General features: G+C 40.4%; 3 protein-coding genes across 5 annotated transcripts; 1 reads left to right on the plus strand and 2 right to left on the minus strand.

The window, feature by feature from the left end:
• Positions 1-24,953: 24,953 nt before the first annotated feature.
• Positions 24,954-42,063, minus strand: dhx38 (DEAH (Asp-Glu-Ala-His) box polypeptide 38). Of its 2 annotated transcripts, none has more exons than XM_046387113.1 (27): positions 41,790-42,063; positions 40,602-40,921; positions 39,676-39,857; positions 39,212-39,373; positions 38,944-39,106; positions 38,300-38,418; positions 38,132-38,208; positions 37,888-38,043; positions 37,568-37,729; positions 37,355-37,462; positions 36,407-36,531; positions 36,111-36,248; positions 35,775-35,961; positions 35,180-35,365; positions 34,850-34,990; positions 34,244-34,354; positions 33,988-34,104; positions 33,778-33,885; positions 33,538-33,650; positions 32,181-32,389; positions 30,544-30,698; positions 29,725-29,880; positions 29,203-29,337; positions 28,660-28,785; positions 28,469-28,564; positions 27,934-28,055; positions 24,954-25,778 (listed from the first exon to the last, which is right to left on the minus strand). In XM_046387113.1, exons 2-27 carry the CDS (start codon positions 40,916-40,918, stop codon positions 25,697-25,699), a joined length of 3,753 nt encoding a protein of 1,250 aa, XP_046243069.1. In that variant the 5' UTR covers positions 40,919-40,921; positions 41,790-42,063; the 3' UTR covers positions 24,954-25,696. The 2 variants fall into 2 exon arrangements, with proteins under 2 accessions (XP_046243069.1, XP_046243059.1); XM_046387103.1 differs by having other exon boundaries at positions 39,676-39,860.
• Positions 42,064-43,715: 1,652 nt separating this feature from the next.
• LOC124058186 (cytochrome b5) lies at positions 43,716-48,474 on the plus strand. Of its 2 annotated transcripts, none has more exons than XM_046387176.1 (5): positions 43,716-44,183; positions 44,802-44,930; positions 45,795-45,821; positions 45,953-45,987; positions 46,876-48,474. In XM_046387176.1, the coding sequence occupies exons 1-5, from the start codon at positions 43,989-43,991 to the stop codon at positions 46,964-46,966; spliced, it is 477 nt and encodes a 158-aa protein (XP_046243132.1). In that variant the 5' UTR covers positions 43,716-43,988; the 3' UTR covers positions 46,967-48,474. The 2 variants fall into 2 exon arrangements, with proteins under 2 accessions (XP_046243132.1, XP_046243139.1); XM_046387183.1 differs by having other exon boundaries at positions 45,956-45,987.
• A 4,666-nt stretch (positions 48,475-53,140) lies between these two features.
• Positions 53,141-56,901, minus strand: zgc:162592 (uncharacterized protein LOC561993 homolog). The gene is made up of 2 exons (XM_046387161.1): positions 55,912-56,901; positions 53,141-54,705 (listed from the first exon to the last, which is right to left on the minus strand). The coding sequence occupies exons 1-2, from the start codon at positions 56,711-56,713 to the stop codon at positions 54,410-54,412; spliced, it is 1,098 nt and encodes a 365-aa protein (XP_046243117.1). The 5' UTR covers positions 56,714-56,901; the 3' UTR covers positions 53,141-54,409.
• Positions 56,902-72,089: the final 15,188 nt, after the last annotated feature.

Below are 72,089 nucleotides of genomic sequence, written 5' to 3' on the forward strand. Positions count from 1 at the left end.
TGTGATAGATGTAGATATATGAACGTGCTACTGACTAAAAGCACGAGAACATGAGAAATTAAGCTGAGTTTGTGTGTTTTGTTCTGTCCCGGTGCTCAGTTTAAGCCCATGGATGCAACCCCACCCATCCACCCAGCACTGACCTTGTCTGTCAGGCCCACTGCATGCGGACATGAGTGTAGGTATGCACGCATGCGTGCTTACATGTGTCTGCTTGTACAGAATCTCATTCCAAACCTGGTGCTCTTTTTTAATTTTGATTGATGACTGCGTTTATCTTTGGAATAACAATCCTCTGATACCCCCCCCCACCACCTCGTCGGCGGTTTCACTCTCTGCACATCGTAGCGTCTGATTCCTCTCCCCATCACTCCCCTAGTATGAAAATGATATTAGAAACAAAATGAGATTTGAAATTTTGTGTTTGACAAGCAGCTTGATGAAAGGGTTTCATAGCTGGGCTTGATCCATGGAAATTTTATGCTAATAATATTGCTGGCCAAGCAATCTGGTTGGAAATTAATCAGGGAGCTAGATGGAGGAGAGCAGAGCAGAGCAGAGGAGAGGAAGGTAGGGTCCTCCATAAACACCCCCATTCACTCTCCCCACCTCTGAATCTCATCAGAAATAGCCATGGGGTGTTGTCTGTGTGATGGGGTAGGAAGAGAAATAGGGAGTTAGAAAATTACACTGCAGCTTAGCACTGATTGATGCAGTAATGTATGCAGCCATGCAGCGAGCTGCCGTATTACGGATTAGACCTCTCCCCCTCTCAAGCAGTCCCCTTCTGCATTAGAGAGGACATGCGCACACACATTTAGCAACAGATACACAAACAGAGAAACCTTTTTAGCCATGTCTATTCTTGTGTTATTATTCTATTTATCCTACTCAGCCTTTGGTGGTGTCTTCTTCTACATGTATCATTTTCCTCTTTTTTTGTGCCTGGTGAGGTGTGTATCTAAGTAGTGGCTCAACAGACGGCCTCAGTGCATTTGTGCTCTCCTCGGTCTTGTCACACTTTCTTTCTCACACACACACACACACACACACACGCACGCATATGCACTCTTTGTCTCTCTGTGTTTATTCTCTTTCTCTCTAAACCCTGGGAGTCATCATTACACTGAGTCACTAATGAAGTCATTATCAGATTTCACTCATTTAAAACAACACAATTAGTACCATGGCCTTAATGATGTTTGCAAGTTAAATGCAAACTAATCGCTTTTTTCCCCATTTCTCTGTCTCATTTCCTCTCTCCTGGCTTGCAGCTCAGTTGGAATAAAGAGAGTAAATGAATCACCAAAGTGTTTTGTGGATGTGGGAGTGTTTGTGTGCACATATTTCTCAACCATGTTACAAGCTTGGGTGATTTATTATTTTTACCCCGAGAGACATCTGTAACATCATTCCTTATTTTTGTAATGCATCATCAGCCAGAGGAAAAACAATATTATCCAGTCTAGGATATTGTACTCTGGAGTCTAATAATCTAATGTACACTAGAGCTGGTGTCATTAAAGTGCCAGTGGATCTGTGGGGAGATGATAGGTGCACATCTGTCTGTCTGAATCCCCACTGGTGCTCACACTGTATGCCACCACCTGCCCCAACTTAAACACACACATACCAGAGCACTACACAAACTCACACACTTAGTCCCAGAGCTCTCATTCTGGTGCTGCTGGAAGAAGAAGGAGGAAGAACTCTCTCCCTGTCCTCAGAGCTCTACAGCCCAACAAGCACTAAGCTTGTCTCAGTCAGATGAGCCAGCAGGAAAGCACTCTGCAGGCTCAACACAATGACATGAATGTTCACAGGTCACCTCGTTTCTAAAAGTTTCCAGAAGGTGCCTGTATGCCAGTGTGCTTTTGTTGTCAGTAGAAGTATTGGAGTGCAAGGAGCCAGCGATGCGCCTGAATGCCCAAGTGGTGCTTTAGACATCCATCTCCCGTCCATCTCATGGAGCTTCTGTTTCTACCAAAGTTATTCCAAAGCAACACGTGACCCCCATTTTTGATACACAGTCTGTGTTGTTTTTGATACAGTCTGTTTTCTGTTTATTGTTAAAATCACACAAAATTAGTGCCAGTATCCAGTATCTATAATCCGGTCCATAATTGTCATTGCACCCAGTTTTGGTGTTATCTTTCCTATCTCAAGGAAATTCAATCGAATGCAACTGGACTTAGTTATTTGTCTTTGAAGACGTTTCACCTCTCATCCAAGAGGCTTCATCAGTTCATGCTCGCTTGAGTCACCAGCCTAGATAACCATGACCTGGATGAATGAGAATATTCACAGGCTTGTTATCTTTCCTGTTTCACTATGAGTATATTAAGTGACCCAGAGAAATTAAATGGAAACAGTGTCATGTTCTTCCTGTGTATATGGAGGCTACTTTAGAATAATTTTGTCTACTGCTCTGCAAATTAAGAACATGCTCAACAGTATGAAAACCAGCAGAGGCCATTGTGCCTGGCAGTAGAGGATCCACCACCTGCCTGCCTGCATGCATGTGCACCTGCAGGACTTCCCTTAGAATACATATGCATCTTTGGATTTGTCTTCTTGCGAGAGTGTGTGTACATACACAAGCCTGGAGTGAGATAAAGAGGACAGATCATCTTAGAGCCCTGATGGTCTAAAGTGGAAAGTCATGCTGAGAGAGAGAGATGTGTGTGTGATAAATAATGGGTGTTGGTGCCCAATAGAGACCCATAGCAGAGTTAGCGGATGTGGTTAAAGGTCTGATGGGGAGCTCACCTCCTTCTGTGATTGAAGTGTGGAGGTGCTGCTCCCTGCACTCTTACTTTCACACTCATTTTCTACTCGACCATGAGCACAATAAATAGACACGACACATCCCGAAGTGCTAAGTCCTGCTCTTCAAACGCTAGCTCTCCCTTTAATAATCTCTGGATGTCACCTAAAAACCTCTTAATAACACACATCTGTATGTCTCACATGCACAGTTTGTGTTCTTAGCTGTTTTTATTTCCCTGGATTAATGCAGTGGCTATTAGCATCACAAGGAGAGCAGAAGGTGTTTGTCCTTTTCATATCTTTGAACTTAGGTCTACTCTGTATAAAAGTATGTGTGTGTTGAGAGCGTCTGTGTACTTATTTGTAATGAGAAACTTGCTGAAAAATTTTCTTGTCTCTCAATAAGACAACCTGTAATTTAATAATAGAGGTGAATAAAAATATCACTGAGAACTTTTTTATGAGATGAAACTTTGAAGATTGGTGTTCAGTTCCTGAACAAGAGCCAAAGGTCGTATTCTGTTTAAAATAAAACCAGCCTCTACTTTAAATTCCTTTTCTAAATTAAGCAAGAAGAAAAAGTTGTTAGAAGATTAGAGAGACTTCACAAAACAGGATCACATGTGTTAATGAAGTTGCAAACAACAAATCAGACAAAAACACACTTCTGAGCAAAGGTTGAACACCACCTCATGTGTTAATAATGAGAATCAATGATACTTTACTGAAGATTCGTTTATATCCGGTAGAAGAACAGGGCATAGTGAATGTCCGGGGTATAGATGTCAGCAGTTAACCATTAATTGGTAAACTGCAGCGAATGGTTAATTGGTTAATTTGCAAACATACACACACAAGTGCAGTTTTAGATAAATCTTGAAGCCTGCTAAGGGAAGCTCGGTGTGGTCAAAGTCAGACAAAGTCAAATGTAGTTTGTGTGATGCTACTGTTTTAGTGGTAGTGCTAGGACTATGCTGCACCATTTTAATAATAAGTACCCAGCTGCCAAGTCCGAAGATGGCTTGCAGCCAAAGATCACGTAGCTGCTAGCTGGGGTGAAAAGTTGTGATGTGGTAGAGTGGAGGATTCAAAGCGCTAACACTAGTTTGGTACATTATGCCATTAAAAGCTGCTGTGACCAAATGCTTTAAAAAAGACTTTGAGTAAGAGATGGATCAGCTAAAACTCAGGACAGACAAGCTAACTGCTAGCTCTGACAACAAAAAGTCCAGTGTGCACCTTTCTGCAGCGCTGGCGTTGTGATTAAACAAAGTGTTACTGGTTAATGGGTGTCAGACTATCAAAGTCAAAATTAACCGAAACTGATATTCCTGCTTCATGGTGATCTTCATCCATGCCAGCACTGACTGTGAATCCAGTCACTGAAAACTGTTATAATACATGGCCTGTTATTAAGTTAACTTATTTCACTCAGTACCCCATAGAGAACTTTTTAAGAAGGATGACACCAAATAAAGGCCCAGCCAGGTTGATAGCAAGCTCTCATCCTGCTGAAGAGTCCTGGGTCAAGACACTCTGCCAGTTCTGTGGTCCAGAGTCCTTGACATCACAGAAGGGGGAGGAAAACAAAAAGAAATCCTCTCTCGAGATCAGCTACTGGAACTAAGCATCTTGGCCACTGTACTCAATGTGTTAGTAGTATCCTCTGTAAGACTGGATTGTTTTATGGAAGCTTTGGCTGCTGTCCACTTTGCTGCATCTAACAGGTTGATGTTAGATGATAGTGATGTAATTAGATGTAGAATTACTCAGAGTGCTGATCCAAGTCCCCATGTTTATATTGAGACAAAGTCCTAATGACTGTTCTGCTTGGTGCTTTATGGTGATCATAAATGTCACAACAGTTATATATCCTTTTAATATCACAAAAGAATCAGTGGCGTGAAGTTCCTCGGTGCCCTAGAAAGGAGTTGAGTGCCCATCACCAGGCAGGCCCTCGGCACATAAAGTCCATACCCACAGCAGTGACTAATTGTTTGTTATGTCAGTGCTTGTCGTGCCCGTTTGCCTTTAATGGAGTGTAGTGTGGTGATCCATCAGGCTGTCGAGCAAGCCCCGTGTCAGTTGAAGTGGCTGTGTCAGTGGGGCGAGTGTGCCGTGCAGATGTGATTTACTGCCCTGCTTGTTGCGCCACGTTGCGGCTCGCCTCTTACCAGCGCAATGCAGCCCACTCCTCTCATCTACTCTTCTCCCCTTTCCACTCCTCTTTCCCCAGATTGATTGCCTGCGCAACTGGCTCATGACACTCCCCATCTTCTGGCAACCTTTTAGTGCTGTTTTATAGATGGTTAGCACACCTCATTTGGCTATTTATACATCTGTAAGTGGCAGTGAAATATAGATTTGTCTTGATCGGTGTCAACATCAGAGCTATGGAAGCAGAGCTCAGTGACACGTCGTTATTTTAATGGTGTGAGATAAAGAGGCCGCATGGCAGGAGTAATTTTCAAACATGGCTAAATTATACTGTTTTTATTTTCCTTTAATGTTTGCTCTCATATTTTACTTAAATCAAAAAAGCCTTTTTTTCCTGCAGTGTTTGGTTGGTGCTGAGAAATTGAAATAAGGAGAAAAGTGACTGAGGTAGGAAGGATACACGTGCCCCCCCCACCCTCACCTCTTGCTGACACACATATGCACATACTGTAAACCACATTTTCTATGTGAATGTCGAGGTGGTTCGGAGTGAGAAGAACCCTTAACAGTAACATGATGTGCGACCTGTCATCCACACATGAGCACGCACATATTTCTCTCCATTCACAGGCAAGGTCTCAGAGGTAATTAGGTGCTGGCACCCACTCAGTACGATGTGCTGGTTAATTGAATAGTTAACACATCAGAAGCAGGCCTGTGCAGATTGGAGGTGACACCTGTCAGGAAGCCGTTCTCTCCCGACCCAGGACATTTCCTGCTCTGCCTGATACATATGTCATCTTTGTGGAAATACCAAATTAGGGGCAGGCAGCCGAGTGAGTGCAGAGCAGCAGGTGTAGAGATAGCTTGGGGGTGAAGGAAGGCAGGTGCTCCTCTGCTCTGTCCTTCAAGAGGATTTGTAAAGCTCCGGGCACCTATCCTTACTCCACCTCGGGCAATTTCCATGGGTATGTGACAGGAAAGTGACAGTGCTGTGTGTGAGTGTGTGCATGTGTGTGCGTACACTTGGGCAGGCTCTCCCCCCAGGCCCGTGCGCTATGTGCCCAAGGCATCCAGGAGTTGAGTATGTATCGTGCAGAGGTGTGTCAGCTGGGTAGAGGTGTCCAGACTCAAACGGCTCAAAGACAGCCATCTGCCACATAGACTGGCATTTGCAAAAAAAATTACCCATTTATGAAATGATACTTTTATCTCCTCATACTGTAAAATTGTGTGAGGCCTTGACTGAGTGCTTGCATTGTTGTTTAGAGGTGTTGCATCTTCAGGAGTCAGAGGACCGGCTGCAGGCAGGGGGCCTGTCAGGAGCCAGTGCCATCAGCGGCACTTGAGAACAGAGAGTTGAGACCTGGAGGCTGCTTACAGTCACACCAAGCAGATGCAGGCTGAGACATCTACTCATGTTACGGTGAGCAATTAAATTCACATATTCACATATGTGCATTCTCACTCAGTGTACTCATTAAGTCCTCTTACACTCTCTGCAGTGGTGCAGTAAAAGGGTGCAGCTCTGTGGAGAGGATCTGTAAAGGCACAGCAGCAAGCAGCTGGAGGCCCACAGCCTGTTAGTGGTATTCCACTGATGTGACACAGAGGCACAGCATGGCCTCCCTCCCTCCCAGCTCCCACACTGACTAGGTATGGGAAAACAGAGCAGCTCGTTTCTCTGTCTGATTGAGAAAGTATTGTCTTATGGTGTCAAAATTGCAGTAGTTCAAGATAGTGTTACTGTGGGCTCAGCTTTTCACTTGTGTGATGCATCACACATCATCTCTTTGTTCGACCTCTGTTGTCATTCTTCACTGTCAAGTGGAGCAGGAGTATCCTGAATCTCCTGAAAGTTTGTAGAGGGAAAGTTGTCAGGCGTATTTTGTTTTTCTCTCTCTCTTCTGTCAGCTGTTTGGTCTCTCAGTTTTTCTCATGAAGAGGCCGTTGAAATTACAAAATCAAAAATGCAAAAAGGCACCGAAAGGCAGAGAGCATGATTGAAAAGGTTTTAGTCAGGGAGAGAGAGAGAGAAAACTGAGGGGATGTGACAGTGACAGGCTTTCGTGTCAGGTCAGCTAGCCTCCAGTGGTGGCTTCAATATATTGCATGAGACAGTCACCTGAGTGTGTGATGTGGCAGTTGCCTCAGCCGCTCACCTACGAGGAAATTGCCCATCAATTCACAGCCCTAGGCCTTTTTTGTGATACACTCCACTAATCTACAAAACCTACCCTCTTAGACCAACTACGAAAACAAACCATTGTGCATATCATTGGAGCACAGAATGTGAAACATTTGGACACACATAGAAAACAGCTCTGTAAGAAACAGAAAGAGAAACAGAGAAGGAAAGTGAAGTCTCAGCTAGAAAGAGGGTCAAACAAAACACCACACTAAGAATCATTTCAGAAAGTAAGTGCATTTGATAGGGAACTCTTTAAAACACTTTGTTAATACTTTCAGGCAACTGCTCTTTAAAGTGTCATCCAGGAAAGAAACAACAAGAGCAAATGTGTGTGTCTATCTGTATGAGTGAGTGAGTGCATATGTATTTGGTTTTTGTATATGCTTCATTTTAGATATCTCCTTTTTGTGCATATATCAACCCAGGAACAGGCTTGACAGAAGGAGAGAACTTTGTTGTCAGCAGGGCATCAGCAGAGGAGTAGCTAGCAGAGGTGGTGAGAACTGAGCCTCTCCAGAGCGTTAACCATAAATCTACAGGAATAATTTATTCCCCCGAGTGTGCAGAACTCAAACCTGGAATATTTGTATCTCTCAGACCTGTTACGATACAAATTATCATGAGACTGCTTTTAATTTATCTTTCATGTTGTCCCTAGTCAGTATGAAAAACACCAGGAAATAATGTGAATGTTTTACGCACCGCTGTGTGTGCCTGTCACAGACACAACCAGTGGCTGGCAGGTGTTTTGGTGCTGTGACTGTTTTTGTCCTGTATCCTTTATCCCCTCACCCTCCCATCCCATCCCATCCCGTTCCTCCTGTTTCACACCATCCGTCTGGACTGCGTGCGGGCCTGGCGCTCAATAGGCGGATCATTTCAGGTCGGGGCCCTCGTGTGAAATCAGATGTTTAACTGGCCAGCTGAAGTGGGATGGGAGCATCTTAACCAGCACCTTGCCAAAGGTCTCATGTTCATTCAGCCACTGGGGCTGCTGTGAGTACGCCCGCCACCTGCCAATAGGCATTAGGGAGGATTTAGTAATTAAGTGATAGGCTGAGGACTAAATTGGGTGTTTGTGGGCTGGTGAGTCACCCCAAGGTCCCTACAGCCATGCAGATAGGGGATTCTAATTGCCAGGAATATTGATCAGCATGGCAAGGGGGTGCGCAGGGAATTCACAAGCCATCGATTAGCTGTTACTGCACCTCACTCGTCAATGGAAGAGGGAGGTGAACATTGGAAAGGCTGTGGGCTTTTCCCACAGTATCCCTCACCAGCACCATCTCCTGCCACACATATACACAGTCAGAGTCAGTGACACAGCATGGTGTGATGAAAGCACTCTCTAAACTTCTCCATACATCCTCCTACATATACATTAACCAACTTTACTCTCTCACAGGCAAGAAAGTGATGAAAATGAAAGCAGAAAAAGGAGCTTTCCAGAGGGCCCACTGGCAGTATTTTTATGTCCTAATGAAAGTGCTTTTTCCTTTTCCATGCAGCCTACCTCCCTGAGTTTGTTAGGGCTCTGACCTCATGGCCATGGTTGTAGTTAATGTAGAGGGGGCTGGACTTCCCTGCTGAGTGATGTTTAACTAGTTGCCTCATCTGGCAGTAAAAGGGCCTGGTCAGGACTCTCTCTCTCTCTCTCTCTCTCTCTCTCTCTCTCTCTCTCTCTCATATATACACGCACACACACTTCTTTTATTTTAGTTCTCTCACTTATGCTTCAGTGACATGTCATATTGCAAAACAACACTGTGCACACGGTTACTAAACATCCTCTCATTAAATGTTAAAGCTTTACTTGTCTGAATCTGTCACACATGCACACAATGCCATCTGTTTATTTAGGTCCATGCATGACGTGGTTACAGAACATACATTTCGTACAACTTTGCTGAATGAGCAGCACACATTTAGGACATGTTAATAAAGAATTAATAATAATTTTAAATGTACCATAAACAAGTGCTACTGCTGGGGGGAGAACTGAAGGAAAGAGTACTAACCTGAGACCAGTGATCAAAGAACGAGCTCTGATCTTAGCTTGCACAGCGGTTAAGAATATACCATCCAGGTGATGGACTACCAAGTTTCATTTCATTTTTATTTTCAACTCATTTTAGACCAACAGCTGCATATCACCTGTTTCATACAGTAGCTGCAAATGTGTTTGGTGTCTTGCACAAATCTGTGAAGGTGAAAGGTGGAAACAAATCCACAGGCTACTTGCATTTGTGTGTTTTGGATCAACTTTATGTTCATGTTGAAATGAATTGCAGAAGCAGTGAGAAGGTTTGCTGCACAGCAGTCTCTAACCTGAGTCATTTAGAGCCTATTACAAAACATCGATATATTGATTGAAGTAAGTGTCTCAGTGTACTGCTCTGTAAACACACTGTTGGTTCAGTTGTGCATGTTTTATCTGCCTGAATCTTATCAAGATTTAAATCTTTTCATCTTCACTTCACTTAATCGTGACGCTGCTGGCTTTTGAGCCAGAGATTTGACTCCATTCACCCCTGATTTGTTTGATTAATACTACTAACTAATAGCACATAAAGAATAAAATGTTAATACTATGCTTTTTGTTAGACTTTCTACTGGCGCCCAACCATCCTAGAAATGGCTCATGGCCTTGTATGCTACTTGGAATGAGAACTTTCCACAAATGGCAAATATTGAAGCCTGTATGCCAACTTTAAGTGCAAACTGAGGTCTGCCTCATGTACTGTAAAAGAAGCCATGCAGCAGGAACAACAGGTCAGGGAGAAATTCAATTAGAGGCAGACAGGGAGTAATTTCAGGCAAGTTTTGACTCAGCCCACAGCCAGGTCAGAAGATAGCTTCAGACTTTGTTGTTTTACTGGAATTATCAAACTCCGTGTCAAATCATGAAATGTTTGTGTTGAAAGTACAGAGGGGGAATGTATTGCACCATTGAGAAGCTGGCTCACTTGATTCTTTTTCTTCTGGATTTAATGTTGTTTATTTAGTTGCCGAACTTATTTTTATGTCACTGGCACAAAACAACATGCTGTATGTTTTAGGTGTTAATGTCATAATTTTCATTAAGCATTGAACATATTGCACCATATGACCACCAGGAACAGTTTCAGGTAAGCAGTGTGGTTTGAAACCTCCTGCACCGAATATCTCAACAAATACCAGGCTGAAAGCAAATGTCTACTAAAACAGAATTTAAAAACAAGTGATCATGTAAGCACCCATGTAGATATAAAATACACATGTAAATATTTGTATCACTAAGGGAGACTTGATCACACTTTGCTGATAGGAAACCATTCTTTTGAGTATGTCTCTATTGACATTTATGACATCCACCAGACTGTAAAGTGAGTGTCACAATTTGAATTTATGTTCCCATTTGAGTGTCTGAACTGTGTGATTTCCAAGGTCATTTTGTCATCTCTGAAGGGGGATTGTTCCCCCCTGCTCGCCTTCTGATTGAAGCCCAGCTACAGCGTTTATACACCACTCAGAGTCTCCCTCCAGCCATGCTCACAAATTGAATTAGTTTCAGTCTGAATTTGTGTTTCAAAACTAGTAATTATTTTTTAACCCCAGAGGAAGCCGAGAGAAATGAGTCAGATCTTCGCAAGTCATGAAACTCAACGATATATGATTTTACACCAACCAAAGGGACACAAGCCTGAAGCGCAGCAATTTACCAACCATTCATCTGTTAGCAAATTAAATCACACCGCATTTGACATCTTTTAGAAAGTTAGATAAATCTGATGAAAAAGTTTCTCTCAATTACCATCTGAAATTAATCTCCTTAATCCCAATTTGATCTCTTTCATGCATATAAGGGGTATCATTCATCTGCCCACCTATGTGCTGTAAATCTCCGCCACTGAGTAAGATGGAACGTGACTGTCAAACTCAGTCCTACGTGAAATTTTGACACACATGCAGCTCTGAAAGATGCAGGAGCTGATTAGGGGAGATGAGGGATGAGGACAGAGGGGCGTAACTGACAGCTGCCCATTATCTCTCTCTTTCTCTCTCTCTATAGCTGGTGGAGGACTTTAAGCAGTGTGTGACGGAGCTGCAAAGCGCTATCCCGAGCCCAGGATGGTTCAGCTGCAAGACAAAGAAACAGCTTATTTCCACTACAGATATTCATTGATTTGTTTAGAGTTTGCCTGAAATTACTCCCTGTCTGTTTTCTTTTTTGACTTCTTTACGTAAAACAAAATAATTTGGAAAGGAATGCCGTGCTTCAGGAACTACTCGCCATTCTGCACTAATGGAGGACTTTGACTGGTGTGTTACAGCAAGTTTACGCCATTTAAAAAAAAAAAAACACAAGATGAGGAAATGTCTTCGGGAAGAGTTGTGTTCCATGGACTACAAGCTATTTCATGGTGCTTTGAATCTGTACTGGCACGTCAGACTTTAGGACAGTTTAGCAGACAGTTGTAAATTCAGAATATACACTTTCTGTCAGCCAAACCTGCTCCCAGCACCTGATCGGCCGAGACCACAGTCGATACTGAGGGGACCCAGTTACACACCACCTCTCCCCTTTTTAAGCACTTGGTCCAGCCAGGGCCTTACAAACCACCAGCACCACTAAGATGTGAGTGCTCTATAATAAGAGGGAAAATGGCTCCCATCTATTTTCTCATCAGTGGGGCAGGGGCACACTGTTAGCTCCTTCGCAGAGCATTTGGGTCATTAGAGTGGCCTTTTCTCAAGAAGAGTCGTATCCCTCAGAGGTCACACTGATTCACTAATTGTACACTACAGGAAAGATCACATTCTGTTTCAAGAAAAGGGGAGACCAATTACTGATATTACCAGCCGGATAGTTTTTTAAATTGTAACCACTTGTAGACCTCAATACTACAGACCTCATGTATACCTCATATTTGTTTTGGTCGGGAGCTCTTGCTGTGCACATTGGCATGACACGTGTGCATGCATGATTGCATACACATGCATTTCCGTGTTTCTGTGTTAGGTGCGTGCATGTTTCTGTGTGTGTTTGTGCACGTTGACTCCAAGCCAAGAGCACATCTCTGGCTCATCTCTAAGGCTGGGCATCAGCCTCCTTAAGTGCTGTCAGTGTCACATGGTAACAGCAGTACTGCAGCCTCTTAATTGGTTTAGGAAAAGCATCCTTGTCATTTTGCGGTCAGTAAACTCCGCTAGAGAAAATGAAGTCCAAGCTGCTGCCACCTCCTCAACCCCCACACAGCCAGTCTAACAAAAAAATAATGATTATGTGCCGTGTATATTTGTGCGTTTGCTGTCTGTTTTCGCTTTTTGCTTTTAGAAATAATTGCTGTTGGTTGTGTGGCTGCATCAGAGGAAGGGCATTAATGATTCTCACTGGCCATGAGGAAACACTGCGCTGCAGAGGGCGGAAGGGGAGCAACTCATTTTCTAGAACTAAACATGTGTGAGCATCTTTGTGTGTGTGTGTGTTTGTGCCTGAACGCATTTGTGTTTTGTAATTTATTTTTAGTAGTTTCCTCTCTTTGTCATGCAGTTCTTATTGTATGATGCCTATAATAATTACTCTAGCAGTTTGTGCAGAGATCTACGTATTTCTGAAGGACTTTAATGCATGCGCGCGTGTGTGTGCAGTGCATGTGCACGGTTGTCCTTTTGCACAGATTAGATCGTGAATGCTGCGAGAGGATGATCAGACCAGGAGCACACCAGGGTTGCTCTGCGATCACACAAGGATTATGGGGGATATGGAGCTGTAGTGCATTCCAGGGCCGCCTCCAGTTCGGCTCATCTCTGCCACGCTCCCCTCACACACACCACTTTAATTGCCTTTGCTTCTTTCATTACTTTTATTGCCTCTCCTCTGCATTGCGTGCTCCCTGGGCTTGTGGAAAGGTCATTGTGATGGTGGTGGTGTGCTCATAGCCTTTTTCTCCCTGACTAGCAGGAAATGGCTGTGGGGCTGAAGCTGAGGAAACAAGTGACACAACAAGGTAGCTACTGAGGCTGTGCACAGATCACAATTTGTGTAATTTATTTTTTTACGCAGGTTTATAAAGTATATGCCAGAATGATATTTTAAATGCCACTCAGTGTGTTGGGATGATAGATACTCACTTTCACCAGCTATTTGCAAACTGTGATATTGAGTAGAATGCCGAGTAAGGTAAATGCATTATCATTATTAAAAATGGCCTTGTCACCTGACAGTGGGGGGATCTGGGTAGGCAACATTAATGACATTGACAGTATCTTTTCTCGCAAGCAGTGGCGAGGTGACAGATTTGGATAAGGGACATTTTTGTGCCCTATTACTTCCCCTGTGCACAATATTAAGGAAAATAAAGGTCTTGGTGGTGGGATTAAAAAAAAGTTTGTTTTTTCTGGTCAATTTTAAGTTACTTCTGTCAAAACACCTTCAAAATGTTCTGAGAGAAATAGAGAAATGCTCTTTCCTGGGGGAGTGTGTTATTTTATTAAAAGTAGTGATCTCAGTCCAGGTCAACAGAAATAGGTACATGTGCTCCATCACTCTAACATCATAATTAGTCTTATAGTGCTTATTTGTGTATTTTACTTCCTTCCCACTGCCTCTGTTTTTTTATGCACATCGTTCTCTTTCTCCCTCTTTGTCCTGGTCAAAGGTGGAGGTTTTTGTATTTGCTCAGACGCCTCTCATGTCCATAAGATGCTATTCAACCAGTGTGTCCTGCAATGTAAGTAAGGCCTTATTAAACACCAAATTAATGCTGAGGTCTCCCTGCACTTGAACAATAATTGGTTTCCATCCCAACGATAGCCAATGAACATTTTTTCATATATCTACTTTGCTGCAGGCAAAGCAAATGAAAAACTGGCACCGAAAATAAAAGAGCAAAGGACTAAAGATCATCCATCTCCACTAAGAAAGAGAAAGTGGACAGGAGAGCACTATATGTATGTGTTTCATTCTCAAATGCAATTGTGTGTGAAATATACTGCGCTTCCTGTTTTTGTGTTTGTGATTCCTGTGTGCAGGCACACAGGAATCCGTGTGCAGGTGGTTGAAGTCAATTGAGGTCAGGGGATTAAAGCTGAGGTTGACAACAACAGAAGATGAGAAGATCCAGGTATACAGAGAGAGTTAGTCTACTCCATCTCCAAATGTTGTGCAAAGTCAGATTTTATCTTTCGTTTAAGATATATTAGGTCATCACACAAACACAAACCTTAATGGAGCCCTAAGAAAGTGCTACAGTTAATATATAAATGGAAACATAATATAAATATTTTTTTACGACCACACATAATTACAGTGACGATGGATTATGGAGTATGATAAGTTCATATTTTGGCATCTAGCTTCTGACCACGATACTGTGCACAATTGCATACATAAATCTCAGTGCTGATCCAAGAATGATAGTAAGAGGGTAAACATGGACTGAACATGCAGGTGCTTATCCATGTAAACTGTTCAGATTAAGAAAAGCCCATTTGAATTAACACCAGCAGAAAATTTCTGCAGCGACAAGTTTGGCTGAAGCCACCAGCTCGCTGCAGTGAGGAAATTTTCATCACTGTTGATCACAACTACCAGTGGTGCTGCATGTGGTCAGTGGTGCAACAGGCCCAACACTATACTCATCTTACAGCACAACATACAGAATAAAATGCAGTGAGTAGAGTGTGTGATGTGTTTGTGTCAAAGCTTAGGGCAGAGTTTACTCTACTGAGATACAAATCAATTCACAAAATTTTTTGACCACTATGAACAAATCTCTTGTTTTTACTTTCAAGAAGAAAAAAGCTCCCTGAACTACTGCTTTTTTGTTAATCATACAATAATGTCACATATTCCTTGTTGAGCAGTTGGAAAGCCCAGTGCACAATTCTCACCAAAGAAATGTCTGCTTGCTCATAAGACAATTAGTACAACTGATTCCTACTATAAACACAGTAAAAAATCAACCACTGGGGTTGTACTTTTATTGTTCTGCATCCTTTGACTGAGTTCACCTCTGAGACCTTACAGATTCTGACCTGAGACAGTGCATGATTTGGTGGCTCTGATCATCCCACTCTGTTAAACAATCATAGTCGGGGGAAAGACTCCAGTTCACTTCCAAAAGAGGCTGCAAAATCTATACAAACTCCTTTCTGTGACTACATGTTCTCTGTTTTTGCTCTGGCGGACTCCAGAGACAGTGTCAGTGACAAAGCAGTGAGCTTTCAGACAGAGCGCAACAGCTTCTGGAGTGGCTCATCTGAAACACGGGTCAATACAAACACTCACCAGCACATCACAGACAGTATCACTGAAAAGCAAAGCTGCTGCATAGCTGCCATGATTTTATTGGCTGTCATGTTGATTTTGCTTGTTCAGGGATTAGCATAGGCCTCAAAGTGTTTTTGTGACTAATGGTCTATGTTTTCCGGCTTTGAAATCAGCAGCCTGAGAGCCCTGAACAGCTTGCACATCAGTGTTGAAAGCCCCCCCCCCCCCAGGTTGTGCCTCTGGGTCTTGCTGCTAATGCAACCCTGGCACATTTCTCCCTCTCTCTCTCTTTTGCATACAACAATGTTTAGCCCTCCTCTCCTTCTGCACCCAGGATGACCTCCACTGTAAACTGCTCAACTCTGGCCGGCTTGTGGCATCCCCACCTCTGTGGCCCGGCCTCGACTGATGACCAAAGCTTGTTAACATCGAAGACACATTTGTGCAGTTAGCTGGGAAATGTTGAAGGTGGGCAAAGGAAGTCTGTGATCAAACGACACCATGCAGCAGTGGAAGAGGTCTCAGTTTGAGCCTCTAGAGTAGACAAACTTTTCACCCAACTGACCCAAGGACACTCTCTCCTCTTGGCCAGACAAACAGATACGTGTTAGTCACTGTTAGTGTTCACCTGGGAGCCCACACAGGACACTTTCAAGTAAACATGTCACTCAAGCATCACCATGAAAATGTCTAACGTTTCTCTAAATAAAACATGATTTCTGTTGCTGGAGAAAGGGTTATTTGTCAGTGGAATGGCGCCCCACAATTGAAGCCATCTTATTTTCCTCGGCCAATATGACCTTCTCTCAGAGTGAGCCAGATTTGTGTTACCTGGCATTTGCCTGCAACACATTCCTATCTGATATCCTCTCAGATTGAAAGGAGGGAAATTGGGGCTGATTGAAGGGATAAGTTTTGGTTGGTGGAGGGAGAGAAGCAGAGTGAGAGCTATGTGGAAAAAGATGTGAACCCAATCTGCCATGTGTTGACTGTGCTGATTAGGGGCTTGTGCTAAGACGAGCCTCTCTATCCCCTCATTCCTTCTGTTTACTTTGTGCCTCACCATCCCTCTCAACACAGGCATCACTGCAACCGTGGTGCCCTCCTCACCGCTCTCTTCTCAGTCGTATCACCTGCATCACAGGGAGGCTCTGCTGTATGCCAAACTAGTCCAATTAAAAAGATGACAGCTTAACTAAGGATAGAAGGGGTTTGGTCCAGTTTGTTAATCCATTAGAGAAAGTGGAGTAAACAGTGTAGTTGCTAATAGGAGGAGATTAGTGACATGTCTGAACATTTGCTCCATTTATGGTAATCTGACAGCTCTTTGTGTGTGTGTGTGTGTGTGTGTGTGTGAGACCAGCAGAGAGCTGATGCAAACTCGGCCCATTAAGGGCCGCAGGGTGACTGGAGCAAAAACTAGCTAATGTTTTGGGACATTCAAAAAGCCTATGGGGAGCCAGCAGTACATGGAGGGGGCCGAAAGGAAACCAGAGATCCAGGGAATAATAATAAATAGATAAATAAGTGGATGAAATGGCATGACAGAAACTAGGGAAATAGCACATCTGTTCTCACGCTCCACGTTTGTTTATTTATGGCGTCTGACGGCCCGGTCTGGATGGCTGGTGGGGGCTGGGGGAGTACAAGCACAGGCTTTCCTGTCTCAGAGCTTGGTTCCCTAGCTTTCATTAAGTGTCATTACTAGTGCTTTCGGAAAGCTGGCCGGGCTGAGACCCGATTTCCCCTCTACAGATAGTTGGCCATGCATATGGATGGATTTCTGATCCCTCTCATCCACCGCTGAGGAGGGGGAATTAGGTCAGTGAGAAGGAGAGCAGGGGGCTTAAAGGGTGCGTCCATATCTGACTTTAATGGCAAGGATGGAGCTATTACTTCAGTTGACGGACGGTGTTCATGCTTGGTTTATTGCTGTGTTTGTATCACTCAGGTTCAATGTTGTTGAGTGCTTCGCTTTAGATTTTGTTTATGTCCACACGGGTCATGTACACCTATGTCTGTACGATCAAATATCTTTTATGCTCTTGTGAAGAGTTGTATTTTCATTTGAGCCAGTTTTTGCAAGATACCCACAATGCCATTTTAAAATGTGCATTTCTATCAGCATGGTATTCATTAGCAATTTGCTCTTCCAGTTCACTCACTTTGAGAACGTCCCCTGATTGATGGGATGGTGGGGCGTGTGTGTGTGTTTGTGTGTGTGTTCTGTTTATTTGTATATCAGGGAATGAAATATTCATATTGTACGCTTTTCCAAGCAGAAGTTATCTAGATTCGGTGTAAATGGTACTTGGGATTAGATTTTCACAGCAGATTGCTGTTATTAAGGGGAAAAAGCCAACTCCTTTGAGCAGTCATCTTCCTGGGAGGCAATCTATTTCTCTTTCACGCAGGCAGAGTGCTGGACCAGGCTCTTAATGCACTGAAGCAAAAGTGCTTCGGTCCGCAACCTTTCACGCCTTCAGCTCTCCTTTATGTGATTGAATAGTTAATAACTACGAGTCGCCTTTGAAAGCTCTGTGCCGTTGGTCCTTCTGAGGCACTTTTCTTCTTTTTGTCTGTTTGGTTGCTGTACCTGCCCATTGCTCAGTCTGCCTGCATGTCTACTTGCCCCAGATGCTAAGTCGACTGATAGCCCACCTCTTCTCCACCAGCTCCTCTTACTTTCATCTTTGTCTCTTGTCTGACTTGCTGCTTGTGTGTCTGGCTGTCTTAGGCTGTGCATCAGAATTTCGAGGGCTATGGATCAGCTTTTTCATCTCCTATTTCCTGTTCTCTACTCATACACATTCACACAGTAACACACACACACTCTCTCACACAGCTCATTAGCCCATCCCACGCTCACAGCTCTGGCAGAATGTGGCCCTGCCTAATTGTGTACCATGCTCATTTGTTCTCCCTGCATGATGTGACGATTGCTTATTTATTCTCCTCAGGGCTCCCATCTCACATTAAAATGATTGACTCATTTCATTCACTGCACATTTTCGAGCTTTATTTGATAAGCTCATTTCACTTGGCATTCAAATCCTTCCTTTTCCCTTGCTAAAAAGTTATAATGTTACCGAAGCACATTATTATTCATACTCTGGATTGTTTCTCCGTCTAATTATCTGTGTCAGAAAATAATTTTGCTCGTGATTCTGTGTATTCCAGTGGAATTGAGCAGCACAAAAGGGCAGACATTAACGATGCAGTTGGAATAGCTGAGGAGCCAATTGTGTACACAAAGCTTGCAGACGCGGTCAACAAGAAGCTTAAGAGGGATTGGGACAATGTGGAAGCTCGGCCAGAATAAGCAGAGCAAATTTGCATTCTGTTGCAATTTACATCTGGTTAGAGACCCGTTTTACAAATAACAAAGCCATCAACCTTTTTTGTCCAATCATGTAATGAGAGAGTGTTTTGACAGAAAAGAACATAACAAGCAATTGCTGATTGGGGGTTTGGGTAGCAATGTTCCAGGAGGATTTTAACTCTTGTGATTTTGCCAGCTGACGGTCGATGTTTTCTCCCTGCAGCTACTGTATATCGACCAGGCCTTAGTGACACAGCAACTGCTGGAAACCCACTCAGTGCACTGGTAGGTCAGTTCAGATACAAACTTGAGATGGTGGCACTCAGAGATGTGATTGGCAGAGGTCACAAACCTAATACATATGAGGCATCATTAAGGCCGCATAGTGAAACTTAAGTCAGTCCAAGTATTCAAAACTGTCAAGTAAGCTGATACTAAAGTAATAATAATAATAAAAAAATTAAAATGCTTCCTGTTTTATTTAACCAGTTTTTGTAATGTTGCAAAATGACAACATTTAAATTAGTATTACACTTCTCACAAGAGACAGTGTCAAAAAAGGAAGCAACAAAGGGTGAGATGTATCCTGACTTTTCCTCAGCACAGGTCAAGCTCCAAAACCACTGGATCCTGCATTTACCACAATGCAGCTTAATGGTGGCTTTTATCAGACCTCTGCTTCCACCATCAAGGTTATGTCTTAGCTATCCCCAGAGAATTCAAACCAAAAAAAATCAACAATTAAGTGCAACATCCCTTGTTTTTAGAAGCCTTAATGCTGTTTGAGCATCCATTTGTTGCATGTGTTATCTGAATGAAGTCTCTTGTGCTTCATTCTCTGACTACGAGAGGAACTTTGTCGAGTAAAGCTGAAAAGTCTCTGCTGCCTTCTCCCCAGCTCTGTGTGATTCCAGCAGTCTCATGTGCAGGGTCGGAGAGAACCAGAGCAGATCTGGACAGAACTCTTTAACTGGACTGATCCCACCTTTTCTAATCCCAGGGACGGACATTTATCTATTAATTCTATTCATTATAAACTCTTAACACATCAAAAGGGGGTTCTGTTAAACCTTAGCAAGTTTTCATGAGTGGTTTTAATGTCTTGATTATTTAGGGGGTGGAGGGACTGGGGGCTTTTGCTGTCACTAAAAGCTATAAAGACATTGTTTAGTGTTAAAGTAAATAGTTATTTTGCGTTTTTGTTGAGCCTCGTAATGATCTCAGATGTACCTTTACAATGTAATTAAAATTGTGTACAGTGCAGTAAAGATTAAAAACAACTATTGAAACTGTTGTAATAAAAATGGTTTTCTCTGTGGGAGTAAACTGATGTAGAAATAATACATTTTTTATCCTGGATTGTGCTGCCCTGAATCACAGTAGTTTTAATTTCATTAGTTTTCAGTACATAAGTTTAATACTATATGAGCTCCAAAGGATTATCCATCCATCCATTTATTTATTTATGATGAAGTTTCTGTACATTGATTTCTAGAAAAGTAGAGCGCTTGATGTGTTTTGAGTCACATGCAGTAACTTCTCTTAGAGCCACAGACCCCACAAGCAAATGTAGCCAAAATCTTAATGAATATGGGCAGATAGACAAGCAATTGCAGCCAAATAAAAGAATAATAAAGGCATCTAAACCCTAACAAGCCTGCCTTTGTTCTTCCACTCCACCCACCACAAGTTGGCTGTGTGAAAGCAGGCATTGTTGCAGCTTTGAGGGCAGCTCTGAGAGTTCCATGCCCATCGGCCTTCAATCACATGGGATGTCTGAGTTTGACAGTATAAAGTCTTTCTTCTAGAACAAAATAAGACCCCTAAGCAATCGTGGATGAGCTGTTAGTAACCATACAGTCCACAGGGAGGTAGACCAAGCATGGTAGTACAGTATACACAAAGTGTTGGTTAGGGATAAGACAATGGGCCAGTAAAAACATTACTACATCCTGCAACACTCTTAAATTTCTTACATTTTCTAACAGAAGTAAATAGTATCTGTTTCGCTGGTAAGTATCCACTATGCCAACAAAAAGCGAAGTTCATGAAATCAGCAGTATATTTTTTAATTCTGCTTTAGTCCTGATTTGTGCAAACAATATGTGACTTCCTCCTGCTCCCATAGAAATTGCTATTGTCTTTTTCCCTTTTTTTCTTGCAGCATCCTGTCAATCCAAGCTTTCGACTGTGCCCGTCTCTTGTTGCGTTTGACTTTGCAGAAGGCATCGGTGACGATACACTGTGAGCTTACACAGAAGTAGTGAGGCTGCTTCCCAGTCGCTGGGTCGTAGAAGGTAAGTTATTCACTCACTGGCAGCATGTAAGGATTAATTCCATCCTTACAGGAAGAGGACACCATCGGCTTCTGCCTTGGCCAAATCAATAGGCAACATTCTTTCCAGTGTAGCAGTCAATATGCCACACTTAAGGTGTCTGAGGAAACTAAAGAACATCAATAATTGTTATTAATGTCTTGGATATCCCCAAGCATTGCATTTAGAGGCAATCCTTATCTAAAAGACATTCAGTCATCACCAACTGTACGTAATCCGCAAAGGCTTCCATGGTTCTTGTAAAAGGTTTGTGAATGCCAAGAATGTTAGAGACAAAAAAAATTTTACCACAAAATATGGTGACCGTCAAACATTTTTTCCTGATAGTGTTGTAGCAGTGTAGTGTTAACATTCAGAGGGACTTTTAGCCATGCTAACAGCACAACTTTGCTCCACCCTCGTTGGTCCTGATTAAAATATTGTAGATGGTTTACCGTGAGATTTTGTACAGATATTGATGGTCTCCAAAGGATGAATCTTTGATGATCTCCTGATGTTTCCTCTTATACCACGCGAAGTTGACAATTTTGGGTTTTACTAAACTGAAATGTCTTGCCACTTGCTGATATTTCCCTTAGACATTCTTGACACCCAGACAATGATGTATTCGAGCGTTGTTGACGAGTAGACTTAATTTGTCCAAGACTTTGGTTTATATGTCTAAATACCTGCAAGAACTAATGATATTCACATTAGTCTCAGCTGTATTTTGTGTTTAGTAAATTATAAAATGTTAGCATGGTAATACCCTTAATTGATGAACATGGTTGTACTTGGTAAACATCAACATGTTAGCATACTGATATAGCATTAGAGTACTGTTTTGTTAAAAAAAATGTCTTGCTACTTCTATACTTCTATATATATATATATATTATATGTGTGTGTATATAGATATATATATGTATGTATGTATATATCTATATATATACATACATACATATATATGTGTGTGTAGTGTGTATAATATTTCACAAAGAAGCTTTAGAGCACCAGCTCACGCCGTCTGTTACACATTGTGTACAGAGCCTCTCGATCAGTGCAGGCAGTTATCAAGTGAAGGACAGCTAACAACAAGCATACATTGCCTCCTGTTTCTATCATAAACCGCATGTGGGTGCAGAACTGGTGAAGGTGAGGGACTACAGAAGATGCCGTGTGTATTGGGGGGTGGGGGGTAACATTCAAAATTCAATCAAGTGAAGGCCATCTCCAGCAGGGTAACAGGGAGTGGAGGAGGTGGGGGGGGTGAGGGGGAAACTCAGCTGAAGTTTCCACTGGGCCTGCTGTGTTCCTAATGCAGCCTTGGATGTAATTGGGTCCCAGAAGGCTGTTCATTATCGGGGGTGAGCGAGGCAACAAAACAGAAAGGGATGGAAAGCGAAAGAAAATGTCTCATTCTTTGCTCAGTGCCTCTGTCCCGGCACCATTATGGGACAAGAGTTAATTAAAAGAGCAGTTGATGCCTCTGTTTTTCTCATCAATCTCACTTCTGCTCTTATTAAGTTTGTAATGACAGCAGAGCTTGTCCCTGTCTGCCACCAGACACACAACAAGGGGGAGGAATGAGAGGAAGAGACGGGCGGGGCAGTTAATGTGAGGGACGCCTCATCTCAACAAATCTCTCTGTGGTCAAGAGCAGCTAACATTCACTATAATCCCTCCATCAAATCTCAGGGTGACGACATGTATACGGTAGATGAGAGCTGTACTCTTATGAGAAAGCAGTGTCTTTATTTGGGGTGTGGCAGTAGAGCCCATTTAAGAGGCGTGGCTTTGCACTCTAATCCTGAGGCTCCTATCTCCATTGCCTTGGAGGCCATTTTAATTCTCCCCATCATTACAGGGACCATCCCTGGGAAGCTTTGGTAAAGGTGACTGCTGACACTGTCATTCACAAGGACTATTTCAAAATGTCAACCCATAGCTGAGATTTGTCTCATTAAAGTTGGTGGAGTCCATTATATCCATCCCCTCCTCTGCCTGCCACACTCCATCAAGATGACTTGGAGAATTGAGGTGGTCATAATCATGCTTATTTGCATAAAGGCTACAGTGAGGCAGACTGTCACTGACCAACAAAAAGAGTTCTTCAGAGGGATTCGGCTGGGAGAAAAGCACTGGTAGTTGTTGAAGACTACAATTGAAGAAATCACAAGCAGACTTGCATCTTTTTGTCTTTTCTCTCCAAATTGATGCCAGCTGGTAAGCATGGTTTCAGCTAAAAGACATCGAGATGTCAGTCTAACAGTGATGAAGACACTGGAACACCATCCAGGCTTTTGTTCAACAGTCTTGCGACCTGAAGATTTACATACAGCTTCAATAAAGCCGAACATGATACACCCACATATAGCTGGGCTCTTCTTCTAAAGCGTATCAACATCTTTACAGCTGAGGGCTTTCAAAGCCCAGGGATCACTCATGTAGATGTGTGACATATGTGGGTGCAAGCACTTGAGTGAGGGAGGGAAGGACCCGGGCTTTTTGTTTCTCTCTGATCAGTTTCCCTTGCCGCAGTTCACAGATGTGAAGCCGACAATGAAAACAACCACTCCGAGAATTACATTATGGTCGTTTCTCTGAGGTAGCTCATGTGACATTGCTGCATTTGTGTTGTTCCATATTCATTTGGGTGTTGTGCTACCAAGGCCCATGACTTCACTGACCTCAGGTTGACTGTAAGAAATAGTTCATCACACAGTCAATTTTTAGGATAATGTGAAGTTCTTTCCCCATCGAGCAATCAGCTTTTCTATCCTCCCTTATTGTAAGCATGTTTTGTAGAGCTAAAACAATTAGAACAATTAAAATTAATCTGCAGCTATTTTTAATAATCAGTTATTTCAGGCAAGAAAAAAATGCCAAGCATTGCCTGATTTAATCTTCTAAAATGAGAGGATGTTCTGCTTTTCATAGTCAAATGATAGCAAACTTCATGTCTTTAGTTTTGGGTTGTTGAGAGGAAACTGAGAGCTGAAACCAATTAGTCCACCAACCAAAAATTAATTAGCAGCTATTTGATGGTCCATGTGTTGTTTATGCAATTCTTTCAGCTTCACAATTGTGAGGATTTTTTCTCCTTTTCATTTTTTATATCTGACAGTGAAAACAATATTTTTATGTTTTGGATTGTTGGTTCAAAAGAAAAAAAGCAAAAAACAAAACAGCAGTCTGAAGTAGAGTTATTTTGAAAATCGCCAAAGTCAAAGTCACACAAAACAAGCAAATTTCAGATGCGACCATGGGCTTTTTTTATGATTGGCAAAAATGAGCTCTCCTTGAGCATATTTCACTATTTACTGAAATATTGTGAGGAAAAACTAAATCCAGCAGTAATATGCAAAAATAATTATAAGCCACCTTTTCGTGCCTGATGATATCTCTGGCTGTAGAAAGTAAGTGAATTGTAGACTTACTGCATGTGCACAGCTGTAAGCTTCTGAAAATAACAAAATCATTTGCCGCACTTTCACTTACTGAGTTATCATTTGTGTCACTGCAAAACTAACTTTAAAAAGCGCATCTAAATGACATAATTATGTTAGGCACTTGTAGTGCACAAGACACATTTGTGACTACAACATCAAATGAAATCACCTTGGATTAAAAAAAATAACTTTTTTTTCCTTTACAAAAAGGTCTTAAGAGAAAAAACATTAGCAGTCCTCCTGCTGTCTCAGATCCATGTAGAAAAGACAAAGCAGAACCGCCGTCACCATCCAAACATGGCCTTCACTAAACTGTTTTCACACAGACAGACCAGTCTGTGTGAAGCTGCATGATATTCTCATCAGCTGAGAGGGCAGAAGCAGGCGCACAACAACAAACAAATTCACCCATTTAAAAGAGACATTTGTTTAGAGGAAAACCACAAAGCAAACTAACTGTGTGCTATTTTGAACACAAGGACCATGAAAATGAAACAGTTGATATGTTTAATCCGGCGTGATAACATTTCGTATGAAGCAAAGCTGTGGTACATTACGCTGTTGGAAGAAGGTTAACAGAAAGTAGAAAGGTCAATTGCTCAAGCCTGCATGTGTGTGTGTATTTGGTGGTATTACAACACAAGTCTGAAGACACTCATGCCACAAGTACAGTTAGCACAGTGCTTCAGTCTGTAGAGGAGTACTTCATGGCGGCACACGCTGCTCAAGCCACAGCAGTACAAGACCTAGTAACTGCAAGGACACTAAGAGAAGCAACATCGAAATTAAATCACAATTTTTCTTCTGATGATACAAGACGGAGAGAATGCAAATGACCATAGAAAATTAAATGTTTCTAGCTCAGGTAAAATCACTATAGAGACATCAGTAAAAACACTTGATAATGACCACATATAAATACTGGATCTACAAAAAGAAAAAAAAAAAACAAAAAAAAAAACAGTCCTTTTTTTTTCCTGAAAACATACCATGGAAACAGCTTTTGGCTGAAAAGTGGAGGGAGGCATTTGCATGGACGTGGCTCATCTTTGAATGTTGTGCCTTATACAAGTTCTCACTCTAGTGGTCAGTTCATGAACTGCAGTTAGCTCTGGTCCTTCTGGGAGGGGAAAACGCCACCTGGAAGTTACTGTGTTTGCTCATGATGATGTGGTCGAGGTCCTGAGTGAGTCTATAGGAGCCGACGTGGTTGACAGGATGTTGGGCTGGGGTGTCCTACAGTCCAAAGCGGGCTGGGGTGCGTCTGGGTGTCATGGGGGCCTCTTCTTTTCTTCCTGGTGTGAAGATTTTCACTGCCCTGAATCAGAGAAAAAGTGGGAAGTTTTATTTACTGTGACAAAATACCACTGAGCTTTATTCTTTACTGCTCTGCTTAGTCACATGCTAAACATCTCCCTCACATGAGGTAAGCAGCTGTGGTTAAAAAAGAAATAAAAGCTGAAGATGAGTGGAAGCTGGATGTGAACGTGGAAGCAGCGGCAGGTCTGGAGGAGAGCAGAAAGGCAGACTGGGGTCTATGTGAAGTGTTGGTAAGTAGAGCCTGACGCCTCTGACAGCAAATCTATCATCTTTAATTACAGCAGCGTGACACCCTGACACGGCACACACTCCCCTCATCTCTCTCTCTCTCTCTTCCTCACTCACACACCTGCAGCAATTATAACCATCAGGCCATAACCCCTTTCTGTCACTGTGTCCCCCTCTCGCTGTCTCCATGTTCACTTGAGGAGAAATTGTTGGACTCAGTTCACATGCTGATATTAGTCCCATGTTTTAGACCATTCACTAAAAAATGAATTCAGTTCAATTTATATAGCGCCAAATCACAACAAAGGTTATCTCACGACACTTTGCAAATAGAGCAGGTCTACACCAAACTTAATTTAGTTTTTAACAGAGAGATCCAACTTTTCCCCATGAGCAACCAGCGACAGTGGTGAGGAAAAACCTTTGACCTAACATTAAAGCTTATATCATTTGTGTTTTAGAAAGTCAAATGTTTTTTTTCACTCTGGAGTAGGACCATTGGGTTTCACAACATGTTTTTCTCCCTGAAAACTTGCATGAGTTGTGTGGTTGATCAGATCTGCATTGCACAAAATGCATCCATAAATCTAAACCTGTAAAGTCTGCAAAAATGTGAAAAACAAACAGACCAGCAATTTACACCTTTAACTGCAGATTATTTTAATGAGTGACCAATTGTTTGGTCAGGAAATAGTATTGAATAGTCAATGAATCATAACCATCAGACACTGCTAAATCTCAGTGTTTTTTTCCGAACAGTTGTCAAAAATATATATGTAAAATATTCGACTTACTTACGTATGACATAGAAAAGCAGGTTTTTGAGAGGCTGGATCCACTTTGGCAGTTTATTGACTTATCTACCTGACAGCTTTCAATGTCAAGAGTCGGAGTCAGTTTATTTAACATGTTCATAACAACTAACAAATGTTGCAGACACAATATAAGACAGGTGAACAATTAAATTAAAGTGCCTATGTAAAACTGATTTGTGCATATAACTAATGTCAGAGGTTTGCTAGCTGTCCCTAACTATACATGATAGTACCACTCTAAAAATCTTCGTCCTTTAAGTGCATTATATGGAACAACGTGAGACCCCGTTTCTAGCTCTTACCACTGATGTGACTCCGACTCTACACTTGCTCACACTGTTCCATTTTTATACACAAAACAACTGACTGGGCCATTTACTAATTCACACCACTGATCTGTGCTGGCGATTAGGGAAACAGGTGATAAGCAGCTGGCACACAAAGACGTAACCAACGAAGTATTTCATCCTGGTCACAGTGAACTCAGAGAGGAGATGCTCACGAGGCCTGCCGGGGGACAAAAGCAGCCCGGAGCCCAGGAGAGCCGACCACAGTCATCATCACACATTCAGCTTCAACTGCTTAAATCTAATTCTTAATCCTATACCTCTAGTGTGATTATTTTCAACAGATCCGTTACAGACGTGGTCACACAGATTCAGATGGATAAACCAGCTGATTAATTAACAATAAAAGTTCTTCTTTAAAAAAAATGTGTCTTTATAACCTTATTTCTCAGTGCAAAGCTCGCAGATGGGTGTGAAATTAATTTTTTGGTCTAATTTGAAATTGAACGTTCCCCTCCTTTCTCTGCTCTGCTATGGCACAATTTAAATTGCTGCAGTAATGGGGGTCAGCCAGGAGTCAATATTATTTCTTTTTGTCTCGTCTGGAGGGACCAGAGGTGAGAAAAGCTCATCATGAAGAGTGAGAGAGGTGGAGTAGAGAGAGTGGGAGGGAGGGTGACGATATGGATTGGCAGCGAGGTAGGTAAATTAAACGTTTCTATCTTCACTGCGTATGGAAAAATGAGGGCCAGGGGGAACTATTGTTAGATGAGGTCTGCTTGTGACAAGGAGGCAAAATGAGGCGAGATGGTCGCTGACTTACCTAACACTACCAGCGTTGCTCTTCTTCTCCTGCTCCTCTCGACGTGCTCGCAGCTGCTTCTCAGCCAGGGACATCTCCTCCTCCATGTTGGTGATCTCCTCCTTGGCCCGACGACGATTCTCCTGAGAGAGCAAACAGATGAGGTCGAAGGTTTACAGAAAATCATTCAGAGATGTATTTTACTCAGTACAGCAGATGAGTGTATACATGCACAAAGTATATTACATGACCAAAGGTATGTGGACACCAAAACATTACACCCACCTGTGATGGCTTAACATCTTTTCCAAAAAAAAATGCTGTTTTAAATATGTTGCCACAACAGACTCAACTCTTCTGGGAACGCTTGCCACAACACTTTGTGACCTGGCTGCAGAGATTTGCTCCCATACAGCCACAAGAGCATTGGTGAGGTTAACCACTGATGTTGGGCGATAAGGCCCAACTCACAGTCTGCAGTTCATCCCAAATGTGCAGGTTCTCTCAAGTTCTCTCACAGCAAACTGGGAAAAGTACCAGCCTTGCATTGCCTTACCTGTCTGCTTTTTCCTGCTTGTTTGACGCTATAAAACATGGGTCCAAGTTCAGCCAGCCATTCTCCCTCCACAGCAGTCACACACTGCATGTACTCCTACAACACAAAGCACAGGTTAAAAACATCAAAGCAAGTCGCTGTAAGTGTGCGTTTTCATGCCAGACATGTTCTCCAGCCGACAGACTTTTCACCTTTGTGGTCATGACGAGCTCGTGGTAGATGATGTAGTCAGGGGTGTAGCCCATACCAAACAGAGAGCTGGTAGGATGGAGGTGACATGGCATGCCTGTCCTCACATTCACATATTCACCGATGCCCTGGGTGCAAACACAGACATAAATAACAAATTAAAAGCAGGACTCAGAATTACGGCATGGGAAAATGGGACCCTGTGTGTAGCGTACGTTTGTGCCCGCATCTATGGGTGCACTTTAAGGTCAGAGTCTTCTGGGTTAATCTGTTTCATCACCTGGGTTAGACAGCAGGAAAATAAATTTGAAGTATATCCAACAGTGCTACAATCGCTTGGGTTAGCCAGCTACTCATAAGTCAAATAGAGAACCTTGATTATATAGTCATGATTTCAGATTCTCTTTCAGATTTTAGTGTCGTATTAATGTGAGCCCAGAAGGGATATTTCAGCACTTGATAATTATGCTGCTATAAATCTGCCACAAGTAGTTGCCACTAGGCCTAATGTATTAACTGAGGAGAACCCAGAGAGCAGGAAGTACCTTGAGCTTGGCAGCCTGGTGAAAGTAAGCAGCACAGATACACTTTCTGATGATGTCCCAGTCTGAGCCGCAGGAAATCAGGTTCATCCTCTGCTGCACCATGATGTCCTTTAACTGGGAGCGCACCTCACGCACCTGTGCAAAAACACAATGTATTGAAAGTGGAAGCACAAACAAAACTCATCCAATCTGTTGGCTTGTATGCAGTTTTATGGGAAAATATATAAAACTACTGTCAGCTGAAAATCTAAGAGTTGGAATATCTCAGAAGAAAAGTTCGCAAGTTGGCTTATATGCAGACCCGTTACCACTACATTTAAAATAATTCTGCAAGATACTCAACAGGCCTCACAGAATGTGAATACACTACACACATTCAAACACCAAACTAAACAACGCACAGTTTGAACTGTCAGATCTCCACATGGTCATCTTGCTGGAATTCAAGGAAAATGTGTCCAGGGTTTCTGTCCAGGGCCTGAAGGTGCTTACAGAGAGAGCAGCGGTAGCGGCGGGACTGACCTTACGCATGGCCTTGGTGTGGATGAAGTGCTCATTGCACCAGATGCTTGAGTAATTGTTGTTCTTCCACTGCATGTAGACGTTAAGGTAGGTGAGGTGGTCGCTCTCTGGGACTGAGAACTTCTCCCTCACCTGGTCACTCTCCTCCTCACGACCCTGCAGAGACACACACACACAGTGATTTCTCCATCTGGCACTGGGAGTTTTTGTTATCTTTCAGGTAATATTTCTTCCACTGTGGATTATTGTTATGGTTTAGTGGATTATGATTATTGGTATGGATAACTAGACATTTTGTTGTCTTTTGAGCTGAAAAGGGAAAGCGATTACCACACAGCTGTATATGCTCATCCACAGTTATGGAGCAAAATTAGATTTTATTTGGAGTCAAGCTGCTAAATGCTCCACTATGTTCACCAGCTACTCACTAACTAACACTGAGGTGTTTCAATCATCATCTTTTTTTTGGAGCTGTTTCACTAAAAACCATCTGCCTACTGTGACTGAATACAACCGTATGAGAGTAAACTGAAACAGTAAATTTACAGGCTGAAATACCAAGAGATTTAGCTGAGAAAGGCTAAAATGCTCCAGAGAGCTGAGCTGTAGATTCTCTGTGGGTCCATCACTATAGTACCCCTTTGACATACAGGTGGCCAAGTGACCCAAATGGATTACAGCCACTTTAACCCAGCAAAACACATTAACAAAAAAGCATTACTTAAAAAGATATGACAGCGGGGTTGACAGCCTCACATCTTTTTGCACTAACACAGTAAGCGTTTCATTTATGCACTCACTGTATCAAGTAAGATGTACCTTAGGCCTGTAGAAGATGGATGGCACAGACAGCATGGAGACAATGATGAGGATGTCAGCACTGCAGCCCATGTCGCAGGACACAATAAGCATCTTGGAGAGGGCGGGGTCGAGGGGAAACTCCACCATCATACGCCCCGTCGGCGTCAAAGCACCTGAATGTACACAAGAGAACACAACTACAAGGTCACACTTGAAAAACCTAAAAGTGCATGTGAGGAACGCACGAGGGACAAGCACAAGACCAGTGCTAAGCTTCTTTTCCATCCAAAGCACACTGGCGTGATGGAGAAGCCAGCACAATATGACACTTATTTGTCTATCACTATGAGAGAGGAGGATGAACTGCTGACAGTTGAGAATACTTGTAAAGGAAAAAAAAAAAAGCAAGATCAAAAACTTTGCCAGTTCTGATTTAAATGATTAGGCGACAGAGTCTAAGAAGCTTATGACGAGGAAGAGCAGAGAGGCAGAGCAGCCAGTTTGGAGCAGGTAAGCCTTAATCAGAGATAATCTGCTGTTAACACACCATACAGGGAATCATCAAAAGTCCTCCCCTTATCCCCAAATCCCTAAATCCCCTGGAATCTGGCAAAGGATGAGACAGAAATGAGACCCAACCAGTCAAATCAAACACAGGATCAGTTACTAGGCAATTACTCCACTGGCTAAACCGCACAACTCCCTGATGCAGGCCTGTTTGCAGTGTCTGCATCATCACTGCAGCATCCTTTAAACAGCTAGTCTCCTGCCTGTGTTTGTGGTGGCAACATCACTATGTAGCAGCTCAAAGCGGCGCTGAGGGGGAAACACAGCCTTCACATATCCAATATTCTCTGTCACAGCTGCATCTTCATCTAAAAAGAGGATGATTTATGGTGTTTGGGCCTGTTTATAAGATTGGTTGAGGCCTCGTGAGGCCTGCTTTTACAGAAAGAGAAACTTTGCATGACAACACTGAAACACAATGTGTAAGTACAATTAGATCGGCAACAATTAGTTGTATAAATAATAAATCTATCTGCCACAATTCCGATAAGCAAATAATAATCAAGGGCCTGCGGACGACCAGTCCAGGGTGCACCCCGCCTCTGGTCCGCTGTCAGCTGGAGGTGTCATAGGTAGTATAGAAAATGGATGGATGGATGGAATTAATAATCAGGGGTATTTTTTCAGAACTTCCTTGATTCCACCTTCTCAAATGTGAGTATTTGCTTGTTTTCATTCTCTGATACGGCAGTAAACTGATTATCTTTGGGGTTTGGACGGTTAGTAGGACAAAACAAGACATATGAATATGACACTGAGCTCTGAAAAAGTTTGATCAGTGAATTGAGAAAAGAATTAGTAAATTAAAGGATAATTAATGAAAATAAATGCTTACTTTAAATGAACACTGAATCATTTTGCCACACGCTTTAGTCGGTCAGTTTAAGTTTGCGAAATATGGACGAATTTGTAAAAAAAACTCCCAGTTGACCAGACTGCATTCAGTCGTGTATAAAATTGGTTGGTTTTACAACACGTTATTGTTTTAGTAGAGAAAGCACCAGTCATCTACATCACGTAAATGCATGTATCTTGTGAACATTACATCGTGATGCCTCTGGTAATTCAGACTCTTAATTATTACCCACCCGTGTTGTCCAGAGCTCCTAAGATCCAGAGCTGGTACATGGAGTTGAGCATGTTGTCCTCAGGAGGTGGATCCATGAAGTGGAAGAGGAGCAAATCCTGAACTCCCAGAGACTTCAACAGCAGGACCACATTGGCCAGGTTGGTCCTCTGGATCTCTGGTATGGTGGTCGTCAGCATTTCATTTTTAAAGGCGCTCTGAGTGTAGAGCCTGGACAGAGACAGAAACGGTGAGCATGAAACCTAAGCCCACAAGAATGATGTTATACTAAATTAGTTTCTTCTGAACAAGAAAAATATATAAATCTTTATACATTCTCTTTTACTTTTGACACAAACTGAAACAGACACAAAATAAGGAAGAATATTCTACAAGGCCATCTTGATATCTGGCACTGATGTGACTTATTTTGTTTTCAAATATGCGCAGAAGGCAGTAAGAACCAGACGTAGATTAGCTACAGGGAAAATTTCAGTAAAAATCTATTTAGGAAAATATCCAGAACCTGAGTTAAAGTAAAGGACCCGACTTAACGAAACTCTTGCAACAATTACAGCTGTCTGATGCAGGAGGCTCTGATTACAGAATGATTTGAAGATATAGGAGGCTTTGAGTGCCTACAGTCACAGCTGAAAAGGTCTTTGAGTGGGGAATTCTCCATGCAAGCGGAGACGACCAACGTGACTCACTGTGCTCCCTAAAACGTACACACACCCACAGCTACTCAAACACTTGGACTGTAGTGTGAAGCAGTTAAAAAGCTGATTCTTCTTAGATTTGTGTGAGCTCCTTTGTAAGAGCAGGTGGGCAAGATTAGTCCAGAAATATGTGGGCATTCATAAACAACCTAGCTCATTAGAAATGCAAAATGTATCACCCCATGTTTGCCTCCGTCACTCAATCTTTGCTTAAGAAAATGCGGCAAACGAGAGAGGGGTCATGTGAAACTTGTTTAAACATAAACAGAGTTAAAATGCATGAAATCCTCTGGAGATTAGGGATCTGGCCCTGTCTCCTTCTTCCTGTCTTGAAAGTACGGTCATGTCACACTCCCGGAGCAAGGGAGCAAACTGTCTGAGGATGCCATTGATCGACTGAAGAGAGAAAATACATTTTAACAACTGTCATGCTACAGCGAGGATACATTCTCAGGTTAGCAGGAATGGAAAAGAAACATGTTATATCTATTCACTGAATGTGAACTAAAATACAAACTAATGTAGGCTTCTGCTGTCTTGCCTTTTGGAGGATCAGAAGACTCTTAATGTCAGCTAAGAGGTTAGAAAAGGTTAGAAGCAGGCCTGCAGGAACCAAAAGGAATGACAGCAAACAAATGCAGAGAGAAGACAAACGCCAACCTGTAACACTGGCCTGGTCCTGTACGTCCTGCTCTGCCAGAACGCTGGTTGGCATTAGCCTGGCTGATGGGATAAACCTGTAGAGCATCCATTCCAATGCGAGGATTGAACACCTATTGACAGGGGGGTAAAAAAGTGAGCAAAAATATGTCAGATGTTTAAGCTTGTACATGGGAAGAAGACCTTTCAAGAACTGAAGTGTGAAAAAGTATGCATGAATTCGGCAGGGCCTTGGAGTACCTTAAGTTTGCAGTATCCTGAATCCACGACAAACATGATTCCATCCACAGTGAGGGAGGTCTCTGCAATGTTTGTAGCAACAATACATTTCCTCACACCATCTGGAGCCTAGCATAGGATACATTAAAGGTTTGTTCAGTTTTTCTTTTCACATGTGTTTATGATAGGTACTCACAGATATAAAGGGAAATACATGTAAGGGGTACAAACCTTCTGAAAGATCTTGGCCTGGAGGTCAGAAGGCAGCTGGGAGTAGATAGGCAGCACAGCCAGAGGAGGAGCATTCTCCAAGTCCTCCAACCGCTCCACGATCTGATCTGATGTCACCTGCAAGGACAAAGATAAACTTTACTTCAACTGGGAACATAAACTGGAAAAAAACTGCTGACAGGATGTGACCAGCAGGGTCTGACAAGTTACACTCATCAACAACAACAAGATTATGTAGCCCAGCCATGTCGCTCACCTCAATATCCTCCTGCCCAGGCATAAAGATGAGGATGTCTCCTACCAACCCACTGAGGTGGATCTGCAGGGCTTGCTTCACTGCTGCCTCCACATAGTCCTCCTGAGGTGTCTGCACAGCACAAAACACATAAATCTGTCTAAGGCGAAACAAAACCACTGAAATGACCCGAGCACAACCAAAACATGACGCTTACAATTTTGACACAACAGTAGAGACATCTTTATGTTGTATGCTTAACGTTTGTTCACAATTTCAGATGTCAATTTGCACAGAATATTTATTATCTCTCGGGTATTTGATAAACTGAAACCTGTGCACTCCAGTGAAAATACAACTAAATGTGATGCATCATCTTACTGTGCTTCTGTCTGTCATATACACTTTTCCTTCCTAGGGTTAATAGCATACAGAAAGACAGAGAAGACACAGAAAATGTGCTGCGTCTTATTAAGTCTCAGAGAAATTTAATAGAAATAGCAATTCCTGAAATATAGAACGAGAAGCTGCCGAACTGATCTGGTGGCAATGATTCAAAGCTTATTTAAGCTGTGATGTGTGTGGTAAATGCCTTTAAGTGTAAGCAGCAGGGAAACAAAAACATACCTTGCTAAACAAGACGTCTACCGGAAAGGTTCTTCCTGGAATGTGAAATATCGGTACGTTGCCAAAAAATGCAGCAAACTTGTCAGAGTCCATAGTTGCAGAGGTAACTATGAGTTTCAAATCAGCACGTCGAGATACAACCTGGGGAAAAGTAGGGGAGAGAGGAGAGACAGTTGAAGGAAATCATAGTGTTTCCACAATGAAATCATAAAAGGAAAAAAACAAGAAGCTCATTAACATTTAAACTGACAACAGGTGGAGCTGTGTGTATGTCTTCAAAATAACAAAAAGAAGTGATTCTTAATGGGTGTTAGACTGTTGCCTACAAACCTCACGCAGCAGGCCGAAGAGCACATCAGTATTCAACGAGCGTTCGTGAGCTTCGTCCATGATAATAGCGCTGTAGTGGTCCAAGTCCGACTCCCTCAGTGACTCTCTGAGCAGGATGCCGTCTGTCATGTACTTTATCAGCGTTTTCTCGGACGTGCAGTCCTCAAAACGGATAGCGTAGCCCACCTACAGGCAACAAAGTCAATAATAGATTCAAAATATGTATGAACTTGCTGACAGTAAATACTGTATGAAATGCATAGGGTTTACGAAAACAAAAAAATACTTTATTCAAATAAAAAAATACTACTTAATCTCTGTAAGAGAGCAGTGTTTAGAGCTCTGTTTGATATTCAAGCAGCTCGTGTTTCCTTTACTTGGTCCACTAGATGGCAGTGTTACACAGCATATAACTTACTATTGAACCTGTGCAGGGGAGCCCTCACTGAACCCTGAATTTTTTTTTTCCCCAGACACAGTAGTATTGGATTGGTACTCAGCACTGGCTGATCCAAAAAGTTCAGGTATCTGAATCAGCATCAGGAAGTAAAAAAAAAAAATCTCTACACGCAGTGACATGAAGCAGTTGTCTCACCTCCTCTCCAAGGTTAGTACCGATCTCCTCGCTGACTCTCTTGGCCACACTCATGGCTGCTACTCTTCGGGGCTGAGTACAACCCACCAAACCATAGCTAGTGTAGCCATCCTCATGCAGGTACTGAGTCAGCTGGGTGGTCTTGCCACTGCCTGTCTCCCCAACAACAATCACTATATTGTTATCCCTGCAGATGGCAGTAAACACAACAGTCAAACTCGGTCAATGAAAAACTCATTGCAGATTTAGAGAAATGTAAAACAATTTTTGGATGAAAATTAGGTAAAAAAAGATTGGATTTGAGGACAGCAATGAACTCTGTTTGGATCTCAATACCTTATGATGTTAAGAAGTTGCTGTCTGACAGCAAAAATAGGCAGGTACTGTCTCTGTTCCAGAAGGCTCTTCTTCTTAGCAAACTCGCTGCTGGCCTCAGACTTTTCTTTCATGTGGTCTGCAAATTTCTGTTCTGCTCTGTGAGGGAGAAAAAAACCCACCAAATTCACCAAAAATTGAATATGACAGGTCAGACAAACCGGCATTACAGCTCTGTGAGGTAAGCCTGTGGATTATTAAAAAGAAAATGCAAAATGTCAGCTAGATCCAAACTTAGCATCGACAAGTCTGGTCACCTGTAGTCCACTTTGCCGTCCTCACCAACTGGTTTGCCCCCAGAGGAGTCTTCATCCTCCTTCTGCTTGATCCCCATGATATCCCCCAACTTGGTCCCAGCCAATTCCCAGTGTTTGTGCTGTGCCTTAAAAAAATAATTATTCCAATTACATCACATGCTTATAAATATTAAAACTTCTGTCTGCAACTTTACACACAGATTGAAATACCATGCACATTCAACACAAAAACAAAATGACAGACCACCCGGCGCTGCATTTGTTAAGTTGTTTCATCTCACTGATGGTGGTTGGCAGTTAAAATGTCATCAGGTGATGTGATCGTGAATAAATTTTTTACTGAAGTGACGAAGTTAGACAGCACTGGCCTTATCAACAGGGCAGGTGCACACCCACCAACCCCATTAACATTTCTCAACTGCAGGGCATGAAGATTATATGTGATTTGTGTTTCTCCATGCAAATGAAAATAACAATGATATTCATTTCAAATCCTTATTAGTTTTTTTTTCATTAACTATTAAACAAATGAAACTATCCCCACTATTTATTAAAAACATAGGAACAGTATTGCTTACACCAAACAAGACAAAATCCAAGCATTACGCAAACTTCGCACATGATTTAAAGGGCTGTAGGTCTGTCAGTTTTTGGGTATTCAGATTCTCAGATTCGGGTGGTCAGATTTTATTGTTATTTGTTTACTTTGCAAAAGGTTAATCCAACAAATTTTGCCATGCACTTATTTTGAAGTGCTTTCACAAATGAGAACAGCAGAATTTCTGTCTGAGCGGTCCAGGAATTGGTATTTATAAATGACTTAGTAATTTTACGGTACAATCAGCAACTCTGCACCAATCACGTGTATTCTATATATATATATATATATATATATATATATTAGAATAATTTGCTAACTCATGCCTATTAGTTATCAGTTCAACCAACCTTCTTGCGCTCTTTCTGCTCACGGTGTTTACGGACAAGCTGGCTGCCTTTACGAGAGATGATGGCCATGTCAGAGGTAGCATCTTTCACAGGGATGACAGGCTCTGGCTGTAGCAGGAAAACACAAACAAACATTTAAATCAAACTAATCTCTTAGAGTATAGTTCTGTCAATCTATCTACCTATCACCATTTGTGCTTAGATTGTGTTTACCTGCTTGGTGAAGACTATTCTTCCATCCAGAAAGGGGGGAACCAGGTTGTGAACCAGCAGGTGAACCTTAGCAGCATTGTCCTCCTCAAAGTCTTCATCTACCTCCAACCTCTGCACCACACCGCTGGTCAGCATGCGGTTGGTCTCCCACCGCTCGTTATCCTGAGATGAAAAACACAATCAGTTACAAAGATGTGCCGACACAGAGAGATGCACTAACAAGACAAGTGCACAAATTAGTACACCCATATGCAGTACATGTTCCCTTGCATGCAAACAAACAGTTCCGATTATGTTGATATGAGGCACTGTGCTGGTACCTCGTTGATCTGCCGTTTCTGGGCAGATATTCTTTTTTGAGTCTGCTTCTGAAGGATCTGCTCTCGTTTCTTTATATAGTCATCAGAGGTGGAAGTGAAAGGGTTGTGGAACTCATCATAGCCTTCATCCATCATGTACCAATCTCTGTCGGCTTGCTGCAAAACCACGAGACAATTAGAGAGGTCACCAAAAAAAACAAACAAACATATTACCGGAAAAATGAGGTAAAACTGTGCCGCTCACCTTCTGGTCCTCCTGCCACTGTTCTTTCTCACCCTCATTTTCAAAAATAATTCCTCCCTCACCATCTTCTTTCCTCCCTAAAGTAGACGCAGAGCAAGAAACGTTATTGAACATACAGGATTTAAATCGTGTACATCGGCACAATGTGACTTGTTTCTAGAAAAGTACCTTTTCCTTGTGATAAACGAGGAGTAGAACCCAAATGCTTTCTGTCATTGGCCCACTCATTGTACTTGTATGACGGGGTGGGGAGGGGTGTGTCGTTAGGGTAGCGACCTCTGACTGACCTACACACACACACAAACACACACAGCAGACAGACGTTACGAGCAGCTACACATTTCATGCCAAAAGTAAATAAACAAAATATCCACTAAGGATTTTTATTTCCAAGCGACAGAACATAATAGGGGTGTAACAATAATATTCTGTAAGACAAACATGTGGCAATATCAAACACAAAAAGCCATGTTAGACAATACACATAAAGAGTAGCTGGCATCATTGTTGCACTGAAAACTGGTGGACAAATAAGTGGCTTGGCAGAATGTTAGTCCAACCAAGTTCAAACATTTAACCTTCATCTGCAAGAAAACAGTGTCATCTGGCCATTTCTGTTTCATTCTTCTGCTTGTAAAATGAGAATATTTATCAATTTAAGAGAAATTCTATGTATTTTGCACAAAAATCCACAAGAAAACACAATAAAAAAATTATTAAAAAACTAAACATTTTGCCTTTGTTTTCAGTCACAAATATTCTTACACCATCATGGGGCGGGTATAAAATAAAAATGAATGACAGTTGTTTACCTGTCCCTCCGCTCACTCTCTCGGCCTGAACGATGGCTTCTCTCTGAGCGATCTGACTCTCTGTGAGACGGAGCGGGGGAGGGAGACTCCCACTGGGAATGCCGTGAACTGGCATAACCACTGTCATCCTCCTCCCAGTTGGAGCGAGAGGGTGTGAAAGAATCTACGAAAAAAAAAAACAAAATAAGCTTAGTCAGCCAATTAAGTAAAAGGGCCTAATGAATAATAAATCACAGTAAGAACGAATGAATGAATGAAACAAGCCCACCTCTGGGCCGATGCTGTGGTGTCAGGGGTTCATCTCTCTTAGTCCCCCGGCTGATGCGATCGGACCAGCCGTCCCTCTGCGAGCGCTCGCTCCTCTCGCCACGCTCCGACCGCTCCGACCGGCTGCTGCTCCTGCCACGGCTGTGGCTGCTCTCTCGCTCATCTGGCAGAGATGACGGAAAGTTACTCTCAACAGCTCAGACTGCATTAACACGTTCTCTCATTATTATGATCTACCAATTATGCTTTTCAAATGTTGAAAAAAGTAAAATCATGAACTATCTAACCATCACAAGTTCAACTGTAACTGCTTATTGTTTAAAATAAAGAAAGAAAGAAAGAAAGAAAGAAAAGCAAGATATGATAAGCAAAATTCAGGCGGATCCTCCCAGTTGAGAGGTTATTACCAGCTAACTCGAGGATACTACTACAGGACTGAATAACCAGAGTGATATTTAGAATCACCTCTTTCACTCCGCCGGTCTCTGTCCTTATCTCTGCTCCTTTCTCGCTCTCTGTCCTCTTTGGAAGAGGCGTAGACTCCATGTTCACGTTTGTCTTTCTCCCTCTGCTGGTGTCTGCGCCGGAACTCTTCACTGACCCCTCCAGGGTTTGAGGGTGTCTCAGAGCCAGTCACACGATATTTCCTGCTGGCAAGACGAAAGTAAAATATTAAACGTTAGTCAAACTGTAAGTATTTGTAAAACAATCAATGTGTAAAAGGGGAACAAACAACATACAAGGAATACATAGACATTAAAAGAAAGCGGTGTTTATGTTCCAAGTTCATTTATGTTTTGTAGTGACAGTCCTGGATAAATATTTGCACTGGTTTAGTAAACAGACAAAAACTGAATCCACAAAAGAGTGCTTTACAAAACCCAAAACCAGGATGTCCAGAGAGCAAAGAGTTCAATATTTAATAATACATGAGACATTATGAAATACATTATCACAAAAAAGATACACTTATAAAATTGTGAAATAAGTTAAAAATTCAACCCATTGTAAAGATGGTCCTGCTTTTCACAGCGATTCTGTTTAAAGCAATTTTATTTAATCGAAGGCACATGTCCATGTGGGTTTTCAGTCATCTGAGTCGTGGTAGTTGAAGCAGTTGTAGCGCTAACACTTTAATTAAAGCAGTTTTCATTTAAGAATGTTTAATTCACAAAGTCACTTTTTGTATCAATGTCTTCTCAAAGTAACATTATGAAGTAGCACATTTTGTTTCTATGTATTCACAGGCCTTTCATTATCATTTCATTATTTCCTGGTTATTTAATATTGAACATTCGGGTTCTCCATAAATATGACGAATGTGTGTCATCTGTCTATTTAAAAATTATTGATCAGTTTCAAAAAAACATCGTTCTGTGTAAAAGACTGACCTCTCCTTCTTAGCAGCTCTGTTCTTGTCACAGTCTTCTTCATCCGAGCCAGAGTCACTTTTACCTTCCTCCCAGTCCTTGTAGGAGGAAACCTTTGACTTCTTGTTATGTTTCTCATCACCTCCTGGTTCCTTATTGTCACGCTCCTTCCTTTTCTGGGCTGCCAGCAGATCCAAGCCCAGCAAGGAGGTGCGTGGTGTGGGCACCCGAAAAACATGGGGCTCTGCAGCAGCACTCTTCTTCTTTACTATGAGTCCACCAACTTGAGCAGCTGGATCAGTCCCTTCAAGTCTATGCATGGACACATCGTCATCCATTATCTGTGGGGAGATAATAAAGTGCAAATGGTGAAAATTAATAAAGCTACTAAACTGTTGCTAATTTCAGTACCTGTAAAGTGTAAATACTCAGTGATTCCGACAAACGGTCTGAGAATTTGGCTTTTGGGCATCACTGAACTAAGACTGTAACCAATGATTCTGTTTATCTTTAATAAGATCTATTGATATCTTGAGCCATGAGAGGTCAGAAAACAGATGAATGCCAATCCAAACTCCCAGAGTCAAAGGTGGCCGCTTCATGTTGTTTGCCTTGTTAAAAACAAAAATTCACCAATGCAATTTATTGTCATTGAGACTTAGAAAATCAGCAAATATTCACATTTGAGAAGCTGGATTGTGTTTCTACTTAAGACCTACTTATTTACAATAGACAAATGGCGGAGAGAACCGATAACGTTTAATCGAATAAATGTGCAGCAAATCATTCTGGTTTGCTTTGTTTCTGAGTAAATTACTTGAAGAATTCATAGGTTATCTATCTTTTTTTGGCGGTTAATTTTGGGGTTGAAAACTTGGGGACTTTAGTTTTTGTTGACCATAAATACGAAGTCATAAGTAATGATTTGTTCAACCAAAGTCTACTTTCAGTTCACACATGCAACGTCTAATAATTCATTAATATCGCATTAACACGCTGAACATCATTTAGTCATGAAGTCGTAATTCAAGACACACTGCCAGCATCGCTTTTTCCACCATTTCAGTCAGCCCGTGTTGCCCGCTAGCGACATTCAAACAGTGTGTATGTTTCTCCACCAATAAGTGTAGGTTCACAATTAAGTAAAAGCATTACATTTATCCGTCGTTAAAACAATGCCAGAGGAATTGAAGTGATACAGCTACGTACCTCAGATACAGCACCTAGCGTTAGCTGGCTATCAGAAGGCCGGGAGGCAAACTGCGGAAAACCTCCGCGTGTTTGTTTGGGTCTAAAAAGCAGAAACTCTCACATGAAGGTGAAGATTTTAGATCAACTGACGGTCGGCTAAGCAGTCCGGGAAAATACAGACCCGTGCGTGGCAACTGAAAACAGCTCAACTGCGGCTGTCGCAAACACAACGCTTATGTTTACCATGATAGGGAGCAGCCATTGCAATCCCACAATTCTACGGGGTGGGGGAGGGAGTAAAACTTTATTTAAACAGGTAGTGTTAACAGAGGAGAGAGATACAACCTCGCAGAATTAAGAAAGTAACGGACGGACTGCAAATTTAGTTTATAAACACAAGTTAAAATATTTAGTTATTTCAAAAGTTTAGATGCATGTATGATATAAACAATAATTGCTTTCAAGTAAAGATTTTCCCAGCAGTAAAATTAACAATCACAAATCAGTAATCTTTTAGATGTCAAATGAAAATAGGCTAACCCCCACACTATAAGACATTTTTGATTTAGAAGAAATGATAATACTTTTTTTTTTTTTGAAATATCATCTGTGCTGTATGTGGGCATGTATAGCATATTTGACGATAAAGTTGAGTTGACTTGATTATATGCAAAAAAAAAAAAAAACGTATATTATATTAAACATATTCTTGAAATGGCTTTTAATTATTTTCAACAAACGCAGCAGCTTATACACACAGTCACACAGAGGGTTACAGACTGTAGGCACTTTACTGGGACTGGAACAGGGTTAGTGACACGGTTTGAACCTTATGCAGGCAATATGTGACTTTGTTGATGCTACATGAGTTTTTTAAAATCTATCTATCTATATATATATTCTTTTCATGCATCTTCTACGGCAGATGCTGTCAGACTGTACTTGTGAAGTATATGATGAACCACTGGCAAAGTGCATATCTGCCTCTATCATCTTGTGGTATCCTGATCTATCAGTTGCGTACATATGCTTGAACAGGGTTTTCCTATCATCTCAGAAAGAGGCCCACTGCCACAAGCCATTCCACCCATCCATCCATTTTCTATACCACTTATCCGTCAGGGTCACGGGGGAGCTGGAGCCTATCCCAGCTGACTACGGGCGAGAGGCGGGGTTCACCCTGGACTGGTCGCCAGTCAATCGCAGGGCCAACACACAAAGACAAACAACCAAACACTCTCACACCTAGGGTAGTTTTAGAGTAGCCAATTAACCTAATGTGCATGTTTTTGGGATTGTGGGAGGAAGCCGGAGTACCCGGAGAAAACCCACGCAGGCACAGGGAGAACATGCAAACTCCACATAGAAGGGCCCAGACCGGGATTCGAACCTGGAACCCTCTTGCTATGAGGTGACAGTGCTACCACCGTGCCGCCCGCCATTCCTATATGTAAAAATGTAAAGTCACTGAAGTATAGTTATTTTGATTTTAATTTCGTTACAGAATTATGTAATGCATCAGTTCAATTAGAACCCTAAAAAAAGTTGACTTTTACATACAAATTTTTACATTATATACATTACATTATATACATTTTTTACTTCAATGGAATTCTACTATGTATATTTTAGGTTGCTTCGAAATATGTTGTTTTTCCGGATTTTACATTTGAATGTGCACTTGTTGCTAGCTTGTTACTAGCTTGGCAATGCAGGCCTTCGGCTGAAACGGGAAAACAAATGTTACATAGGATCCATCTAAAAGTCACACTGTGTCACTGAAAACGCAAAAGAATGTATGCGCAAAGATGGGCGCACAGTTGACAACCTTTGCAGATTTTCCGGTCTCATGATCATTAACTGATCGATTTTGATTGGTTATCACTCTGAAAACCACAGTTTCATTGGTCAGTTGTTGTGTTTGTGCGTCATAGTGAAAGAACACGCATGTCATTGGTCTGTTTCACATGTCTGCTGATGTGCCCGGTTAGGGTGTTTGTAGATTTCGTAACCAGACATTGTTTGTCATCTGTGTTCCAATACTGTTGTTTATGTCGGCTCGTTTCAACGTTGTCACTAGGAGCTTCCTGGAGCCCAACTAACCGCATTCAAACAGGGCGGAAACTGATCCACACGTCGCTACCATTTCATATATATACCTGGCTAACAGAAGCTAACGTTAGCTAACTGCTCAGTCGGTATAGGTTACTTGCTAGAATGGGTGAGGAAATTAACGACATTAATGCATGCAGTTGTCCTGCTAATGCCACCGGTGTTGAAGAGAACGGCGAAACAGTAGAAGGTGGTGTAAAATGTTACACATTAGAAGAAGTAAGACTACATAATATGAGCAATGACACGTGGCTCATAATTCACGATAAAGTATATGACATCTCAAAATTCCTTGAAGAGGTAAGAAATACTTTCTGCCAGCTGATAACAACTAACTATTTAAACGTTGACTGTCATAATCCAAGTTTAATCATCTGTTTTCCTAGACTAACGCTACTTCCTGGAATTACAAAAAGATTCTTAGTCTTGACGTCTCTTGACGTGTTGCGTTTGCTGACTGTCTTCGCTCGGGCTGTTAACGAACACTCACTCTATCCTGCATTTATAGCCTGTATAAAGTCAGAATAAAGTTGACTTCGGGTTAAACCAAGAGGCCAAGAGATACTTGGTAACTTGTTCTTGCGCAAACCAGCATAACTGGGAAAGAAACGTCTAGCAAGATTAATGATTAGCTAGCTTTAGCTAACAACTAACGCTTGTTAACCTGTTGTCTGCCATTTTCAAACGCCACTGGAGCTTAAAAGTAGCGGTGTATCTGCATAATATAAGTCATAACAGCAACATTGATGTCAACCCAGCTACCTGCAGTGACATAAGTTAGGCTAAATGGGAAAACTGACATATAACCCAACGTTAACTTTGAGCTGAACCTAATGAAGTGCACATACTAGCTATGGGATATATGATGGGACTGAGGGAAAATCACATGTCAGGTGTTAACTTATTCTGTGCCTTCAGCATCCAGGAGGTGAGGAGGTTCTGCTGGAGCAGGCAGGTGCAGATGCCACAGAGAGCTTTGAGGATGTGGGTCATTCCACAGATGCCAGGGAGATGCTCCAGCAGTACCTTATAGGAGAGCTTCACATGGTAAGATAGAGCCTCTGTTAACTCTAAAAGACCCGATTTCCTGCATGTAGGATCTTTACCTGATGTCTGTTTCCCTCTGTCAAATACCAAAGTTAATTTGTGTCACCATGTTTTTGAGAAAAAGTAGTAACAAAACATAGAGTCACAAGATGGTCTCATGCAGTAACTTTGGTTTTGCGTGCATGCTTGCAAATTTAGAGTGGTTGATGTCAGGTCAAATGGAAATTGGCTTGCAAAATTCTTTTAGACAAGGTTATCATGTGAACATTAGTTGTGTTTCCACAGAGAAAGCTGCAAATTATGACAGTAGAGTCATATTGTTGTTAACTTAATTGACTTAATTGTTAATTAAGTCTCAGCATTCATGTTTTGTCATGTTCTGGTCATTAAGAAATAAAAAATGGAAATATGAAGGAATAATAAGTAAGAAAGAAAAAATCCAGTCTTTGTGCTCTTAAAAAATATTTCCAAATATATGAGGCTCAGCACTCTGAAATAAAAAAGTCAAGTGTTTTTTTTTTTTAGTTTTTTGTTGTTGTTTTTTTCAAATTTTCAGTCTTTAAAATACATCAGTCTTATTACTTTCCCTCCACTGCAGTTCAGAGGGAGAACAGTGTGTAAAGAGAGAGTTGCTCCAAAGTTTAATTCTCGAATTGATATTTTGTAGGCCACCTATTTGGTATCTATATTATATTAGTAGATGTAAGTATTAACATGGTATTTGGAAGCTATTTGAGATTTGATCAGTTATGGACTACCTGAGAAACAAACCTAATTTTAAATTTTGGCTCATTTATAAGTAATTTGTGTCAGCCATCACACAAATACAGTAACACTAATTTACTTTTTTTTTTTTCTTTGTAGGATGACAGAAAAAAGGAGGCAACAAAGGTAAGCTCCATTGGCTATTCATCTGATCTCACATCGTAACTACAGAATAGTCATTTTAACAGAATTTACAAGCAGTGCAAAGTTTTGTGCTTGTTGCTACCTCTTTTTAATCAGTGTCATTTTGTTTGATGCAGTGTGAAGGAGAAGCAACGTCAGGAGAGTCCAGGTGAGTCATCATGATGAACACTGGTTCGGGAAATGCTTTGTGAAATAGAAACTGAAAAGGAGAAAGCTCAAATAAGTTATCATATTTGTAATCAGTCATGTAAATGTGTGGGGAAAAAAAACAGACTCGAGCTGTTCCAGGTGTCGTCTTTTGACACTGGAATCTGTTATTTAAGGTATTGAATTGTTATTGTGGTTTGGTGATGTTAGATTGCTGCTAGGCTGCCCTGTTAATATCAAAGTTGAAAAAATGTTTTTTTGTGATAATGTCCTTTTTGAAAGGCTAAACACCAGCAAATATAGATTGAAGCAAATTTTTCTCTTAGACAAAGAGTTTTCCTCATTTATCTTTTGTTTATTGTCTGCCTTTATTGAATAAATTTGGACCTTTGGACTTTACCACTCTCTGCAGTTACTGGAAATGTTTGGATCACACAACTTCAAAACAGTTTTTTGCAGACACCTTTAGAAACCTGTTCTACAGTATGATACAGTATGTAACAGTATGATACTAATAACATTAATGTAGCCTAATATTTCTCTGCAGCTGTGCAGAAATGCTGGTTTTAAATATAATGAATAGGCATGAATTTGAATATCATTGTAATGAGTAGAGACCTACCACACACATTAGGGTACAGATGTTTTAAATATTAGATTTTTACAGATTTCTATCTTATTTATTCAGCATTTCCAAACATCTTTCTTTTAAATTATCAAATAAATAAATAAATACTGGTGGATTCACAAATTTAAAAAAATAGTCCCAACCATGTGTAATTCATGTATTTATCCTATTGTTGCTTTTTTCATTTGTACTGTCTATTTTGATTGCTTTGACTCAAAAAAAAAAATGTACATTTGATATGTTTGTTTTTCTCCCCCACAGCTCCTGGATCACATGGTTGATACCTGTTATTGCTGCTACTGTTGTTGGCATAGTGTGTCGCTACTACATGTTTGAACACAAATCCTCTTGAGTGCTGGCATCCTGCTTCCATTTCATTATTTTCATCTGGAGGCCTTGAAATGTTTGACCAAAACCTCCCCACACTGAACGCATGCAATTAGGAGTGTGTGAATCCTCTGCAACAAGAAAAGGAGGGGAACAGTTTGATAAAGTACTTCTGTCCTTGTCCGTTTACATAGAGTGCACCAAATAGACAGCTGGGCGGAGACTTTATTAGATTGTCTGCCTTCAGTTTCTTTGTATCTCATTGTCAGTATGCCTGTTGTCGTACATGTTAAATGTTGTCTTTAACTTAAACATTCATATGCATTTGTTCCAGTTTGGTTTCTGTATGCTCACTAACCATTTGCCTACTCAGAGAAAGTTTTCTTTTTTTAACAGCCTGCTATACACACACATCATTACATGGACTGGCTAAGTGGAAATATTGAAAGAGCTGTTAGTATGCAGAATGGGGATTAAAATCAAGTTGATAATTACTGGTGACCTTTCTACCTTTTACACTGAATTATAACTTCTAATGCATTTTCTTGGTTTGAAAGTTTTTTTGCATTCAGTCAGAATGATGGGTTTATTCCCTCCACTCCTCAGTACACAGTTGTGTTGTTAAGCAGTGCTTGACTGCATTAGCACTTGGTTGTAAATGCAAAATATTTCCAATTACATAACTGCGGTGTTAAATCTTTGTGTCTGTTCCCTTTTTGAAAATAGTGGTGAATTGTATCAGTGATCATCGCTTCTTTTTCTCCAGCTCTGTTGTCAGGAATCTGTGATAATAATCTGTCCATCTATGAAGATAAATTTATGTAGTATGCAATTATACAGTAATATTTTATTATCCAGATGTAATAGCTGACAGTGAATGACTGTGAACATTTTTGAAAGAAGTTAAGAATTTGTTATTTGATTGTTCTGTTCTTAAATTTCTTTGTTCCTTACTATGCCATTTGTTATTTGACTGACACTTTTTCACAACTCAGTTTCACTGTATTGGATCTTAATTCTATGTTTTGGGTGAATAGTACTGGCAGCTGTCACTGGAGGGTTTCAGTTGCATTGAACAGAGTCAGCCAGCTATTATTATAGCCGTACAAGGGTGTTTCCCAGGCTGTGGTCGGTTGCCATGCACATTTAATAATCTATTGTAGTTATTTTTAGAATTCTCTAGGTCGATGTTTATATTTTGGCACTGTTAAATTTATTTGGTGTAAGTAAGCTTTGCAGAGCATCTTGAAAATCATGGATTTTATCGAATATTCTTAAGTAGGCGTTTTATTTCTTATTACCATTGTGAAATTATTGTCTAACCACAAAGGCCATAAGAGTTTGAAGTCCACTTTACAAAAGTTAAAAATTCCTGAATATAACTCACTGCTATTTTTACATGTGGCTACAAGACTGACTTGCAGTTGTCAAAATGTTGTCACTTGACTTCTCTTTTCATCTCATCTCTTTTGATTTCAGCTACCATTTCCTATCACTAAAAGTATCTTTGAATAAAATCACTTTCAAAATAAAAGTGGCTTGTCATTAACATATTGTGTGCATCACTTAAATATATGTATATGCAATCAATCATAACTTCATTCAGCAAACTTCTGTTGCATTATATGTATATACATATTATATATAACATGTAATATGGTTGTTAAATGATGATTGATTGCAGTAGTGGGACAAAAAAAAGTTACGTGGGTAGTTAGAGACGGCAGAAATACATTTAACGGGCTTCATTTATGAAATGGACTTAAGATTTTTATCTAAGGTAGGACCTAAACAGAAAAACATTTATCAAACCTCAATTTGACATGAAAATGGTCTTATCTTAGCGAAGTGATGGAAGTGATTCTCCTATTGGTTATGGGCAAGACTATGCATGGGATTTTTGATAAATGTGTTAGAAATTATGAATCAAAGGTCACTGCAAATCTCTGTGTTTGGCTTTGTCTGGAAAGCCACTTTAATCAACAAATAACACATGTTGCCTGGATCCAAAGTCCTCTACCATCAAAGCAATATTGTCTTCCACAAAGTTTTCTTTTGGTTGTGGTTATTCCTGACTAAAATATGACATACAAGTAATGCAAGGCAGGTGGCACCAATTTAAGAACGCCTGAGATTTAAAGATCACAGGTGCAGTTATTTTTCTTAAAACCTGCCTGACAGGTTTATTTTGCTCATCATCATTTATGAAACTAAAAACCACAAAGTCAGAGATTAGCCTATCTTAAGACTAAATTCAAGCATGAAGCCCAAAGCCTGACTCATTGGTGAGGCCAGTTTTAAATGCACAGTGCTATGTTGCATGGGAACATTGAATAAGCCCAAACATAAGCATGGGGTAGTTGGTGCAACAGCTGCAGGTGTTGAGCAGCCTGAAGCTTTAAATTCAACTAACACCTGTAATGAAAACAGCCCTGAAGTTCACACACTCATCACTTTGTCACATCAGATGAGGCAGCTGTGCATGGATGTGCCTCTCACAGTGTCACAGGCTTGTGTCACTGCTGTTGCATTCAATCTTTACACATCTTACTGTCTCAGACCATTATGACAAAAATTATTAATTATATCGCTAAATATCCACCACCATGCTGTCTGCTATTCCCTTTAAACATTCATAAGCTCAGCAATGACAGTATTGTGCTAATTTGAAAAGCCTACAAATAGATAAATACATTTTAACAGCTGGGTTTAATTTCACTCTGAGATCCTGCTTTCGGCTGTAATAGTTGAGATGAGTGTTTATTCATACTCTGATGACCAAAGGCAATGAGCTCCTCTAACAAATGGTGTTAAAACCCCTACCTACCTAACAATGTGGTATCACATTGTGGTGTTACAGCAAGAAAAAAATACCAGTCCATTTTCCTTACTAACAGGGAGGTGAGAGAAAAATGACTGAATGGTTCTCTCATACTCTGGTATCATTTTATTAAAACTGCAATCACTGTGCCATTGTGTATTAATGTAAAAACTGCATTAAGGTAGATAATGATTATGTGGTTATGCACTTAGACTCTGATTTGTTTTCTTTAGGTGAACATTTCATAGTGTGATAGCAGCACAAAGTGAACAATACCTGAATCCTCCATGTGCCTGCTCCCCTCAGCTACTTTTCCTGTGGAGAGGAGCAGGAAGCAGTGATTAGAATTACAGCCTTTTCTATCTGCAGCCTCCACGAGAGCCCTCACAGCGCCGAGTGCTCACGGGCAGCACACCACAGAAAGCACTAATCAACACCCATTGATCCATCCATTTTAATCAGGTGGGGCAAATCAAGACTTGGATGGCCTCTTGTTACAAATTGATGAATTGTTTATAAACCTTACGATTCATGTCAGATTTCTAAAATGTACATCTGTATCACAATTTTAGCAATCAACAAACAGCATGGACAACCTTAAACAATGAAAAAGAAATTACACTCAGAGGTGCAAAATAACAGCAATCAGAAACCTATTGCTATTAAAGATCTCGTGCCATACTGAGTATAAACACAAGGTGGCACAACAACCCCAAAATGTATGCAAGTTGTTCCATGTGGCCTTTACCAGAAACAGTGGAAATATACAGTAAATTAAAATGACTAATCTTGCCAGTGCAGCCACTCCAATAAATTAATTACAGAATTCAGCAGTGTTTACTTCCAGTTTTTACTGTTGTTGCACTCCTGCTTTTGTTAGAAACAGCTTAGCACTTGTTTAGAAGTGCAGCACGTCATGAACAGATTTACATTACTTTACATCATAACCCTCTGACCGTAGTGTCTCCTATTTTTTTACACTTGGCCAAAGTAAGCAATGTTTTGGATATTTGTAGATGTCAGTTTTGGATATTTTTTCACCCAAGCAACATTGGCGAATTTTATATCGGCATTGATGTTGTGACAGCAATTATGACCAGACAGAAAGATGTGCTCTAATCAGACAGCACATTGTATCTGTGGGAGTACATGAAGACATCATTCCTCATGACTGAATCGCTTGTCATCCTCAAGGAGAGCTGAGGCTGCTAATGCACACACTCCAGTGTCCTGGGAGACCTGCTTGGCAAAAAATCTCAGAGGGTTGAAAAACACTTATGGATGCTGCAGGAAATAATTGTGATCTCTGACAAGTGGTTTCAGTTGGTTCAAAAAGGTTAACTTCTCACAAAATACCTATGTGACTGAAGTTAACTGAGACAATTCTTAAAATCCTATTCCTTGTTTGTTTGCTTTTTTCAGCAGGCAGAGCAGCAGAGATACACCCACATACAGAGAGCCAGCGTCAAGTTTTCTGTCTGTGAATGGAATCCCGAGAGGGTTTCGCAGCTTTGACAAGTGCCTAAAAGGTTCTCTAAAAACACTCACCTCTCCTAATAAAAACATTCCCAGCTTTACTGTTTTTTTCTGCAGCACTTAGACCCATGAAAGGATTAAATTCACTCAAGAAACAGTCTTTCCTGCTGAATCACGTTTCTGAGCTGCGGTCCTTATGTCTGATCAATACAAGTTCATAAAATATCCTAAATATATCTACTTTGGTACAAATAATATCAGTGTCAAATGCTGTAAAATCTACATACCTGAACAAATTAGATTAGTTTTTACATGGCCTATGCGATTATACTGTGGAAGGAGTATCCAGATCCTCTACTTCAGTAAAAGTAGTTACACTCAAAATCTCAGAAATAGTCGCTGTGCAGTAAACAGTTATGTTGGTAGCATCGCTTTCCTGTGAGAAGCTCGTCACCTGCTTCAGTTTATCATCAACATTCACATTGCAAATCCCCAAATCTGGAGATATATGGTTTTCACTGGACAGTAAGGTTATGAAAATGTGTAACCTGAAAATTAGCTAGTGACTAAAGCTGTCAGACAAATGTAGTGGAGTACAAAAATAACTACAACAAGCCTATCTGTCTCTGAGAGGTAGTGGGGTAGAATTGCAAAGCAGCATAAAATACTCAAGTAAAGTACAAATACCTCAGATTTGGTACTTAGTTACATTCCACCACTGCTTTGTTCACAGCAGTTTCTCATTACTAATTTGCAAATCACATCACTTCACATACATCAATCAATCAATCATGTCTATCATTGTTTGTGTCTTTCTAACTTCTTCTTGTCAAACTAGTTTTGCTAGTTTATACTGTCATAATTTTGTCCCCATACCGTGATCATAACTTCATTCAACAACCTTCTGTTACATTATGTGCGCATATATATATATTCCTGCAGCAAGAAAACCAGGGGCACACAATCAGTCAAACTTGTACCCATCCATTATTCAGAAGCCAAAGCATTATATTCTCATCATCTGATTGTTTTGAAACCTGCAACACCAATCCCCTGGCATTGGTAGGTAGTACCATAATCCAAGTTATTCACCACAAGACACTTGATCAGATGTAAAACTAAAGGACTTGAACACAGAAAGCAGACAACACAAAAATCCACCTACATGTTGAATGTACATGAAACCCTGAGGTCTACTGTTTAATCACACGAAAGCCCAAAAAGAGATACTCGGAAGGCAAAGTAATGACTTTTGACAATACACTCAACTTTCAAGACATGATAGGCTATCATATAGTTGTTGTTCAGCTGTGTGACCCCAGACCGCAAATCATTCTAATAGTTTGCTGGTCTTATCATCTCTGTAGTCTTTGCTGTTTAAATGTACTGCTTTCACTTTATATATGTGAAAGCAGTACAGTGGTAAATTCAGTTTCTATGCCACAAACATAACATGCTGAAACCTGCCTACAGGATGGTCACTGTATGTGAAAACAATCCCATTTATTCCACTAAATAAATTCCATGGTAATAACAAACCCCTGAATTATCCATTATAATTGAGGAAACATTTCAAACATGAAATGACAGCATTTTGCTTCCTGGGTCCACATTCATCAACACAGTAATCAAAAGACTAAAAAAGTCTGAAACACCAGGAACTAGGACTGCAGACATACCTGCAGTTCTACTTTACACCTGGTCCCAGGGTTTGGATGTATATCCACAACGTATTAGAGCAGTCATATTCACTGGAAGCACACTTCACAATATTTTGTCTGACGAGAAAGCAGTAAGCTGTCATAAACATGAACAGCAAGGTCTGTTTTAGTGATATTGAGCGCATTTTTCTGCATGATGATACATTTGTAAATACCTAACTCAGACCAAGTGATGACACAATTCAAAGGCGTAATTCTTTATTTAATAGATCATCCACAAACCAATGTATTATCAAATGTTAGTGTACATTATTTATAAAATTAGGAATTTAGAAACATAAAATGCAAACATACAAAAGGTCATTATTAGGTTGGTCATCTTTCTCACAATTTTGTGACAGACCTTTTGACGCTGAACACATTTTAATGATTTCTACAAGTTTTAGGGAGGGTCACCACTTGCCAGTGCACAAAATTTCACAATGACACCATGCTCCAACCTGAAGGGTAGAATAAGCTGCCTAAAACATTTCCGAATTTCAGTTTTTCTTTTTGAAAGTTAACTTCAATTCAGTTAACTATTACATACAAGGGTGACATGAACAATGAATCCATACTTTAGTAAAAGACACTGAGAGGAACATCATGGGCTTAACATCACAAAATAAACAATCAAAGACTCAGAAGTTACCCAAGTGATCTCTTTGCCAGCAAAAATGTGGTGACCTTTCCACAGTGTAGCTGCTTAATTACTTTTCTCCTTGCATACACTGACTTAAAGGTTAACTTCTCCCAGCTGTTATATGCCAAGGTCTTTGACGCATGGTTCAGATTGAAGAAGGGGTAGATGGCCTCAATACTTCAAAGAGCTTGCAATCGGAAAATGATGTTAGTTCACAGATGCCTCATATGAATAGAAGCTTAAATATCAGATTCTTGTGATTAGCTAATTGACTAACCTCAAATGTCTGAAGTGTAATATGCTGAACCAAGCAACAAGAGCGTGCAACAGCGAACACTACTTAAAGACTGATTATACAACTAGACGCAAGATAATGGGAGGCATTTCTGGGGCACAGACAAGGTTGATGGCTAACTATAAAATGACTAAAAGGGAGTTTAAGAGGCCGTCTCTGACAATAAATCAAATGCGTACCTGAGTAAAACAAAAAAGTCAAAATAAGTTATAAATTGAGCCTGTATTCCAATCAACTGAACGCTACTTCTAAACTGGAAATTGATTAAAACTGAAATAAAATAAGAAAAATTTACAACAATGAATATAACTGAAATTATAATTATGTAAACTGTACAGTGGTCATTTCAAATGCTTGCCATTGTAGCCTGTCTTGGTATCAACCGTTGAACTGTAACCCATGTGACCCATTAGTCTAATTTTGATACCTTATGTAGGGATATGTCGATAGCTTTAATCAATCAGCCCATCCAGACAATGCAAGACAGCACAGGAGTCACTGGCAGCACCTTTACCACAACAGAGCTGCACATCCTAAGCCAGCGTCAACAGTGTGCAGGTGGAGGACACACTGGAAGAACGCTCATGGACGCTGTTATTATTATTCAAGATTCCTGACACAAACTGTGTCTTTGAAGAGCTGCAACACCCAAGGGTGTCGGCCATTTCAGGGCAGAGGGCCAGAGCCAGCCTCTGGAGGACAAGGTAGAATTTCCTGCGGAAGCTTCGGTTTATCCAGAAGTAGAAGATGCAGTTGAGGAAACCGTTGGAGGTTGGCAGCCATACCACCACAAACTCAATCCACTCTGGTACACTGTGCCCTGAGACTGCTGTGGGGCAGAACACATGGGGAATGAAGTGGGGCTGCATGGTTAACACAGGACAGCAGCTTCTGAATAAGAAAAATTGATTGGTTCCTTTTTTTTTCTTTTTTATGAAAAAATAGTAACTATGGAAACATAGTCAAGTTGTGTCTGTTTTGTAACAATATGTGTGCATACTGTAAATTAGCACATCGATTTTAAAACACGTATGTGCATGTAGGACATCAACTGATAATGATATGAGTCCTTCCCCTGAAAACTATAATATTAAGCCATCAACTTAACATTTATAATGTAGATTTGAAAAGAAAAAAATAATTGACAGATTTGGTGGAGTGGAGGCAATCACTTTACAGTGAGGCTGACTAGCGTTTAGACAGCAGCGCACTTTGAAGTTTCAGTTAAGAGTGTCAGCTTCATTTTGCGGGGATTTTCATCCATATCAGATGAATTCCAGCCCTCGCTGGAAAAGGTCTTTACTTCTAAAAATATTCAGTGACTCCACTTTCAGTCTTGATTACTCCAAGACAGCAAATGGTTGGGGTAAATGAGAAAAAGTCAAAAAAGGTCTGAGTCATAAAACTGGCCTTGAATCAGTGTATTCATGCCCAGAATCACATAAATAACTTTGACAGTTATGTCTCTCAGCGCAGTTCTGGTTGAGTTGCAGAGGGGGAATAACCATCAATGTACATTCAAAAAAAGAAAAAAAAATTAATCTTAGATGTTCAAATACACAGTTTCTAGTTCTCAAACTAAAATATATAAATATAATTTAAGCACAAGAAATACTGAAAATGAACTATGACCTTGTTTCTTAGATTAAAACTCAATGTTAGTTCAGTTGGGTCAACATCAGGGATATTAACTTGATAGCCCTGAACTACCTTGTAAAGAAGCTGCAAAAAGAAATGCATCAACGTTAGCTGCAATATTTTCCACATTCTTCATTGTGGTGTTGTGGATCATAACTTGCGCTTGCTGAAAGCTGAACATTTTTGCATTCGTTTTCCTAGTGATTAAGTTAATTTATTAATTATCTGAGCAAAAGATATCCCTCCATTCCATCAACATTCACTCTGACTAATATATCTACTGTGGGCCCAAGTTAGACGCAATTTTTCAATAACAGTGTCTTAAACAGAGAATATTTTTAAGCTTTCCCCCACAGCACCCCTTTAAAGGCTTTATTCCCCCGTATGCACTGCTTACCATTGTATATCATAGCTGCCATGCAGGGTGTCCAACAGGTGTAGTAAGCTGCCATCACAGGCACTAACACTCTGGATGCCACATCGTGTCTCCTGCGACGCGCACAGCCGTATTTGCGCAATTTCAGCCGCTGTCTCTTCGCAGCGCACCACACTCTCAGGTTTGCGTAAGTCATGATGATGGAGCAGGGGAAAAATATCATGCACGTCAAACTTAGGGAATATCCCACATTTGTGGAGTAGGATGGATTGCAGACCAGTGATGCAGTGGAAAAATGGACCTCTATAATGCCATCTGGAAATGATATTGGCGACAGTACAAAGGGAGGGAAGCACCACGCGAAGGCAATCAGGAGCAGCGTCCTTTTTCTTGTCATCAGAGATGAGTACTGCAGCGGGTAAAACACTGCAATGTACCTCTCCAGGCTTATCGTGGCCAGTGTATACATGCAGGTGGAATAGACGGTGGCGTTACAAAAGGCCACGACATGACAAAGAGCATCTGGTCCTTCGGTGTAGTCCTTTAGCAGACTCACCCAGAGATTCAAGGGCATGACCAGCAGTCCAAACGCAGAGTCTGCCGCGGTGAGGGAGAGGAGAAAGTAGCGAGAGTTTCTTGACCAACCGGCCACGGAGGAAGTAATAACCAGGAGAACTGCAATATTTCCCAAAGTGATCATCACACCCAAAATGATTATGATGCTTACTTTGACGGACCGGTGACTCAGTTCCTGTAGTCTCTGGGGGTCAACACCTGACAGGTTGGAGTCGTCAGGAGCTGAGAAGTTAAGTGTTGGATGCATTTTCCTCACAGTGGCATGAGTGCGACCAAAACATAAGGCACGTGAGGCAAAAAGGTGGTAATAAACGAAAGACAACAAAAGTATGAAGAAGATGTGGGGTTATGTTAGAAAGCAGCTCCGCCTTTTACCTGACCCGGCGGCACACCTGCTGCAATTAGCGAAGGGTGGTGACAGTCTAACTCTGCAAACACCCACTGCCACTGTGTTGTATTTTCTTTGACTGGGGCTCAAAGATTTTGTTGATAATTTTAACTAATGTTACAATTTTGTAAATTTTGCCTTTCAGTAGTAGTTCACTGTGATATATAAAGAAAGTAAGTTCAAAATACTTAAGGGATAATGTAGAAAAAATAAATCAAAACATGAACAGGAAATGACAGTTACAAACTTTATTCAGTCCCAGATGGTAAAACCCATACTTGATAAACTTTATACTAATTTTCAGATACATTCACCATGTAAACAATTTAGCAGGAAAGTCTTCATGCCAACTGGACTGGCTTTCAGTGGCGCAGACTGTTGAAATGGACAGGCCCCGTAAATGGGATCATCTGCTCATCTAACAAACCACATTACTATGGAGCCTGAAGCAAACATCCACTGAGAATGCTCAGTCTCTCTATTATCGCTGCTTTGCTGGTAGATTCGGGTGAATCAGGTGGAATATATTTTTCATCATTTAGTTGTTGCACACCAGGATGATCAGCCTCGCTGTCAGACAGATCCCTCTCCTCAGAGTTATATCTCCTGTTGTATTCAGAAAAATTTCTACAGAGAAATATGTCTTGGAAATATATCAAAAATATATCAGAAAAGTAATAAAAATCAATATGGACTATTTGTACCACATGCAAAAAGTATTTATACTCTTGTAAACTGTTGGTTTCTTCCCAAATCTTCCCAAGCTGTGTTTCCTTACTTTTACACCTTCACAATGAATTAACCATAATAAAGGCCCAGTGTCTCCAAATGAGTACTTCCGAATTTGCAGTGTCGTAGCTTGTTACTATTTTACATTTGCATGCCATATCATGCTACAAACATTATCAAGCATAAATAAACAAATCGAAGGTAATATGAGATTTCAGCAGTGTGAAGTACTCAAACCAATCAACCAGTAACTCCCTCAGTGTACTTATGGCATGTGAGTAATGTACAGAAATAGATAAAATAGATCTGAAGCGCACACTTTCACACTGCTGGATTCTGTTTCTATTGATGAAGTAATCTGCAGGAATCAGCACTTCTGGGTTCAGCGAGAATCCTCCAAGTCTACACAGGGAGGTTTTCTTCCACTGGCTCATTATACATACCACACTTCAGTAATAATACATAGAGCCTGACCTCTGTGTTCTCTCTATACATTTAGCAAGACAATTTCAGCCCTGCAGGGTTTTTATCACATCCAGCAAGGTTGTTCCATAAATTAAAATTAATAAAGGTGTGATGAGAGTGTAAAAGTGTACATACTATTATGAGCCAAATACACTGAATATGTCTTGTTAATAATTCATATGACAGAAACATTGTAGAACCAAAAAAAAAAAAAAAAATTGCAAAACAGAGTTATTTTCATAAATGGTTCTGCTTGTTGCAAATATGGAAGCAAATCAAAATGCCACTAGTGATTCACAACCACCCAGTCCATCAAGCTCTAAGTTTGCAGGGCAGCCCATCGTGGCAGGTTTCATCACCAACAATAACAATGAGTCAGTCAACAATTCATCACTATTAAGGCCCCCAGAAGATGTACGCCCAGTCACCGCCAAGGAAGCCTGACATCTCACAAGCAATCATGGTCCAATTTCCACCATCACACGCCATCAGCGTCAGGCTTTCCTTCACCTTCTGCTCCACTGACAAACATAAATGTTTTTATCTGCACTGCTGAGTGGTAGCTGTCTACCTCTCCCCTCCAAAGTAAAAAGTACATGACACAAGGGCAAAGAAAAGGCCAGGAAAGATTGTCACTGACCTTTCCCACTCAGGTAACCATCTGTTTCAGAAGCATTTGTCTGTGCGACAGTCAATCCATTAAACAGCACATATCAACACATCCTTCTCAAGTACAGTCATCCACTTTCCTGCATCCCTGGGGACACTAATACCACACATGATTTTTAATATCAATAGCAGACAGTCAGACTATCTTAACATGTCTTAGATTTCCCCATTAATATGAAGAATGGGAACATTTTAACTCTTATCACAGTAAATTCTTTCTATGACCTTGAAAAACAGCCTTTGTGGGAATGAATTGGATATTACTTAACGTGTAAATCACAGCATTGAACAAACATCGAGATCAATAAAAAAAAAAAATATAATATTCATATCATAGTCAGATAATGAAATAATAGATTTAGCTCCATGATAATTTCTCTGAGTGCTGCAGAAGCTTTGACGTCAACGACCTTATATCCACTAATATTATTAACAACAGTGTAGCAGCTGCTACAGTGTGCCACGGGGGGAAATTTTTCTATGGTATACAGCACACATACAGGATAGGCTGTAAATATACATGTGCAATATATGGCCCAAAGACACATACAGCTTTTCTGTTCTACTACCATAGCTGGATCCCCTAGAGGAGGACTGACGGCTATCTGCGTTTGATATATGTGTTTCTCTCTGTCCTAATGAGCGGATTGCTCTTGGTGATGTCTAACATGAAGCCTGGAGGAGGGAATGGAGGCCCTTGGGTTAATATTCTCAGTCCCCTCCCCCAGTTGCACCTCTTCATGTTCATCACACAGTCAGTTGCATGCTCCTTACCTGATTCTGTCTCATTTCAAAAGGATGTTGAAGCACCAGACAGTTATATATAGTGCAAAATGCTAATACATTATTTGAGTGCAAAGGATTTATGGTAGTCCATTTTATTCTGGATGTTATCACAAGATTCATTTATTTCTTTTCTTATTTTTGCTCCATTAATTGTAAAATATTTACTGCAACAGAATAGATTCATGAATAATTAAGTTGCTATTTATTTGCCAATGTAGTCCAAGACTAGGTGGTATTTTTAAAGATTGTCCTAAAGCACATTCTGAAAAAAAAAGAAAGAAAGAAAGAATTGTACTCTAAGATATTTTCCCCTCCTCTCAGTTCATTCATAAATCCGGTTGCATTTGGAGTATTTCTGTATGCCTCAAATCATGAGATGTTTTTATGCGACAGAGAGTGAGTGTTTGTGTGTGTTTCTATGTTGAGTCTACATGTGTGGGTGTACACACACAAGCAGTACTTGGCCAAAGGTGCATGTGTAAATGGAGCCGATCTCCTGCAAACACAAGTGAGATAGAGAGTGGATGAATTCGTACATGCTTGCAATTGAATATCCTGTGAGTGGGTGGACTCCTCCACTGGCCACCTACTGTACAGCACTTCCTGATGTGGAGGAAGGTAACCATTGATTTGATCTGTCTGTGTGTGTGTGCTTGTGTGTATCTATGTGGGCAGCAACACTATCTAATTCTACCGGTGAGGGCTGATGCATGATGTTTAGGAGAGGTAGTATAGTGGGGCGGGTTGATGGGCGATTGTGTGAAAGCTTGATGTTTGTCTTGACAGTCTGTCTAACTGATAACAGGACTCTGCCAGCACAGACAAAACCAACTCGGCAGGTTGGAAGTTATTAAAGTGGTGTCAAAGATATACCCTCTTTGTGCCTACACACCAACATGCACTCACTGTGTGCTCAAATAAGGAAGACCATCCAAGGCTGTATGCAGAGATAAGTGCTGAAGCTGAATGGATAGTGTATTGTAAGTGGACTGCTTACACACATTCATGCATTGCATATCAAAGACAGAAGAAATATAGAGCAACCATATCCACGTCTGACTAAATAATCTCATACAAACAATAGTCAGATACTGCAGCTCTGCTACTGTATAATCCTCACAATCTTGGACTGCATGTTTCAGTCTGAAAAGTGACTCTAGCACAGTCTTTAATGGGTTTGCTGAAAATAGGGACAACATGTGTGTGTGTGTGGGGGGGGGGGGGGGGGGGGGGGGGGGGGGGTCCTTTTGTGTTTGTGTATTGTGTTTTGTGTTTCATGGACAATTTTTTTTTCATTGAAAAAAGATACACCAGAGGTGAGAAAGAAGCAGCAAGAAACTGTGGGAGTTTATTGATAAAGTTAAGTCAATTAAAACAAGCCCATCTAAGGGATTTGTAGGGAAACATGCTGTCTTCCTAAATGTTTTGTGTGGACTGAGAGATAGCAATCTGGTGCTCCACATTCCTAAAAAAAAAATCTTGGGTAATTTAAGCAGTGCATATTGACCCTGTTACACAATGTTTGTATGTCATAGTGCCTCTGCTTCTCTCCCTCATACAAAAATACTGACTAGTGAGGCTAGAATTTCAGCCTTGCATAACGGCTCTCTCATTTAAAAGGCCTGGGTATTGAAGATCACTGAGTATCTTTTTTACTTTTTAGTGTTTTTCAAAGAATCACTATTGAATTCTGCTAGTAGATCTTAGGTAACAGGGGTCTCTTTCTCATTGAAACAGGGTTGTTGGATATAAAAAAAAAAAAAAAGAAAAAAAAAAGTGTGTGTCTCATCAAGTGTGAGAATGTGACTATATTGAAAGCCTGTTAAATATTACACAATGAAATAAAGAATAACACTGTGATTTTCAGATTTTCATGCTGTGTGTTGTGGTGTTTGTGGGCAGGTAACAGTGAGAAAAGTTGATCCCTTCACCTTTAATTTTTTGCCAGTCGTTACACCTTAAACACAGCTTTTCTGGTAGCTTTTCTGTCAGCAGGGCAGCTTTATTTTTAAGCCAGTAGCTTCCAGTTGCTCCCCACTGAGCTGAAATTAATTCAGTCTGTCATGTTCAGATTTCAAGAAAAAATTCAAGCTGATTTATGTACTGCAACTTTACCTTTACAATGCATCAGTGTCCACAGTGTGCTGCAAAACATCTTAAAAATCACAAGATTTTAATCCTAATTAATTTAGGACCAAAAGCTGAACTTTACTCTGCAGCTCATCTGAACTGTCATTTGGCATTCTTTGGCTTAATAAATAATTTTTGGCATTTCATCATTTCAAGATTGTGCATAGGCTTCAGCCCTTACAGCAAATAAGCAAGTGAAACACAATTCTTGGTACGGACAAAGACTTTTATTTTCATGACCAGCAGTTCATTGAAATTGTTGTCTTTTCCTTGAGAACAGGACATTTCAAGGTGCTAAAATCTAGAATGAAGTCATTCTTTAAAACATTGTTTCCTTTTCTTTCTGGCAATTTTATGTTAAAAGCCAGTAAAATATTATCTCTTAACTCCTGCCATAAAAGTCATTCACTGGTATGAACTTTGTCAAAGTGTTCTATGTGCAACACTTAACACTACAGTTGACTTTACAGGTGAAGGATGAACAAGCAGGAGAGATCAGGGGTATAGATCAGTGTATAATATGCAGTATATTTGTGAACCACTGCTCTATAGTCTCAAATCTCTTAAACCTAACCATAACTGGTTCACTCCACTCCAGAGAAAATTGTGATGAAAATTACTGTTTTGTAACTACAATAATCCAACTGATGTGTGTCAATTATTGTGAATGCTGAAAAATTACAGAAAATAAGGCCTTTGTATCTTCATGTACAGTATATTCTTGGCCAAATCACGTCACAATAGATGACGCATTTTTTGTTCTGGTAAAATTTGACGGTGAGATGATATATTTCTGTCAAGAGGGTGAATAAGCCCTGACATGTTCAATCATAACTGAAGATTATCTTTCTAAAAATGTGAAAGGGGGGAAACAGGAGGAGGTATTCACCTTTCTACCAGTTTAGTTTCTTTGCACTAGACAACAATCAGACCTCTGCCATCAGGTCAGGTCAAGAGGTCAGACAGGAGAGGAGAGGAAAACAGCATTTACCCTCTTAATGTTTACGGACTGCTTCAAACAGTATAAAACAGGAAGGAATAGAACATGTCTGTCTTTAGCTTAATAACCTATTGTATGACCACTTCAAAGCTTAATTTGTGAAACAGATGGCAACACTAAGCTACTACTTTGAGTGTTTGCCCACTCTGCAGAGCTGGTGACTTTCTCTTATTTCTGGGTTCCTGTTGATTGGATAGACAAATGTTTACTGTGTGACGTCATCCATGTGTGCGTCAGACCCTGCTGAGTGGCATGCAGTGAATGACAATGAGCCACTGAATGAAAACTGTGGGTGAAAGGGCTGCCTCTTAAAGTTTTTGCAATGAATTTCTCCTCTGCAGCAATATTATTAAGCTGTCCTTCAACAAAAAACAACATTAAAACAACATCAACAAATGCTTAACAAAACCTTTTGCGGGCAATCAGAGAGACCTCCCCAAACATTTGCATTTTCAGAATTACTGTGTTGGATATGTCATATAATTTTGATGTACTTACTTGTGGATTCCAGCCTATAAAAATAAAGTACAATCACTCAAGTGCAGTATAGATTATGTGCATTACAGAAATAATATTACTTAAATTATGAAAAATGATGTTATATCTTACATATCTTTACAGTTGCCTCTCTTATTACGATACAATACATTAGAAAGCCATAAACAGGTTCGTGGCAACCTGTTTATTGCCATGAACCGTGGCAAACAAAAAACAGAGATGAAGTGATATAATAAAATGAAGTGATATAAAATATATATAAAATTGCAACAGAACAGAAGAGAGAGAGTAGGAGAGAGATTTTACAGTTCATTGATGGACAGAAATCCGTTCAGTCACAGGGGGTGGACAGGCTTTCTGAGGGACCGTGACAAAAAAAAAGAAAAAAAGAAAAGGGCTCCTTTAAATGGCGAAAACAAAAAGCCTTTGTATGAGAAAATTGATAGAAACCTCACCCAAAAGAAAATCAAAGAGATCTTCCTCTTTGCAATGAGACGTTAAGTCTTTTTTGACCTTCATGCTAAGGCAACATGCTAATGTGCTCACAATGAAACTGTAAACATCTTGATGTTCAGCAGCTGTAATGTTTGCAGTATGTTTAGCATCTTAGTTTAGCATGTTAGCTTACTGAAAATATGAATTTATTGATTAGAACTAAATGAAAAAGTACAGCTGAGGTTGATGAGAAAATTAGCTATTTTTTTGTAACTCTGTCTGGTGTCTGGATTCAAGTGCTGGACAACATGACTAACCAAATGACCAACTGATGTTGCCATCTGAACAACCTCGTCACTCCTGTGGGTAACAACGGTGGAACACAGTTGGTGGAAAATCTAAATAGAGGGGTATTATAAGTAAGTCCATTACTCATTTCTGTACAAATAGTGATGTAATAAAATCAATAAAATACATTTTTGTCATGTGTTATACAGCATACATTTATATGTACAATAGGTTTACAGCACATAATAACAATTGTGCTGGTATCATAATGTATCCCCCTCAGACAAACCCACACACATCCACACACACACACACACACACACACACACACAGTTCACAGACAGCTCTGCACATAAAGTGTGTTGAAATGGTGGATAAAGAAAGGTTTATCTTGCATTCTAAAGACCACATGAAAAGCTCAAAAGGAGAATCAATGTAATGCACACAACATCAACGTTTTATCTCCAGCCCCAGGACTGCTGTCAAGCTTAATAACTAGCACTTATTAAATCTGTCTGTTGGGAAAAATCGCTTTATTTATCATGCAAACAGACAATCAGATTATAGCAACCACGGATAAAATCTTACTGGTGAAAAACAAAAACACATTTGAAAGACGACTGAATGAACAGAGGACTGCTCATCTGCTGCCCCACTGTTCAGCACTAGACTGAGATAAGAGCCATCTTCAGACTTGATCTGCAGCCTCAGAAGGAGGAAAGTTATTTGCTTTATTACCTGATAGTATAGTCCCAGTCAATGTGAAAGCTCAATAATGGTGTTGTCAGACAATACAGCTTTTATTGCACATAATATAGCATCTCAAAGATTTTTTCCTGGTGGTGCTGTCAGAACTGATATGTTGTCAGTAGTTCTGGCACGATTGTGAACATGTCCTTGATTTCTATGTATAGGAATTGCATAAAATATACAATATATTATATAAAACTTGGAGTTGGAAAAAACAGCAAAAAGTCAATAATATTTGAAAACTAAGGCTTTCTTTTTCTAACCCAAAGCCCTGTGTATGACATAACTATTGATGCAGAATAGATGCAGTTAACTTCTCGTGTAGTGGCCACAACTTTATTTGGCCTAACAATAATTACACATTAATTTTGTTATGCTAAATTTGCTAGGTTAGCTATGTCTGCAAGGTGGTTGTAGGTCTAGGGAGACATCATGGGGTCAGAAAACATCCTGGTTCATAATGTGCAACTTTATTTCATCTGAGAAAGCAATGGAGAAGCAAGACAACAACCTATCACACAGCAAGAGCGTCTTGGGAGAAAACAGAACCCTAATATTTGAGGGGAAGCCCAGCAGAATTTATAGATGAGGCATTCAGGGCACATTTGAAATATTCAAATATCTGATGGTGAGCTCTATTCATTTTCTTATCCATTTTACATCAGTCATCCAAGAAACTGTCATTGAATAATAGAGCTCTACACTCATGGAGAGCATGCATCCATCCCTCCTCCACAACATACATCCCCTCCTGTTATGGATTCACTGCTGTTTATCTGAGTAGAGGCCAGTGCTTTCCAAAGAATCCCCCTGGATTTCATTTTCATATGAAGCTTGTTTACCATTCACATACTGGTGCCCTGCTGCCTTCAGTGTGCAGTCAAGAAACCGAAAGATGGAGTTCTGGTATCCAGTCATTACAAAATGCAGTGTATTCTATCACTCAAAATAGAATAAAAAGAGGACTGTCACTGGCCCATTTCAATAATATATATGGTGGAGTTTTCAACCTGTTCTCAGCCCATTATTGAAGGGTAACATGTATGCATTGTACATTTTTTATTTTTATTTATTTATTTTTTTTTTGGACTGGTGTTGTTTAGGGTTTTTTTCTTTATTCCCTCTCCTCCATTGGCAGGCAATTTTTGACTCTTTTTTGGGTTTCATTTCAGCACCCCTAAAAAAACACTAATAGTAATTATTAATGTGAATATTAATTATTGTAATTTATTATTAAAATTTATGTTATTAACCTGAATTATGCATGAGAGTCTGTACTGTGCTTTACTGTCATTTATAGTCGTTCTATATCTCTTTCCTCCCCGCCATCGGCGAGGCTTAGGGTTATCCCCGCACAAACACACAGAGCAGAGCTGCAGAGTTTTGTATTGTTTATGATGCAACATAAAGCCAGAGGCAGTAAAGACACCGGCTTTACTAAAGCCCTTTTTTCTCTTCCATATATGACCCTACAGAAAAGTATTTTACTCTCACCAGGTTCAGGTGAGTTTTGATGTTACCTGACTGCACTGCTGTGAGCAATCAGGTTCAATGAGAATAAATTGATAGAATTCTGCCCCAATCCTCATACTTCTTATTATATATTAAACACTGTGTTTGGTTGTGATTTTTTCCTTTTATTTGACAGCACAAAGAGAGAGCAAGTGTAGAGTGGGAGAGGAGGGGAGGGATCAGGAAGGAGTCAGGGGGAGGGGGGACTCAGGTGAGAAAATGGACAGGTAGCCAAGACCACATTGTTATAAAGCCAAGTCAGCTACTGTTTAGCCCACATTCACTGCAGTGGACAATGATTTGACTGTACTAAGCAGTATACAGATCTACTGTTGACAAATATACATTCTCCCCCACATCCTTCTACATTCATTTATATCACAACCACTCTGTTTGCTTTATTTATCATCACATTATATTACATTTTTTAGCTGCATAAAATATGTTTGTGCGTGGTTATGAGTGCAAAGAGGAGGAGAAGAGGATGGAGAGAAAGAGCACAGAGAGAGAGAGAGAGAGAGAGAGAGAGAGAGAGAGTAGGATGAGCCAGGTGAGAAAATGGACAGATAATGGTCCCCTCTGTTCCATCCACAGGAACCACTGGTAAAGAAAGACTTGCATTAATTCATATAATGAATAAGCAAATCTCAGGTGTAGTGTTTGTTAGTTATACAAAGTACAATTCTTACCAAAGGGATATTATCTTCCTCAGCTGTTTAAAATTTCTTTGTCTACACTAGTCGTGACAAAATATAACAAAGTAGCACTGCAGCCCCAAGAGAACCTTTTAGAATAAATATCTCTTTATTGGATGCAAATGTGTTAAATTATTTATGATTTTAATTTTCTCTAAAACATCCAGGCTGTGGACCACCGTTCACTGTTGGATTATCAACTGTGCACTGACGCAGACATGATAACCATGAACATTTAGATGTGATCACATCTCTGGGTGCCAACAATGTCAAAAAATAAAGGGGTGTTCTCAAAAGTTGGAAAATCTAAATTGACTCTAAAACCATAAAGTATCAAAATGTGCTGAGGATGCTGAGGAAGCAAAAAGGTTAGTTAAGTCTTATTATTATTATTTGATAATGATTTTCATCAAGAAGAGACGCAGTGTAGATGTAAACATTTAAACTCAAGTTCCCACGTGCAGAAAATGTATGAACAGCTGAGAAACAAATCAAAATGCACCCGTGGAAGGCAACTCAGCAACAACCTTCCCCCCCTTTTATTCTAATGTGTGTCTATTTTCTATCCTTACAATGTACTGGTATAGGCTGATATTCTAGTAATGAGCCCATTAATGAATCATTAATGCAGCAATGCTGTGGCAGCCATGGTGATAATGAATATGGATGTTGGCAGTATCACTCCTGTCAAATGGAGGCTTCAGTATGGGCATGTTGGCACAGAGCAAAAAATGTGTTTTTTTGGCTCCTGCTGCATCCCATGTGTCAGGGACTCGACAGCTCTCTATCATCTCCTCCATTTACTGACATTTCCACTTGTGGCAGCTAAAAAAGAATATGAGATCGAACAAAAAAATGTGTATGTTAGTTTATGTTCATGTGCTGGTTAGTTTGAGAGAAAAGAGCTACTGTTTAAAATATGAGTCAATTTTGTCCATGATGAAAAGCTCACAGTGATAAAACTATTCTTGTCTAAATATAATGACACACAGCAGATTACAGGACATCCATGGTACCATAACCACACCAAATTTCATCCAGAATCTTCATCAGACCGAGACAAGTGAGACACAGCAACAACAGGTGAAAGCAACCAGAAAGCACAGCCCTAACTACCTTGATGTTAGCAGTTACAGGTTGGCACAGTCAGTAGTCTGACTGGGACTGTTTTCTCTTGGAAGCAGACTACCATGACTGCCATAATCAGAAAGAATACACTTTCATTATGGTGATCATTTTGAGTTGTTTAATACTGGGATAATTAATATAATCCATTAATTGTGCCATTTCAAGCCCTGTGCTTGGCTTGCCAACTGTGAACTAAACTCAGCACTGGTTTCAGTTCACTTAGGTTAACAAGCACATGCAGAGAGAATGTACACCAAAATAAGATTGGGACGAAGGTTACCATTGTCCATGACAGTCTGAAAGGATTACTGGCTTTTCGGAAGCACACCACTCTCCTGTCATCTTCTTTTACTGTCTCTTTGGAGTCTGTCCTCTGACTGTGTCTGTCTACTGAACCTGCGATGTCAAGTCAAAATATCTGCTGTGCAACCAGTCCATTACTGAGAAATGCCAACCTGTGACATACTGACATACCGACTAGTACTCTTTTACTGTTTCCCTTGACTGATAGACTGCACTACTTGAAATATTCTATAACAAAGTCTTCAAATTTTAATCATGGTTTTGATGAAGAGTGAATGAAGAGTTTTAGATATGCAGAATATGAAAAGTTAAAAACATGCTTTTTAAAAAATTAAAATAAATAAATAAAAGCCACCTTGTGTTCTCTCTAAATACTGCATTTCTCATATTTGCCACCTAACAGAAAAGCAAAAAGAGTGCAAATATGATCATTGCTGTCATTGCTTTTAGAAAGAAAATACATATATGACTTAGCCCTATCTCCACCTTTTATTGTGTTCTGAAAGCATGATACGTTTACTTTAAAGAAAATGTGGGAATCATTGGTATTTATGAAGGATTATTTTTGTTCTTGGTTGCAAGAGAAGTGAGAGATGACTTGTTTGTATTAAGGCTAAGATGCCTTTAGCAAACAGCCACTTTACATGCAACTTTAATCAATTATTGTGCAACAATTCCACAATCAACAAATAAAATGATATGCTCCCACTTACCCTTAATATTTTGCTCTCGTAAGAAATTGCTTGTGTATCTTATTGATGATCTGGCTAATAGAAACAGAAATATTCAATTTGACCAGAACCTTTATAGGAAAATTGTCTTTAGTGGAAAGGGAGTTAAATCGAACAGGAGCAATAACTAAAGTAGCTTTGTTGTCAGTGGTGTAACTTAAGCATATTTGACATGAGAAACATTTCCCATAGGATACAATTTTCCAGAGAAATATATGGCCAGCTGGCTCAAAAGAGACACTAACAGAAGCGATGTCAAGGAAAATTATTGTGTTAATTTTTTTCTCAGTCTAGAATGACAAGAACTTGTCAACTTTCTAAATTACTGATCACTGGAGCATATGGAAAATAAATCATCTTCTGATATCATGATTTGAAATGCTGGATTCATTGTCTTGACACAATGGACAACCTAAAAAAAAAATAGAAAGAGAAAAAAGAAAAATAATGAACGACTTTGAGGGTGATTGTGAAAGGAGACTTGAATGGGAGCGAGACAGGACTGAGAGAGATGGGGCTGTCTGTCTGCCACTGACCAATGACTGCACGATGATGCAGAAACCCTAATTGTCAGACAACTAATTTAGTCTGACAGAATGATTCAGAGGCTCTGGAAATATATGTGCTGTATCCATGGTAAAACTCGACAACAGACACACACGCATGCACACACACAAACCACAGAATATATCAGAAACTGCTACTCTATTGATTGATATGCGTGCTAGTGTCTGTTAGGGGCGCAGCCAGCAAATTTTCTCTGCACTCTCTTTGAACTGAAACACAGCCCATCTGTAACTTTAAACATTACACATTGGTGTCTAACTGTCAGAAATTCGTTTCTGTAAACATTCACCTTTATATCTTAGACGTTAGTTTTTCACTTTGTATATAAAATTACAATTCACTGACAAAACATATTCAGTTAGGTTCATATATATTGGGACAAATATAAGTTTTTTGGCAATATGGCCTCTGTACACCACCACATCGAATTTAAAATAAAACACTCAGGATGTGAGCAAAGTGAAGGCGTCCAGCTTTAATTCAAGGGATTTGACAAAATTGTGACATTAACCATTTAGGAATTACAGCCATTTGTATTTGACAAACCCCACATGTCTGGTGGCTTATAAATGATGGGATAAACTAAGTGATACTTTGCCAGGCCTTTACTGCAGCTGCCTTCAGCTGCTGCTCGTTTTCCGTTCTTTCTGCCTTCAGTCTTGTCTTCAGTAAGTGAAACGTATGCTCTATTGGGCTGACATCAGGTGAGTGGCTTGATCAGTGAATAATGTCCCATTTCTTTGCCTTGAGAAAGTCTTGGGTTGCCAGATAGGCCATTGCCAATCTGTAATATGATGAGGCATCCTATCAGTTTTCATCATTTGTCTGTTGAGTCTGAGCACAGAGTACAGCCCTAAAAACTTCAGAATTCATGCTGCTACTCAGCAATTAGGTCAACAATAAACACCAGTGACCTGGTTTCACTGGCAGTCATACATGCCCATACCACAACACTGCCCGCACCATGTTTGACAGATGCTGTTCTATATGCTTCAGATTGTCACTGCTCCTTCTCCACACTTTTCTCTTCCCATCATCCTGGTACAAGTTATTCTTGGTTCAATCAGTCCAAAAACTCTTATTTCCAGAACTTTTTCAGGTGTTTTCTGGCAAAGTCTGGTTTTTCTGTTCTTGAGCGTTACCAGTGGTTTGCAACTTGTTGTGACGCCTCTGTATTTACATTCATCAAGCTGTCTCTTGACTGTAGACTTTAACAATGCCTACCTCCTCGAGAATGTTCTTGACTTGGCTAGATGTTGTGAAAGGCTTTTTCTTCACCAGTGACAGAATTCATCCATTTTAGCTGTCCTCTGTGCTCTTCCAGGCCTTTTGGTGTTGCTGAGCTTGCCAGTTAATTGATTCTTTTTAAAAATGTTCCAAACTGTTGTTCTGGCCACTACCAATGTTTTTGCCATCTCTTAAATGGGTTCATTTTGTTGTTTTAGCCTAATGATGGCCTCTTTTGCTTGCATTGGACCTCATGTTGAGCGTTCCAGTGAACAGCTACCAAATGTAAATCTAACACACAGAACCAACTCCAGACCTTTATCTGCTTGATTTGTCATGAACTAACATTTTGAGTGTTTCATTTCAAATTCAGTGTGGTGGTGTACAGAAGCCAAATGCCAAAAAACTTCCTAATATATGTGTACTTAACTGATAGATGTCTTGAGGAAAATACCATTAACTTATGTTGGAATTTAAAATTTTGGCAATTTGATGTTAGAAATAGCTGAACAACCTGGTCTGCCTAAGAATTTCTGAATTTTAAAACTTTTAAAAAACACTGAAAAATCATATGCATGATAGCATGACTTTGCTTGCTGGAAAATAACACATTTTTATATAAAATGAGAAAGCTCGCATCGTCAACTCTTGCATTTAGGTTTGCAAGAAGGATGTTATATCCTCTCCATCACAAAATTCAGATTTTTTGAAGAAGGAGGCTGTACTATTGTTGGTTTTCATTAAAACCCAAGCATAGACATTAATGTTGTAAGTGTGAAAGAGCTCATCAATCCATACTGGTGTTTTTCAGCCCATGGCAACCCCATTATGCTAATTTCAAAAACATGGTTGTAGTACTGGCGGTGATAAATAGCAAATACTTCATGCTGTTTTTCCTTTATTTCTCTATCAGAGGGCTTAGGACTTCATAAATTTAACTTTTGCTCTGTTGTTATTTTACATTTATGTGTGGATAGATTATCAAAGGCAGTCAACTGCTATAACTAACAGTCTAGTACACCATTACTTTTAAAATACCCAGAGCACTTTGTACTGTAGCTGCAAAACCCAGCAGTGTATTAAGTCTGTTCTTATTTATTTTGTTCCTCTAAAAACATTTTATTTCAGTGGAAAATATCCAAACATTCATGACTTGGTTAAGTTGTGACAGATTGATTCAGTTTCAGCAACTGCTTTGGTATATTGTACAGTATATATCTCAGTGCAAACTTCCACAAGGACAGATTTCAAAGATGAGATACAATAAGCTACAGCAGTAAACAAGATTAAACTTAAACCAACATTGTTTTTTCATTCCATAA

The sequence above is a fragment of the Scatophagus argus genome, chromosome 1, assembly GCF_020382885.2.
Source record: "Scatophagus argus isolate fScaArg1 chromosome 1, fScaArg1.pri, whole genome shotgun sequence".
Classification (NCBI taxonomy): Eukaryota; Metazoa; Chordata; class Actinopteri; family Scatophagidae; genus Scatophagus; species Scatophagus argus.

Coding starts and splice junctions, on each gene's coding strand:
- dhx38 (XM_046387103.1), bottom strand. CDS start 40,918: ATGGATGACGATGTGTCCATGCATAGACTTGAAGGGACTGATCCAGCT. Junction 39,374..39,675: donor AGACCGGCGGAGTGAAAGAG/GTGATTCTAAAT, acceptor CATCTCTGCCAG/ATGAGCGAGAGAGCAGCCAC. Junction 35,962..36,110: donor CAACTTCTTAACATCATAAG/GTATTGAGATCC, acceptor TGCCATCTGCAG/GGATAACAATATAGTGATTG.
- LOC124058186 (XM_046387176.1), top strand. CDS start 43,989: ATGGGTGAGGAAATTAACGACATTAATGCATGCAGTTGTCCTGCTAAT. Junction 45,822..45,952: donor GAAAAAAGGAGGCAACAAAG/GTAAGCTCCATT, acceptor TTTTGTTTGATG/CAGTGTGAAGGAGAAGCAAC. Junction 45,988..46,875: donor GCAACGTCAGGAGAGTCCAG/GTGAGTCATCAT, acceptor TCTCCCCCACAG/CTCCTGGATCACATGGTTGA.
- zgc:162592 (XM_046387161.1), bottom strand. CDS start 56,713: ATGCATCCAACACTTAACTTCTCAGCTCCTGACGACTCCAACCTGTCA. Junction 54,706..55,911: donor GGCAGCTATGATATACAATG/GTAAGCAGTGCA, acceptor TCTGCCCCACAG/CAGTCTCAGGGCACAGTGTA.